Source organism: Tachyglossus aculeatus, chromosome 27 (genome assembly GCF_015852505.1).
Source record: "Tachyglossus aculeatus isolate mTacAcu1 chromosome 27, mTacAcu1.pri, whole genome shotgun sequence".
NCBI classification, from domain to species: Eukaryota; Metazoa; Chordata; class Mammalia; order Monotremata; family Tachyglossidae; genus Tachyglossus; species Tachyglossus aculeatus.
The window spans coordinates 6,354,310-6,423,227 of NC_052092.1; the positions used below are offsets into that span (position 1 = coordinate 6,354,310).

General features: G+C 52.8%; 4 protein-coding genes across 8 annotated transcripts in view; 2 read left to right on the forward strand and 2 right to left on the reverse strand.

The window, feature by feature from the left end:
• The first annotated feature begins 7,447 nt into the window (after positions 1–7,447).
• On the forward strand, positions 7,448–35,900 carry LOC119946605 (mRNA-decapping enzyme 1B-like). Of its 2 annotated transcripts, none has more exons than XM_038768014.1 (4): positions 7,448–7,528; positions 33,692–33,824; positions 34,734–34,900; positions 35,342–35,900. In XM_038768014.1, the coding sequence occupies exons 2-4, from the start codon at positions 33,698–33,700 to the stop codon at positions 35,882–35,884; spliced, it is 837 nt and encodes a 278-aa protein (XP_038623942.1). In that variant the 5' UTR covers positions 7,448–7,528; positions 33,692–33,697; the 3' UTR covers positions 35,885–35,900. The 2 variants fall into 2 exon arrangements, with proteins under 2 accessions (XP_038623942.1, XP_038623941.1); XM_038768013.1 differs by lacking the exon at positions 7,448–7,528 and adding an exon at positions 33,133–33,228.
• Positions 35,901–38,166: 2,266 nt separating this feature from the next.
• Positions 38,167–43,196, forward strand: APOBEC1 (apolipoprotein B mRNA editing enzyme catalytic subunit 1). 3 transcript variants are annotated; one of them, XM_038767962.1, is made up of 5 exons: positions 38,167–38,313; positions 38,809–38,839; positions 40,050–40,447; positions 41,905–42,023; positions 42,584–43,196. In XM_038767962.1, the coding sequence occupies exons 1-5, from the start codon at positions 38,298–38,300 to the stop codon at positions 42,824–42,826; spliced, it is 807 nt and encodes a 268-aa protein (XP_038623890.1). In that variant the 5' UTR covers positions 38,167–38,297; the 3' UTR covers positions 42,827–43,196. The 3 variants fall into 3 exon arrangements, with proteins under 3 accessions (XP_038623890.1, XP_038623891.1, XP_038623889.1); XM_038767963.1 differs by having other exon boundaries at positions 38,257–38,338; positions 38,812–38,839; XM_038767961.1 differs by lacking the exon at positions 38,167–38,313 and having other exon boundaries at positions 38,717–38,839.
• Positions 43,197–48,568: 5,372 nt separating this feature from the next.
• Positions 48,569–56,851, reverse strand: AICDA (activation induced cytidine deaminase). The gene is made up of 9 exons (XM_038767752.1): positions 56,754–56,851; positions 55,201–55,255; positions 54,540–54,684; positions 54,387–54,397; positions 52,039–52,187; positions 51,722–51,962; positions 49,597–49,867; positions 49,007–49,122; positions 48,569–48,622 (listed from the first exon to the last, which is right to left on the reverse strand). Exons 1-9 carry the CDS (start codon positions 56,849–56,851, stop codon positions 48,569–48,571), a joined length of 1,140 nt encoding a protein of 379 aa, XP_038623680.1.
• An 8,196-nt stretch (positions 56,852–65,047) lies between these two features.
• The window catches only part of MFAP5 (microfibril associated protein 5), a 9,176-nt gene continuing 5,305 nt past the window's right edge, over positions 65,048–68,918 (reverse strand). For both annotated transcript variants that reach the window (XM_038767902.1, XM_038767901.1), the window contains exons 8-10: positions 67,846–67,933; positions 66,370–66,443; positions 65,048–65,318 (exon numbers count right to left, since the gene is read on the reverse strand). In XM_038767902.1, coding sequence (XP_038623830.1) covers positions 65,206–65,318; positions 66,370–66,443; positions 67,846–67,933 — 275 coding nt within the window. In that variant the 3' untranslated portion in view covers positions 65,048–65,205. The remainder of the gene's footprint in view (positions 65,319–66,369; positions 66,444–67,845; positions 67,934–68,918) is intronic.

Here is a 68,918-nt window from a genome sequence, read left to right on the forward strand (position 1 = left end):
TCCCCACTAGATTGCAAGATCCTTGTGGGTAGGGATCGTGTCTACAACTTTATACTCTTCCCAGCGCTTAGAACAGGGCTCTCCACGTACAATCAATAAATAGCACTTCTTGATTGTGTGATTCTGAGCAGCTGTAAACCCTCAGGTCTGCGCTTAAAGCATCAAAGTGGCTGCGGCTCGCGGTGCCTTGGGGACCCCCCCCACCCGCTTCAGTTCACCGCCAAAGCGGTCTGCCCCTGCTCGGGCCCATCTAGAGCGGCTGGATCAGGGTTAGGGGAGCAGAGCTGGGGGCTTTGGTGGAGGAGGTTAATTTGTACTTCCCAAGCGCTTAGTACAGTGCTCTGCACATAGTAAGCGCTCAATAAATACGATTGATGATGATGAGGATTCTGGACCTCCGGACCTGGCCCGGCTGGATGTGGATTGGGACTCTCGTTGGTTGATGGAGGTGGGCTCACAGGAAAGAGCCACCACCCCGGGGCTGGGGGAGAAGGCGGTCCCACTATGTCACGGATGACTTGGTCAGCAGATATTCTTTACCGCTTTCTTTCCTCTGTTGCTTCTCCTCACTCACCAGGGACCCAGCACCACGACCCCTATCATCATCATCGCTCCCATCCCTCCCTGCGCACCTGCTGATGCCCGCGCTGGCCCGGGCGCTTGGGAACAGAAGGGAATAGTAATAATCATGGTATTTGTTAAGCGCTTACTATGTGCCCGGCACTGTACTAAGCGCCGGGGTCGATACAAGACCCAATCCCCGCCCCACATGGGGCTCGCGGTCTTCATCCCCATTTTCCAGATGAGGCCCAGACAAGTGAAGTGGCTTGCCCAAGCCCACCCAGTAGACAAGTGGTGGAGCCGGACCGGGATCGGGGATATGGAAGAGTCGCCCGCCTTTCCTGGAGCGGCCGTGGAGGCCGAGTGCGGGGCTGCCCGGCGGCCGGCCGGGGGTTGATGGACTTTGAGAAGCAAGAGAGCTGGAGCGGAGGGAAGGTGAAAGGGGCCGAAGGACGGCCCGGGGAGCCCCTTCTCTCTGACCGGTCCCGCCCCAGGCTTCGCCCAGTTGGACAAGGCCCTGAGGGGGTCGGGGACCTCCTTCCTCTTCCCCTCCTCCCCCTCTCCATCCCCCCTGCCTTACCTTCTTCCCTTCCCCACAGCACCTGTATACATGTATATATGTTTGTACGTATTTATTACTCTATCTATTTTACTTGTACATATCTATTCTATTTATTTTATTTTGTTAATACGTTTTGTTCTCTGTCTCCCCCTTCTAGACTGTGAGCCCCCTGTTGGGTAGGGACCGTCTCTATATGTTGCCAACTTGTACTTCCCAAGCGCTTAGTACAGTGCTCTGCACACAGTAAGCGCTCAATAAATACGACTGATTGATTGATTGGGTCCGAACGGCTTCGATCGGTGTCTACCTCACCCCCCAGAGTCACAGATCAGGGAGCGGTGTGAGCCCACTGTTGGGTAGGGACTGTCTCTATATGTTGCCAACATGTACTTCCCAAGCGCTTAGTACAGTGCTCTGCACACAGTAAGCGCTCAATAAATACTATTGATGATGATTGCTGTCCTGCGGCGTTCCCCGGGCTAGCCCCGGCTCTCTGCCCCGCGGATGCCCTCTAGACTGTGAGCTCCTTCGAGCAGAGAATGTCCCTCCTTACTGCTGTATTGTACTTTCCCAAGCGCGTAGTACAGTGCTCTGCACACAGAAAGTGCTCAAAAAATACAATCGAATGATTGCCCTCTGTATCCAACGGCCCGGTCCCTTCCCCCCGGGCCTGGCCCTGCCCTGGGCAACAGAGGCGGGGCGGGCCGGCTCACCTAGGTCCTCAAATTGGGGTTCGTCTTCGCTCTGCTTGGCCGTGACCGTCTCAGTCTCTTTCTCCCCGAGGCTCGTCGTCCGTCCATCCGAGGATCGCCAGCTGGCACTCATCTGGCTGCCGCTACCTTCGGCTGGTGAAGCCATGGATCTGGGGTAAGGTGGGCGAGCGAACCAACGAGGGGAGCGTTGGACGTCGAAACTTCCTCTCTCACCAACGGAAAGGGTTAGAGACCTCGGGAATGTTTTATAAGCAGCAGGCCGGTGCTAACATGACGGCAACGAGCTGCGAAAGCTAAGGGCCCACCCGCCCTGGACGTGACAAGACTCCCGAGAAACGCGGGGTTGGTTCGGTGGGGGTTCTGTAGCAATGGAGGGAGACACAGCAAGGCCCTTCGTGCTTTGAAATTCACCAGTGGGTGCGTGCGTGGTTGAGAAATCTCGAGTGGGGCTGATGACTTTTACTAACAATTGCGGTACTTGTTAAGGGCGTATTAATAATAACAATGGTATTTGTTAAGCGCTTACAATGTGCCAAGCACTGTCCTAAGCGTTGGGGTAAAATACATTATCAGTTGTCCCACGGACTCAGTCTTCATCCCCATTTTACAGATGAGGCAACTGAGGCACAGAGAAGTGACGTGACTTGCCCAAAGTCACACAGCTGACAAGCGGCAGAGCCATAATTAAAACCCACGATCTCAGACTTCCAAGTCCGTGCTCTTTCCATTAGGCCACTCTGCTTAATAATTGCCAAACTCTACTAGAGGTTCCAAGGGTCAGCACAGAGCTTGCACACACAGCCGACCACCGACACACTTGGTGCCCAGTACAGTGCTCTGTAAGCAGTAGGTGTTCAGTAAATCCTGATGCTGATGGATCTGTGACCTTTGGACATGTTGTTGTTCACCCCACACCACTTAGGTACGTACAGTATTTTTATTAAATTATATACTACAAATTATTTATATTGATGTCTGGCTCCCCATCTAGACTGAAAACTCGTTATGGGTAGGGAACTTGTCTGTTAATTCTGTGGTACTGTGATCTCCCAATTGCTTAGTACAGTGCTCTGCACATAGTGAGAGCTCAATAAATACCACTGATTGAAGTTATGGTTTTGCTGGTGGTAATGATGATGGGCGTGACTGTTTGGATTGTTGCAGTAGTCTCCCAGTTTTCAGCTGTGATGTCAGATTGATAGGAGTTGGGTTGAGCTGGGTCCTGAAGGTTTTTTCTCTGTTCCCCTTGCTTTTATTTCATTAGAGAAGCAGCGTGGCTCAATGGAAAGAGCATGGGCTTGGGAGTCAGGGGTCATGGGTTCAAATCCCGACTCTGCCAATTGTCAGCTGTGTGACTTTGGGCAAGTCACATAGCTTCTCCGTGCCTCAGTTCCCTCCTTTGTAAAATGGGGGTGAAGACTGTAAGCCTCACATGGGACAATCTGATCACCCTGTATCTTCCCCAGCACTTAGAACAGTGCTTTGCACATAGTAAGTGCTTAACAAATGCCATTATTATTATTTCATTTGCTCCAGACTGAGCCCCCTCCTTCCTCTCCCCCTCCTTCCCCTCCTCATCCCCCCTGCCTTACCTCCTTCCCCTCCCCACAGCACCTGTGTATATGTATAGATGTTTGTACATATTTATTACTCTATTTTACTTGTACATATTTATTCTGTTTATTTTATTTTGTTAATATGTTTTGTTTTGTTGTCTGTCTCCCCCTTCTAGACTATGAACCCGTTGTTGGGTAGGGACCGTCTCTATATGTTGCCAACTTGTACTTCCCAAGCGCCTAGTACAGTGCTCTGCACACAGTAAGTGCTCAATAAATACGATTGAATGAATGAATGAATGAACTCCCCAGGATGCAGCGATTTGGGTACCCTGCTACTGTCCGTTCTTTCCACACACCCCTCACCTCTGTGCTGTGGAGAGCAGAGGGGTGAGCTGATAACTGAGACATTTAAGCATTAACTACGTGCCAAGCACTGGGCTAAGCGCTGGGGTAGGGAAAGAATAGCCCTCGGACGATGGAGGACGGAACCCCACAGTTGGCCCCCGGCGGCTCTAAGATCTTCCCCTTTGGATGATCGAGCCACTTCCCCAGATGACACCTCCCCTTCCTCCCCCTGGATGATGGAGCCTGGTGGATGCCACCCTCTCTTTTCGCTGCGTGGCAGATCCGGGCCCCAGGATCAAGCTTCTCCCCCCTCCCTCCCGAGCCCCTGGATACTGAAGCTGCGAGGACATCTTTTAGACTGTGAGCCCACTGTTGGGTAGGGACTGTCTCTATCTGTTGCCAACTTGTACTTCCCAAGTGCTTAGTACAGTGCTCTGCACACAGTAAGCGCTCAATAAATACGATTGATGATGAATAGCCAGATAGGACCCAATACCTGTTCCACACAGAGTTCACAGTGTGCAGAAATTCCAGAAGGAGAGAGGGGGAAGAGTGGGTATTTAATTCCTATTTTACAAGTGTGTGACTTGAGGGAGCAGAAGTTGAGTTGCCCAAGGTCATACAGCAGGCAAACAGCAAAGCCAGGGTTAGAATAATAACAATAATAATTGTGGTATTTGTTAAGCGCTTACTCTGTACCAGGCACTGTACTAGGTGCTGGGGTAGATACAAACAATCGGGTTGGACAAAGTCCCTGTCTCACATGGGATTCACAGTTTCAATCCCTATTTTACAGATGAGAGAACTGAGGCCCAGAGAAGTGAAGTGATTTGACCAAGGTCACACAAGTGGCGGAGCTAGGATCAGAACCCATGACCTTCTAATGTCCAGGCCTGGGCTCCATCCACTACACCATGCTGCTTCTCAACCCACGTCTCCTGACTTCTTGTGCTCCTTTTAAAAATTGTTTTTGCTGTGTTAAAGTGCTTACTATGGACCAGTCACTGAATTAAGCTCTGGGATAGATGCAAGCTAATCAGGTTGGACACAGTCTCTGTCCCACATGGGGCTCACAATTTTAATCCACATTTAACAGATGAGGTAATTGAGGCACAGAAAAGACTTGCCCAAGGTTACACAGAAGAAAAGTGGCCAAGTCAGAATTAGAACCCAGGTCCTCCGACTCCCAGGCCATGCTCTTTCCACTAAGGTACATTGCTTCTCACTAGGATCACATGCTGATTCAAACACTTACCCTATCCCACCTTGACTGCTGCATCTTCCATGTTTATGGGAAGCAGCATGGCATAATCAGTGCTTAGAACAGTGCTTTGCACATAGTAAGCACTTAATAAATGCCATCATTATTATAATGGATAGAGCACGGGCCTGGGAGCCAGAAGTTCATATGTTGTAATCCCAGCTCTGCCACTTGTCTGCTGTGTGACCCTGGGCACATCATTTCACTTTTCTGTGCCTCAGTTACCGCATCTGTAAAATGGGGATTGAGACTGTGAGCCACACATGGAACAGGGACGTGTCCAACTTGATATGCTTGTACCCACCCCAGTGCTTAGTACAGTGCCTGGCACACAGTAAGCCTTTAACAAATACCATCATCATCATCAGCCTTCTCTCCGACTTCCTGTCTCTCCCCATTCTACTTCATACTTTGCTGCATGGATCATTTTTCAACAAAAATGTTCAGTCCATGTCTCCCCACTCCCCAAGAACCTCCAGCAGCTGCCCATTCACCTACACATCAAACAGAAACTCCTTTCTATCATCTTTAAAGCACTCAATCAGCTCACCCCATCGTACCTCACCTCACTAATCTCCTACTACAGCCCAGCCCGCACACTCCACTGGCACCAGCTCACTCACTGAGCCCCGATCCTGTCTATCTTGCGGCTGAGCCCTTTCCTACATCCTCCCCATAGCCTGGAACTCCCTCCCCATCCACATATGCCAGGCCATCACTCTCTCCACCGTCAAAGCAAAATTAAGGCCACATCTTTTCCACGAGGCCGTCCCCCATTAAGCCCTCTTTTCCCTGGATTGCTTTCCCTTCTACAGTCATTCATCCAATCATTTATTGAGTGCTTATTGTGTGCAGAGCACTGTACTAAGCGCTTCTGCATCATCTGTGCACTTGGTTCTGTGACCTATGGACATTAGATATCCACCCCCACCCACAATCCCACAGTATTTATGTACATCTCTTTAAATTATTGATTACAAATTACTCATTTATTCATATTAATGGCCATCTCCCCCTCTAGACTGTAAGCTCATTATGGGTAAGGAATGTGTCTGTTATATTGTACTCTCCCAAGTGCTTAGGACAGTGCTCTGCACATAGTAAGCACTCAATAAATACCATTGCTTGATTGATTAGGTCAAGCTGCTTCTCACTTGGCATGCCATCACTTTGTGGTCCGTGGTGGTTTGGATGGAAAAAGAGCAGTGGGCTAAGGGGGATTTGGGGCTTGGTACAGGACAGGAGCCATGGACTATTCATCGGGTTTGGGGGCTGGAACAGTTCACAGATGCCTATGGTTTGTGTCCATGAGTCTCTTACAATTTTTGATCTCATCATTTTAAGGGGGTGAAAGCTTACTGGCCTGTAACTTCATTAAATTTCTAATTCAACCTCTGCCGCTTGTCTGCTGTGTGATCTTGGGCAAGTCACTTCACTTCTCTTTGCCTCAGTTCCCTCATCTGTAAAATAGGGATTAAGATTGTGAGTCTCATGTAGGCACATGGACTGTGTCCAGCCTAGTTATCTTATATATACCCCAGTGCTTAGTACAGTACGTAGCACATAGTAAGCACTTGACAAGTGCCATTTTAAAAAAGCCACTGAAAGCAGTGCTCTGGCTGGGCAGGGCGTGGACTGGGCAATAGGTGTCGGGGAGGGGGCAGTTTGATCTAAGGTATCTCTCCTACCCCCAACCCTCAGACCTTCTTGGGGATGACCTCGCCCTCAGTAAAATGAGGTCATCGTCTCTCCCCCTCCCCCCCGCCCCCCCCCCTCCTTCCCCGACTGTAAACTCGTTGTAGGCAATGTGCTTATTGTTGTGTTATTCTCCCAAGCGCCTAATACAGTGCTGTGGACACAGTAAGCACTAAATAAATACGATTGAATGAATGAATGAGAGTGTGTGAGACATCGCCCCTAAAGTTCTGGGGACTCCAAGCCTGGGAGAAGGCTGCCACTCCCTGCTAAACCTGAGTTTCTCTAGCTAAAAGCAACCACAGGGTGAGCGCCTACCCTGGACTAGGTGCTGTGCTAGGCGCTGCACTTATCAATGTGGGTGGGACAAGATTGAAGTTCATGCATGCCCCTGGCCCTAGAGAGGAGGAACTGGCCAGACCGGCAGCATGGGTACTCTGCCTCTTGTCTGCTGTGTGACCGTGGGCGTGCCACTTCACTTCTCTGTGCCTCAGTGACTTCATCTGTAAAATGGGGATTAAGACTGTGAACTCCACATGGGATAGCCTGATTACTTTGTATCTACCCCAGCATTTAGAAAAGTTCTTGGCACATAGTAAGTGCTTAACAAATACCATCATCATTATCATTATTATTCCAGACCTTTCGGGACCTGCATGGTGGGACTGTGAGAGGTTGGGACACCAGGAGGGGTTCTCCCCCTTAACCCTCTTCCCCCCCACCCTCCATGATCCCTGCAGCTTTTCCAGGAACCCAGTAGTCCTCGAGTGTCACTGCCCCAAGTCCGGATGCCATCAGAGGAAAAACACGAGGTTCCCGCGTGTCCTTCCAGGTGAGGCCTCAAACACCAGCGGCTGGCCAGCCGCAAACCGGGCATCCCTCTCGAGCTACCCTCTTGCCCTGTGCCACCTTTGTGCCCGGCCTTGTGACCAACCGGCTGGGGAGAGAAGCAAGCGGGGCCGGTCTTTTCTGCTACAGCGGATTGTCTGGCCAGGCCCCAAGGTTATCGAGGGCGCCCAGTCCTGCGCCCCCAGATGAGATCCTCCTGAGCCCATCGAATCTGCTCATCAAACCCAGGACACCTTTTCCCTAGCAGACAGCCTTGCTGATTCCGGCCTGATTTCTTTCATGCCTCCCTGGCCGGGGCCAACATGAGAGATGGGGAACTACGTGATGCCCAGTTTCAGGTACTTCTGCTCCCCCGTTCCGGGTCTTTGTGCCTCCTGGTTCAGGATTGTTCCTTAAGACCATTATAGGGGTTGGGAAGCAGCCCTGGTAAATGTGAGTGAGTGTCATACACTTTCCACGAGGCCATGCCGCTTCTTCGGGACACTGAGTCTGCAATCAATCAATTATATTTATTGAGTGCTTACTGTGTGCAGAGCACTGTACTAAGCTCTTGGGAGAGTAGAGTCTAGAGGTGACTTGCACTTTCATTCATTCATTCAATCATATTTAATGAGCGTTACTGTGCGCAGAGCACTGTACTAAGTGTTTGGGAAGTACAAGCTGGCAACCTAGAGAGACGGTCCCTACCCAACAACAGGCTCACAGTCTAGAAGGGGGAGACAGACAACAAAACAAAACACCCTTGTAAGACCCACGGGTGCAAAATGTGACACCCTCTCCCCCCCGCCCCCCCCCCCGCCCAGGAGTCAGATTAATGGAGAGCTTAGTACAATCCCCTGCATACAGTAAGACCTCCTTTCCTCCTCTCCCACTCCCTTCTTCATCATCCAACTTGTTTGGATGACCAAAAATGTTTGGTTTTGTTCTCTGTTTCCCCCTTTTAGACTGTGAGCCCACTGTTGGGTAGGGACTGTCTCTATGTTGCCAACTTGTACTTCCCAAGCGCTTAGTACAGTGCTCTGCACACAGTAAGCGCCCAATAAATACGATTGATGATGATGATGATGATGATCCAACTTGCCCTTTTTATTGATCCCTCCTCCCAGCACCATAGCACTCAGGTATATATTTGTAATTTACTTATTTATATTAATATCTGCCTTCCCCCAAACCCTGTAAGCTCGTTATGGGCAGGAAATGTCTTTTTATTGTTATATTGTACTCTCTCAAGCGCGTTACAGTGCTCTGAGCACAGTAAGTGCTCAATAAATACAATTGAATGAATGAATGGAAGTCGCCGGCTAAAGCTCTGGGTCCACGAGGTGGCGCTAGAGCGTAATCAATCAATCAATCGTATTTATTGAGCGCTTACTGTGTGCAGAGCACTGTACTAAGCGCTTGGGAAGTACAAGTTGGCAACATATAGAGACAGTCCCTACCCCACAGTGGGGAGGAAAGTCACGGTGGGGCGAACCGAGGCCCGGAGCCTAAAGCGAGGGGTTGGTTCCCCGAGGCGGGGGATACCAGGGGACAGAGGGTTTGGGGCTCACCAGGCCTCTGCGTTCCCCCGCCTTCGGACCCTCCGCCTGGGGACAGTGGGGGATGGACCCCGTCCACCCTCGCAATCCGGGTCCGCGGGGGCCGGGGGACGACGCCCTACCCCCGAACCACAAGCCAGCACCTCTCTAAGCCTTTTTCCAGAGGGGAAACTGAGGCCCAGGGGAGCCTCCACTCCACCCTGGAACCCACCAGATCCCTAGGCGGGTTTTGGAGTCAGAGGTCATGGGTTCAAATCCCGACTCCAATTGTCAGTGGTGTGACTTTGGGCAAGTCACTTAACTTCTCCGTGCCTGTTACCTCATCTGTAAAATGGGGATTGAGACTGAGCCCCCCGTGAGACAACCTGATCACCTTGTAACCTCCCTAACGCTTAGAATAGTGCTTTGCACATAGTAAGCGCTTAATAAATGCCTTCATTATTATCCCCGCCTTCCCAGTCCGCATATGCCTGTTGACAGCTCTGGTGGCGGGGTCCCCTGGAGTTGCTACACAGGTGAGCAGACTGAGTCAAGGCCGCCATGACCACCTCCTGGGGTTATTGGGTATATGGTAAGCAGGGATTGTAGTATTTATACCCCGATGTATTGAACTCTCCCGAGGGCAAAGAAAATTACTGTGTATAGTCATCACTCCATAAATATCAGCGCTTAGAACAGTGCTTTGCACATAGTAAGCACTTAACAAATGCCATCATTATTATTGATTGATAGTTGCTGTGGAGGTGTAATTTTTTGAGTGCCTACTGAGGGCATGGTACTGGATGTAAATGGGAAGTGGCAAGAGGTGAAAGTTGGGGTGTGTTGCCCTTTGGGAGAGGAAGTGAAGTGACGTCTCCATCAGAGGTGTGAGGCGTTGGGGGTCTCTGGTCCTAGGATGCTCTGGGGCAGAAAGAGGGGAGGGTTTTGGATAGAGCTGGGTCCAGCTTGAGGCCAGAGAGCCTCAAAACTTTGCACCTATAGCATTTTTCCTCTTAACTCCTCCCCAGCTCTCCTGGCCCTTTCATTTCTGAGAAATCCCCTTCCTCCTCCAGCAAGCAGCCGCCGGCACCCCCCTCCCCCCCCGCATCCCTGCATAATTCAGCCCCTGGTTCCCGCTGGGCTTCTCTTTCAAGCCCTTGTTTGGTTAGTGGGTTTCATTGGGTAAAAGTATCCCTGATTTCTGGCCCGGGCCCCTCCTTCCCGTTTGCCTTCCGTAAACTGGTGCTCCAGAGTCTGCAGACAGATGTTAATCACTAATATTTATTGAGCACTTACTATGTTCAGGGGATTGTACTAATCACTGCACGTGTAGGAGCATGCAGCATTTTCAGAGAAGCTGCATGGCCAATGGAAAGAGCATGGGCCTAGGAGTCAAAGGACCTGGGTTCTAATTCTGACTCTGCCAACTGTTTGCTGTGTGACCTTGGCCAAGTCACTTAACTTCTCTGTGCTTCAGCTCCCTCAGCTGTAAAATAGGGATTAAGTACCTTTTCTCCCTATTTAAACTGGAGCCTCCTGTGGGAATGGGACTGTGCCTGACCTAATTACCTGGTACCTACCAAAGTGCTTAGAACACTGTTTGACACGTAGTGAATACTTAATACCTCATTTAAAAACAAAACAAAAAACATGCAGGGTCTTCCTCCTGCTCTTTCCCAGCTAGGGCAGGAGTAGATACAATATATTCAGGAGGGACAGTCCCTGTCTTACATGGAACTCACTGCATTCTTGGGAGAACGATTATTGAATCCTCATTTTGCATATGAGAAAAAGGCACAGAGAAGTGAAGTTACTTGCCCAAGACCTCACAGTAAGCAAGTGGCAGAGTTAGGATTAGAATCCAGGTCGCCTAGGCCATGCTGCTTTTCTCCTCTCTCCATTATCCCATTGTGGCCCACCTCTCTCCTCTCCCTGCCGCTGAGCTTCAGCCCCTCTTCCTCTGCCTTCTTAGTAATCAGGCCCACCCAGGCTCAGGGTGAGGATGAGTCCCCAGCTGCCCCAGGCTCCCCCTTATTCCCTTCTTGGTCCTGGGGTTCAGAGGCTCCGAAAGGCACAACAAACTATTCCCTCAGGAGTCTAGGGGCTTTGAGAAGTTTATGGGGTCTTTGCCAACTCCCTCTCCCTCCTCTCAACCACCCCTCCCGACCCAGGAGCACCTGCGTCCCCCTTTGATGAACTAGGAACCCGGCCAAGCAGCTTGGGGAATTGTGCGAGGCTAGATCACCCCTCCCACACACCCCAATCGATGTCACCGATTGGGCACACACCGTGGCTTTAGAGAGCACCATAAAGTTGGTGGCCTGGATGCCTGCCCTGAGGAACTGACTAGAGGCACAGCGGGGTTGGTTGGGGCTTCCAAGCTGAGATTCGAAGAGCCAAAGACCGCGACGGCCACCTGGGGGGTCCCGCCTGCCCTTAAAAGGGACTGACCCTGCGGCCACCCCAGATTTCGGCCTCGGGCATCAGTCCCCGCGCCCTCCCCGCCGCCTCCTCCTCCTCCTCCCCATCCTTCCCTCCTACCTCCCCGCCTTACCTCAGTGGGCCCCGCCCCCCCAACCTTTCTCCTGCAGAAACCTGAATTCCCCAGCCTTGCCGGGCTCATGACAAAGGCGGTCTTTAGCGGACGATTAAGGTTCTTTGTTGGCGAGGGAAAACCCGGGCCTGACCCGCCGGTGCCCCGAGATGGGGGGAGGCGCTACCTGTTGGCTCCCAAAATATGTCTGCCTCCAATATGTGTATGCGTGGGGGGAGAGGGAGCCTTCAGTGCAACATTGATCTGGCTTCAGCCAGGATCGTACCCCCACAACACACAAGCCCAAGGGGTCGGGCCTCCTATGGGGTGGAGGGGGTTCCGTGATGCCCAAGTACTGGGCCACGCCCTCCCCTGGGCCTAGGTGCCCCAGACCCTGGTCACACACGAGGAACATGCTTACGTGGGGTCAAGTAGATGAGACCCCCAGGACCTAGTAGAAGCAGCAGGGTGGAGTGGATAGAGCTGGGGCCTGGGGGTCAGGTCATGGGTTCTAATTCCGGCCCTGCCACTTGTTTGCTGTAACCTTGGGCAAGTCACTTCATTTCTCTGGGCCTCAGTTCCCTCATCTGTAAAATGAGGATTGAGACTATGAGCCCCACATGGGGCAGGGACTATGTCCAGCCCGATTTGACTGTATCCACTCAGCGCTTAGTACAGGGCCTGGCACAGAGTAAATGCGTAACAAATACCATCATTAATTATAATCGAAGACTCAGTGGAATCTGACATTCAGCGCTGACTGGAAAGTGCAGAGACTAATGAAAGTTTGCTCCTGGGGGAATGGAATTAAAGGTGCCTGATTTTGAGACTCAGTGGCCTTCCCAAGTTGGGGTTCCAGGAGTCCCACTGGGCTGGGGAAGTTCCTGTGCATTCAGACCTCCTTCAGCTGGGCTGTGGTTCCTGGAGGCAGTCGCCCCCTCCTCCATATGCCCAGAACTGGAATCACAGCAGCAAGCGACAGAGACAGTCAGAAACCGTGAAAGAGTCTCTGACTTGCCAGATCCAGAGAGGTAAACGAATTGCAAAGCTCCACCTGTGTAAGATTTGCAATGCTCTCCCAGCAGTTAGTCTCTCCTGGCTGGATCTCAATCCCAAAGCGGGAGGGTTTGGGGAGATCAGAAGACTCAGCCACACCAGAGACTGCAAAAGTTTACCCCCACCCCCACCCTCCCAGAGCTCTTACTGCTCTGGCCGGCATTGCTATGTGGCCTGTGTCTCACCTCCTCCCCGACTTTGAGCTTGGCAGTGAGGTGGGGGTGGGGAGTTTTCTGGCAACAGGTAAACTGGCTGCCCCTTGAGCTCAGCCTGGGACTGGAAGCTGGGATAACTGGCCTATAGGAATGGAATTTGGAATTTGTTAAGTGTTAAGTCAGGCACTGTACTAAGCACCGCTTAGTGATAAAGGCTAATCAGGTCGGACACAGTCCATGTCCCACTTGGGGGCTCAGCCTTAATCCAGATTCTACAAATGAGGTAACTGAAGTACAGAAATGATTTCACTTCCCCCCAAGGCTACACAGCAGACAATCAATCAATCGTATTTATTGAGCGCTTATTGTGTGCAGAGCACTGTACTAAGCGCTTGGGAAGTACAAGTCGGCAACACATAGAGATGGTCCCTACCCAACAGTGGGCTCACAGTCTAGAAGACAAGTGGTGAATTAGGGATTAGAACCCAGGCCCTGGCTCTACCCACTAAACTCACTGCTTCTGGTCCAAGTGAAGGGGTAGGTGAGCCAACCCTGCAGTGCAAGGGGCCCAGAGCACCCTGGCTGGTCAACTTCCAGGACAAACCCCATGTTACCTTCCCCACTCCTGCCTTCCACCTCCCACCTCCCCAAACTCCTTCTCCACTGCCCCCACCACTCACCTCCAGTGGGGAGGGGACTTCTCACCAGTCCCTTCCTGCAGCTAGATGCCCCAGCAGTAGGAAGACAAGAAGTTGCTGGCCAGGTGTCCTAACACACCTGGTTGAGGCTTGGGGAACCGAGGCCACAAGTCACTACTTGGCTGGATCCTGGGGGTCAGAGGGACACTGCCCCAAGGACTAGAGTCAGACTCACAAATTAGCCAGATTTCTGCCCCCGACCCCTATGCCCCAAACCCTATGGGCGTCCCTCTAAGGATAGACAATCACAAACCTCTGGCCACTGGCTCCTGTCATAGTTCCCAGACTTGAGCCAGTGGGGAAACAAGCCTTCCCTGACCCCTGGAGCAGGAAACAGCAAGGTACACAATCCAATTTAAAAAAAAAAAAGAAAAAACGTTTATTTATAAAACATCAGCCTTCCCTGAACCCAAGGGGCAGATGGCTACACACTAGAACACCCCCCCACACCAGGGCAGAACATGCTAATCTATGGTACATATTTAAAAAATCCTTTACCTATTTACAGGCTGTCAGCTCTTGGCACTTACCACACCAGATGCAGAGGCAACACCCCACCAAAGCTTTGCTTCCTCTTCCTTCTTTCCCTCCATCACTTTTGCACTTTTGCTCCGCAGGCAGCAAGGTGGCTGGGTCCCATCCCTTCACCTCCCCCTGCTTATGACAGTTCCTACCCTTTCCTGATCCCACAGCCCCAGAATGACTAGTAACAGCACACCTCTCTAGAGGTCTGTCAAACGTTCACACAACACACAGCAGCAATGCATGGACAGAAAATATACACACACCAGTCAGCCCAACAGCGGAGCCTGGAACCACAGAGATGGGGTTGGGAAGACGTGAGGGGCAGAGCACCGCTAGGGCTGGTACAGGTGGAGGCCACTCGTGTCTGGGAACTGGGGGTGAACAGCTAGAAAGGTAGGGTCGCTGTAGCTGTCTTCCGTCTTGATGTGTGCCAGCGGCAGGTCCGTGGGGAAGGCAGGGAGGCAGTCTGCAGCCCCGGGGATGCTAAAGCTTAGGGCCGCCTGCTGGGGCGGGTAACTCCCCACCATGGCTTTGGCAAAGGGCTGGCTGGTCTCGACAGGGCTAGGGAAGGACAGCGGCTGCTGAAGCTGGAGCTGGAGCTGCTGGAGCTGCTGGAGCTGCTGGAGCTGGAGCTGCTGCTGCTGCTGTTGCTGCTGCCCGACCCCATCCACAAAACCCTGGGGCTCGCTGGCCCAGGCCTGGCCCGCCCATGGTGGGAGGCTCCCTGTTGCAGGATTCACCAAGTAGCCATGCTGCAGGGCCGAGTACAGGCTCATGTAGGTGGCAGGCAGAGAGCCGTTCTGGAAGGGAAGACCTGGCTTAGGGGCTACCAACAGCTAAAGGAGCCACTGGCAGAGGAGGACTGATGGACAAAGTACCAGTGAGATGCCTGTTCTCTACCCCTCCATCCTCGAGGGGCAGTGACATCATCACCTGATGCCCCCTCCCGGGGCCAAGCATTGGGGCAAATTCAGGATACCCAAACAGACATGTGCGTGGTTACCTTACCTCCATATTACAAGTGAGGTAATTAAGGCTCAGGGACTTGTCTAACGTCATATAATTGGGCAGGGCTGGGAACTAGAGCTCATGACTTCCAGGCCTGTTCTCCTCCCACTGGACCGCACTGTCCCATGTCATATAGAACAAGTTATCCCTGTGTACCGGACCTTCCCAAGCCTGCTGAACCCCATTGTCTCACCTGAACCATACCGACCCTCCGGCCTGTCCACAGGTTGTCCTTCCGATCCCGCTTAGACTTCATTCTCTGGTTCTGGAACCAGGTTTTGACCTGCAGGACAGACGAGGTATGGGAAGGGAAGCAGATGGACAGAATTCAGTAAGGCTTCCAATTCAATAAGAAATCCAAGAGGCCTTACCTGACTAGGCCCTCCTTTCTTCTCCCACTCCCTTCTGGTCTCCTTGACTTGCTTCCTTTACTCACCCCCACTCCCAGCCCCATAGTATTTACGTTCATATCTGTAATTTACATATTTACATTAATGCCTGTCCCCCCCCTCTATTGCTTAAAACAGTGTTTGACATGTAAGTGCTTGGCAAGTATTATTATTATTATTACCCTCCATCCTCCCTTCCCGACCGAGGACCGCCAGCCCAGCCCCCCCAACCCTCTCCCCATGCTCACCTGCTTGTAGGTGAGGTTTAGGCTCATGGCCAGATCCCGGATCTGCTGGGGGCTCAGGTATTTCTGGGTCTGGAACCGCCGGTTGAGGGTGTTCAGCTGAGTCTGGGTGAAGGCCGTCCGTATCTTTGACTTCTTCATTTGCCCTTTGGCCTGGTCCTCCTCGGCCTGGCTGCCGGGCCAGGCCTGCGGGGAGGACGGGTGGGCACTGGGGCTTGTGGCCGAGTCGGGGGTGGACTGGCTCACCTTTTCGGAACAGGACGAAGCCGGAGAAAGGTCGACTGGGAGAGGAAACAAGGAGCTTTGAAAGGCCCTGGGTGGAACTACAGACAGACCCGGAGAGAGGGGAGTGTGTGGGGGGGTGGGGGACCGCAAGGTTTGAGGGCCAAAAGGTGGAGAGGAGGGACCTCTCAAATCCTCCCCCTCGACGCTGAACGGGCCAGCTCAGGGCAATCCCGGCCTCAAGGCTTCTCGCCCCCCGCCTCTGGGTCTAGACCGCCCAGTCCCCACTACGATTTCTCGTAAATCGATGGTGGGGTGGGACAGGTCCCGCCACGCTGGGGGACGAGCAAATCCTTCCCGGGAGAGGTCTAGGATTTTCCCACAGCCGCCGAATTGCCACCTCGCGCGCCCCGAGTATTGATCGAGGGAGACGCGATGCCGTTTCGGGATCGAAACATCACATGGTAACCATCCCCGGGCTACAGGGGGAGGCTCTGGGGTGGGGGGCGGAGGGTCTGGATGCGATCCCAGGATTGAGAGGTGTCGCCTCCCCAGGGAGTCCTTGGCTCCTGGGGCGGACACATCCATCTTGGGAACTAACCCTCGGCTAACGCAAACGAACAGATTGATTGATCTATTGCCCTCGTTCTCGGTCAGGCGACCCCCCCCCCCCCGGGTCTGGGTTCGAGCGACGGTCAGGGTCGCGAGGCGGCGGGACAATGAAGAACACGGAACTTTCCAGGGTTTTCCCCGCCCCTGCGACTTTCCCCTTCCCCCCGGGCCCTGACAGGGCAAAGAACAGACAGTCTGGGAGATGTTGGCCGCTCTGTCCACCCGGGCAGCTCACACGGCCGCTGTCTGGGACCGCCGGGTCGCCTCCCCTTCTCCTCCCTCCCTTCCCCCTCCCCGCTCCGACCCCTGTGGCAGCGGGGCAAGAGACCCCCGGGCTCCTCCTGCCGAGAAGGAGGTCTTCTAGACTGGAAACCCGTTGTTGGGTAGGGACCGTCTCTTTATGTTGCCAGTTGTACTTCCGAAGCGCATACTACAGTGCTCTGCACACAGTATAAGTGCTCAATAAATACGATTGATTGAATGGATGAGAAGGAAGTTCCCCCTTCCCGCCATGTCCCCCATCCCCCCTCACCTGGATCGTGCCGGCCCTTTTCCGCTCCTGGCATCTGGAAGGGTAGGAAGGGCGGAGCGGCCGGGTAGACCTCGGGCTGCGGGTGCGGTGCCCAGCCGCCCTCGGGGAAGTAGGGCCCGGCGTGGGCCACGTCGGGTGGACATGGCTGGTAGTTGGGCAGGGCGAGTTGGGCGCTCATACTGCTGCTTCCTGGCTCGCTCGTCGGACCGGGGCCAAGATGGTCCGGGTAGGCCAGAGGCGCGAGGGGACAGGAGATGCCGAGTAACCGAGTCCGCACTGGACAAGTGCCTCCACTCGCGTCAGCCCCCGCCGTCTGGGAATTCGGGCCAAACCGGGGACATTTATAATTGACTTGTCTGCCACCTTCCATCCCCACCCCCCCGGGCCAATCCTCTCTCGGCCCAGTCTCCATCGTATTGTTATGGAGAGGCAGGGAGTTTGGAGGGGAGGGGTCGTCCTAGCGCCGGGAGGGATGAGAGTTCGTTCCCAGAGATCTGAAAGGGTGTGGAGAGAGAAAAAAAAGTCATCTCCCCCTCCCACAGCCCCCCAATCTGAAATCTCTCAAGCGCCACCCCGCTTTCTCCATCGTAGTCCCCGCACCTGCTGAGACTGTGCAGAGTGTGTGGGGTTTGTGCGCGTTGGGGGGAGGGCACTGCTCCAATGTGGGGAGAACCCCGCCTTTTGATGGGATGATCACAGCAACAACAACCTCGACACCTCGAAAGTGGATCGGAGGCTCTTACTTTCCCAAGGCCCTTTCAAACAGCAATGTCTGTCTCCCCCTCTAGACTGAAAGCTCGTTGTAGGCAGGGGATGGTTCTGCTTATTGTTTCATTGTAGTCTCCTATGCGCTTAGTACAGCACTCTGCAGATAGTAGGCGCTCAGTAAATGATTGATTGACTGACGGCCGGGACTGTCACCCCCATTCTACGGATGGGAAAACTGAGGCTCAGGCACGCAGCAAGCCCGAGGCAAGGCTGGGACTGGAACTCGTGTCTCCCTGTTCGCAGTCCGGGACTTTTGCCCCTTGAGGAGTTTGGTACGCCCCCCCTTCTGCCCCGGGGGTCGACTACTGAGGCTCGGGTGGAGACAAGCCAGAGTGGGCCTTTCTGATCCTAGTTGGAACCCGGCAAAAGGGCTCCCGCCCCTTTCGACCCTTGGAAATCGGGTGGTCTGGGCGGGAGTATTGATAATAATAATGGCATTTGGTAAGCGATTACTATGTGCCAACCACTGTTCTAAGCGCTGGGACTGATACAGGATAATCAGGTTGCCCTACGTGGGGTTCACAGTCTTCATTTGCTAAGCGCTTCCTATGTGCCAACCACTGTTCTAAGCGCTGGGACAGATACAGGGTAATCAGGTTGCCCTACGTGGGGTTCACAGTTCTAGACTGTGAGCTCACTGTTGGGTAGGGCCCGTCTCTCTATGTTGCCAACTTGTACTTCCCAAGCGCTTAGTACAGTGCTCTGCACACAGTAAGCGCTCAATAAATACGATCGATTGATTGCTTCACAGTCTTCATCCCCATTTTACTGATGAGGTAACCGAGGCCCAGGGAAGTTAAGTGGGTTGCCCAAAGTCACACAGCAGACGAGTGGCGGAGTCGGGATTAGAACCCACGTCCTCTGATTCCCAAGACCGGGCTGTTACCACTAAGTGACCTCCCCGGCGGCCCCTGCTCGCCTTCTTCCGACGGGGCGTCAGGGCGAGGGGCGCGGCCCGGCCCGCGATGACCTCCCTCCTCCGCTCCTCTTTTCTTCCCCTTGTCGGGCTCCCCGCTGTCCGCGCGCCCCTTTCTCCCCTCACCCCGGTATCTCTGCGCCCCCCCCCCCCTCCCAGCCCGCCTTCCGTCCCACCCGTCGCGCCCGCCCCCTCCCCTCCGGTTTGGCCGCCCCAGGCCGCGCCCCGCCCCGCCCCGCCCCGCCCCCTCGGCGGCCGGAGGGCGGCCGGCCCTCCAGACGACCCTCCTCTCCGAGTGGCGGGGGAAGGGCCCAGGTTCATCGGAAGGACACGGCCGGACGCCCCCTGGGGCCATGCGGCCGAGGGTTTCTCCGACCGGAGGCGGGGGGCGGAGCGGGGGGCTATTGGTTTGTTTATTTTTTGTTGGGGGGCGGGGGAGAGGGCAGAGTGTCTTGCGGGGTGCCTGGGGGCGCCGGCTGCTTGCATTCCCTCTGCAAAACGCAACAACGTGAGCACCGGCCCTCCCCTTGCACCCGCCCTGCTGCTGAGTCTGGGGTCTGCCCCCCTCCCCCTTCTTACTCTGCTGTGGCTTAAAATCTGTGCGGGAGGGTCCTTAACGCAATGTTGGGGGGCGCCAGGAGAACTGGCGCCCTCTTTTATCCACGCCCCCCGTTCTTGAGTCTCAGTACACGCTCCCCCCACGCCCCCGGGCTTAAGACACTCACATCCCAACTCCGCCGTTTCACCTCCTCCTATCATCATCATCATCATCATCAATCGTATTTATTAAGCGCTTACTATGTGCAGAGCACTGTACTAAGCGCTTGGGAAGTACAAATTGGCAACATATAGAGACAGTCCCTACCCAACAGTGGGCTCACAGTCTAAAAGGGGGAGACAGAGACGAAACATACTAACAAAATAAAATAAATAGAATAGATATGTACAAATAAATTAAATAAATACATAGAGTAAAAAAATATGTACAAACATATATACATATATATATATATATACATATATATATATACATATATACATATACTCCTATAGACTGAGTTCGTTGTGGGCAGGGAATGTACCTGTTTGTTGTTATAGTGTACTCTCCCAAGCGTTTAGTACAGTGTGCTGTGCACAGTAAGCGCTCAGTAAATACGATTGAGTGAAATGAATGAATGAACCGCACATTCGCACTCCGCACCTTAGACTCTGCCCCCAGGGCCTTCAAACTTAGACTCCCCTAAACCCCACCCCCTGCTCCCCAGACCTCAACCCCCAGCCCAAGACCCCCGACCCCTGCGTTTCAGACACCCATAGCCAGGTTCTTCTGATTCCCAGACCTTTGCTCTTTCCCCAAGCTGCTTCTCTGGGCTGAGCTGGTTCCAGCCCGGCCCTCTCTTGTTTTCTCCATCAGCGGCTCTGGGATATTACAGAGAGGTCTGACCTGGGTAGAGGGGTCAGTTGTACTAACGGTAACCTTCCCACTCTGAAATACTAATCGAACTTCACAATAATAATAATAATGGCATTTGTTAAGCATTTACTGTGTGCCAAGCACTGTTCTAAACGCTGGGGTAGATACAAGGTAATCGGGTTGTCCCTCGTGCGGCTCACAGTCTTAATCCCCATTTTAAGGCATTCCTAAAACAATCATCAGTGCTCAGAGAGTAAGCAGTCAGCTTTGTCATTATGGTTTAATAATGTGAAAACCTGGATACTGAATTCAGTGCTCTGCATAATAAACGTTCAATAAATAGTATGAATTTACTGGTTGGTTGGATGTGCAAAATTGCTTGTAAAACAATACAATTCGATCCCAGATTGTAAACTCCTCAAGGGCAGGGGCTGGGTGGTTTGGCTTTTGTTGAATTTTCACCAAGAGCCTAGTACAGTATTCTACACACCAGCCATGCCCAATACAGTACTCCGTATGCAGCAAGCACCCAATACAGGACTCTGAAAATAGCAAGTGCTCAGAAAATACTGTTCATGGTGATGATGATCAGGATGAAGATGATAATGGAAGTGAGTATCACTGCTGCTTTTGAAGATGAGGTCATACTCAACTTCAAGGTTCTATTCTGTAGTGAATAGGCCCAGACATTTCCCACCCAAAGGTCCTCTTTTTGATATTTTAACTGAATTCAATTTTCCTTAACCTTCACAACCTCTTCAGATCATGAACCACTTCTCCTTCTCCTCCTCCTCCTTCCCCCCTCTGCCTCTTCCTCCTCCTCTTTAGTTCTCCTCCTTTGTTTTTCTCCTTTGTCTTTCCTTTTTCTACCCTCTCCTTTCTTCTTCTATCTTCTTTCTTTTTTCAATGGCCACACCTAGAGCACTTTAGAAACCAGTAGGGAATGCCATCCCTTCTCTGAGGTTCTGCCCAAGTTTGGGTGGAATTGGGTTGGGGGGGGGGAGGATCAGGTAGCCCAAGGCGGCCTCAGGCAGCCATGGCCCCTGGTGGACAGGGTTGGGCAGGATTGAAGGATCAGACACTTCAGCCAAGTGGGGTGAAACTGTCCCCGAGACTGTAAACTTGGTGTGGACAGGGAATGTGTCTGTTTATTGTTCTATTATACTCTCCCAAACGCTTAATGCAGAGCTCTGCACACAGTAAGCGCTCAATAACTAGACTGAATGAGTGAATAGTTTGCAGGGTTAGAACAGCCCTGAAGCATATAATAGAACCCCTGCTCGCCCCCCTTCCAACCCCATTTGCTGGGGAGCAGAAGCTAAGGGGGGGAAGCAGCATGCTATAGTGGATAGAGCACAGGCCTGGGTATGGGAAGAAGGTCATGGTATCTAATCCTGGCTCCACCACTAAATAATAATAATAATAATAATGGCATTTATTAAGTGCTTACTATGTGCAAAGCACTGTTCTAAGCTCTGGGGAGGTTACAAGGTGATAAGCTTGTCCCACGTGGGGCTCACAGTCTTCATCCCCATTTCACAGATGAGGTAACTGAGGCTCAGAGAAGTGAAGTGACTTGCCCAAAGTCACACAGCTGACAAGTGGCCGAGCTGGGATTTGAACCCATGACCTCTGACTCCAAAGCCCGGGCTCTTTCCACTGAGCCACGCTGCACCTCTAAAGCCGAGTGAAGCCGTTATTATTCCATAATGAATTTAGGGATGTTTCCAGAGAATACATTTTATTCTGAATCCAGTATTTCCGGATTTTGTTTTAACTAGAAAAAAAAATTCCATTTGGATTTGTTTTCTGGGGAGAAAGGGCTTCCTCACGGCAGTGTGCCCCCCCTTGGCCTGCTCCACTTGTCACCAATGTGATCTTAGGCAAGTCACTTCACTTCTCTGAGCTTTAGTTACCTCATATGTAAAATGGGGACTGATATTGTGAGCCCCACGTGGGACAGGGATTATGTCTAACCTGATTTGCTTGTATCCACCCCAGGGTTTATCACAGTGTCTGACACATAGTAAGAGCTTTAGCAGGTACCACATTTATCAGTCGTGCCCCTGTCTCAATGCCAGTAACCTGACCCTAACCCCGACTCTGAACCTGATTCTGATCAGGCCCTAAACCTGACCCCTGATCCAGATCTAAACCTGATCCTAATCCTGACCTTGACCACAGCCCTAACCCAACCTTAAAACCACTTTCCAACTTTAACCCCTGCTCTGGGGAAGGGAGAAGTGGATATGGGTAAACTCTACTCAATGATGGCATTTATTAAGCGCTTACTATATGCAATGCACTGTTCTAAGCGCTGGGGAGGTTACAAAGTGATCAGGTTGTCCCACAGGGGGCTCACAGTCTTAATCCCCATTTTACAGATGAGGTAACTGAGGCCCAGAGAAGTTAAGTGACTTGCCCAAAGTCACAAAGCTGACAATTGGTGGAGCCGGGATTTGAACCAAGGACCTCTGACTCCAAGCCCATGCTCTTTCCACTGAGCCACATTATCTGATTGTACTGATTGTGGTATTTGTTAAGTGCTTACTATGTGCCAGGCACTGTACTAAGCGCTGGGGTAGATACAAGCAGTGTGGCTCAATGGAAAGAGCCTGGGCTTTGGAGTCAGAGGTCATGGGTTCAAATCCTGGCTCCACCCATTGTCAGCTGTGTGACTTTGGACAAGTCACAACTTCTCTGGGCCTCAGTTACCTCAACTGTAAAATGGGGATGAAGACTGTGAGCCCCCCGTGGGACAACCTGATCACCTTGTAACCTCCCCAGCACTTAGAACAGTGCTTTGCACATAGTGAGTGCTTAATAAATGCTATTATTATTATTATTATTATTATTATTATTATATATAAGCTAATCGGGTTGGAGCACTCCCTGTCCCACATTGGGTTCACAGTCTTCATATGTTGCCAACTTGTACTTCTCAAGCACTTAGTACAGTGCTCTGCACACAACAAGTGCTCAATAAATACGATTGAATGAATCCCCATTTTACAGGTATCCCCCCAGGACTTAGCTCATAGTAAGCCCTTAACAAACACTACAATCCATACCCCCCCCCCCCCCGCCCCCATTTCCCCAGATCCCTTCTTCCTCATCTCCCCCTCCCCACCCATGCATTTCTCAGATGGGCCTGGCTCAGAACCTCCCCACACCAGACCCAGCAAGTCTGTAGCAAAGCCAAAAATTAGAATTTGCCACCTGAATCCACTCCTGCCACCCAGCCCTCCTCTCTGTCATCAGCCAGATAAGGCCAGCAGCCCGAGGACTGTACACACGCTCGGTCAATAGGAGCTGAAGTTCACTTTCTCGCTCTTCAAGATTACTAATCACTATCTTTTCCCTGAAATGCTGCAAATCCACAAAGCCTCCTGGGCCGCTGTATTGGCCTCCTCCTGTCCCGATTCCTGGTCCCGGCACACACTCCTTTCTGCCTGAACCCGAGCTACAGGGAGCAGCGTGGCCTAGAAGAAAGAGCACAGGTCTGGGAGTGAGACGATGGATGTAGGTTCTAATCCTAGCTCTGACATTTGTCTGCTGTGTGACCTTGGACAAGTCACTTAACTTCTCCGTGCCTCAGTTCCCTCATCTGCAAAATGGGGATTAAGACTGTGAGCCCCATGTAAGACAGGGATTGTGTCCAACCTGATTATCCTGTATCTATCCTAGAGCTTAGAACAGTGTTTGGCACTTAGTAAGCGCTTAACAATTCTTCTTATTGTTATTACGCTGAATGGAGGGCCAAGCCCTACGGGGACTTCACTGCCCTCAATCAATAGTGTCTATTGAGCACTTACACTGTGCAGAGCGCTCTACTAAAACCTTGGGAGAGCACAATACACCAGAATTGGTAGACCCGAATCCTGCCCACAAGGAATTTACAATCAAACTGCTTTGGGCCATATTTTTTTTTTCCCAGATGAGGGAGGCATGGGGAGACTCTGGGGAAAGGTGTTCTTTCATCCTCCCAGTACTCCAGCCCCAGGGTAGGGGTGTCCAGGGAGACTAGAGGCAGGGTTTTGAGGAAGCTTTCACAGAGAGGAGCAGAAGAGAGGCAAAGTGTGTGTGTGTTGGGGGGGGCAGCAGGGGGAGGAAGGAAGAAAGAGGAGGAAGAGGAAGCCTTGGCAGCTGCGGGTGCAACTCTCCATCCCCATTTTTGGTTGCTTTTGCTTGGGAAATAGTGTATGGAAGGGAGGGGCCAGGGTCCATCATGAAGGCATTGAACTCTGGAGAAAACAGTGGAAGAGATAAGAAAGAAGCTGCAGAATATTCAGTGAAGCTACCCTCCCCATACCTCTTCCCAGAGGCTATTAACAACATTCCTGCAGCAACCTGTCATATGTGTGTGTGTGTGTGTGTGTGTGTGTGTGTGTGTGTGCATGCAAGGCTCAGACCAATCAGGAAGCATGGGAAGGGGAATCAGGAGACCTGGGATCTAATGCTGTGTGACCTTGAGCAAGTCACTTAACCTCTCTGGGCCTCATCTTCCTCATCTGTGAAGCTGAAATGATTTTCCCTCCCAATACCAATGTCTGAGAAACATGAAAACAGGCAAGGCGATGGCAGCGAGGCATACTGACCTTCCAGGAGGAAACAGGGTGCTTAGCTCCAAGTTCTGGGAAATGGTATAACCAACTCCACGGTTTTCCGAGGCTTTTTGGATGGGGCTCACTGCTGGGGCCTTGGTTGAGGTATTTTTCCCAGATTGGATGTACATTCATTTCCTGCCCCAACAACTCCTCTCTACTGTAAGCTCGTCTGGGGCAGGGAATCTGTCTGTTTATTGTTGAATTGCACTCTCCCAAGCGCTTAGTATAGTGCTCTGCACATAGTAAGCGCTCAATAAATTCGATTGAATTAATGAAATTTACTGCGGCCTATGGGGCCTCTGGCACCCCTTCCCCCTAGCCTCTTGTTGTTACTGTCCCATACTGGCTGAGTTGTAAATTTATCATTGCAGCCCAAAAAGGTACAACTGTGACCTTTGTATTGCTTTTTGATTTCTAGTTGTTGTTATATTTACCACACGGCTACGATCTTACCACACAGTTAGGACGATAAGGACCAAAGGCGGAAAGAATAACAACAACAACAATAATCACGATGATGACGATAGTGGTATTTGTTAAGCACTTACTATGTGCCAAGTCCTGTACTAAGCACTGGGATAGATACCTGAAAAGCAGATCAGACACAGTCCCTGTCCCACAAGGGGCTCACCATTTAGAGTAGAAGAAGAACAAATTTTGAATCCCCATTTTTGCAGACAAGGAAACTGAGGCACAGAGAAGTGAAGTTACTTGCCCAAGGCCACAAAGCAGGCAAGCGGCAGAGTCAGGATTAGAACTCAGGCCATCTTATTCCCAGGCCTGTGCTCTCTGCACTAGGCCTCACTGCTCTTCGGGCATTAGTGAACAGACTCAGGTATTAATTCTACTACTAATAGTTATGACATCCTTAACAGCTTGCTGTGTACCCCACACTGCAGTGGATACAAGTTTATGAGATCTGATACAACTCCTGTCTCAGGGCTTAAAATTGATTTTGTCCATATTTTACATATTAGAAAATTGGGTGTATTCTCCCAAGCACTTAGTACAATGCTTTGCACAAAGTAAGTATGTAATAAAGCCACTGATTGACTCCCATCGGCCCCTACTTCAACAGCTGGCAGTGTGAAAATCAGGAAGGCTCTGCCACTTTGCTGTGTGACCTAGGGCAAGTCATTTAACTTCTCCATGCCTCAGTTTTCCCCTCTGTAAAACAGGCATTCAATACCTGTTCTCCCTCCTATTTATATTGTGAGCTCCAAATGGGACAGGGACTGTGACCTAACTGATTAACGGGTAACTACCCCAAAGCTTAGTACACTACACAACAAATACTATTTTAAAAAAAGGAATAGCAGCCGCTGTAAACCATGGGATGTGTGTGTCCATGTGGGAATGCATGATTATGTGTCTGTGTGCCCATGTGCATGACCTTGTGAGTGCAGTGTCAAATCCCTACATTTCTGATTTTCTCTCCAGTCCAGATCTCGGCTCTGCCGTCAGTCAGCCGTATTTATTGAGCTCTCACTGTGTGTAGAGAGAGCACTATACTAAGTGCTTGGGAAAGTACAATATAACAACAAACAGACACATTCTCTTTCCACATTGAGCTTACAGTCTAGAAGGGAAAAGCAATGAGTCATTTGAGCCGGAATAGACTATTACAGTCCTCCACTCTACCAGCTGAGGAATTGAAAGCTCCAGATGTTCATCTCTTTGAGGGAAAAATGGAATCTCCTGTGAGCGGAACAAAACAAGGTTCCTGAAGATGCCATTTCAAATGGAGTCAAGAGAGCAGGGAGAAAGCTGGGAGAAAGCTGGGAGGGTAGCGGTCAGCAGTCAGTATTCACTGTCTGGTGTGGAGCCACCAGGCTAGGGCCCAGAAACTGTCCTCAAGGCTGAACCTTGACTTCCCCGGCAGCTGCTGCTTGCTCCTGCATTGACTTCTGTCCCACCTTCATTCATTCATTCATTCAATTTTATTTATTGAGCGCTTACTGTGTGCAGAGCTGTACTAAGCGCTCTCAATCAATCAGTCAATCAATCATCATATTTATTGAGCAGTTACTGGGTGCAGAGCTCTGGACAAAACACTTGGGAAAGCACATTTTGTCTGTTATATTTTTGTGTAGTACTCTTCCAAGTGCTTAGTACAGTGCCCGGCATACAAAAAGCCCTCAATAAATTCGATTGTTTTATTGATTGACAATATAACAGAATTGGTAGATACATTCCCTGCCCACAACAAGCTTACAGTCTTGCAGGGGACACAGTCACTTAGACTGTGAGCCCACTATTGGGTAGGGACTGTCTCTGTATGTTGCCAACTTGTACTTCCCAAGCGCTTAGTACAGTGCTCTGCACACAGTAAGCGCTCAATAAATACGATTGATTGATTGATTGATTGATTGTCTGGGCCTCAGTTACCTCATCTGTAAAATGGTGATTGAGACTGTGAGCCCCAAGTGGGATAGGGACTCTGTCCAACCCAATTTGCTTATATCCACCCCAGTGCTTAGAACAGTGCTGGCACAGAGTAAGCATTTATCAAATTCCACATTTATCATTATTATTCACCTGTCTACTTGTATTGTTTTGCTTTCTATCTTCCCCTTCTAGACTGTGATCCCGTTGTTGGGTAGGGACCACCTCTATATGTTGCTGATTTGTACTTCCCAAGCACTTGGTTCAGTGCTCTGCACACAGTAAGCGCTCAATAAATACGATTGAATGAAATTATTGTTATTATTATTATTGCTAATACTGAGGCACAGAGAAGTTTAAGTAATTTGCCCAGGGTCACACAGCAGACAAGTGGTGGAGTCAAGATTAAAACTCAGGTCCTTCTGACTATCAGGCCTGGGTTCTATCCACAAGACCACACAGCTTCTCTGGAATCTTGAAGTTAAACACCTTTTTTGGGTTTGAGGAGATGGGAGATAAAGGTGATTATGGAGGTGGAAGAGTTTATGGAGTTAGAGGGGAGGAGGTTTGTGCATAGGGGAAGGGTTTGTAGATGTGGGAGGGGTTTGAAGATGTGAGGGGAGAGTTTAATTCGCCCTCCTATTCGCCCTCCTTCCTAATAAATAATAATAATTGTGGCATTTGTTAAGCACTTACTTTCTGCTAGGCACTGTACTAAGCACTGGGGTGGTTCCAAGCAAATCGGGTTGCACACAGTCCCTGTTCCCCATGGGGCTTCCAGTCTCAATCCTCATTGTACAGATGGGGTAACTGAGGCACAGAGAAGTGATTTGCCCAAGTTCACATAGCAGAAAAGTGGCAGAGTCAGGATTATAACCCCTGATCTGCTGTCTCTCAGGCCTGTGCTGTATCCAGTACATCATGCTGCTTGAGCCCCATGAGGGACAGGGACTGTGTCCGATTTGATTGTCTTTGGATCTACCCCTGGGCTTAGTACAGTATTTGACACATAATAAGTGCTTAACAAATACCACAAGCGTTATTGTTGGGGGTGGGGGAAGGTGTGTGGAGGACTCCTCCCTCCCAGACTGTGTCAAGCTGCTGTGTTAACATTGTTATCTTGGCCATTCATTGTTGTGCAGTATTTAGCAGTCATCGTACAGTGTGTCTATTTACTGCATTTAGATGGTGACGAATCTGCTGACCTTATGGGAAGCAGCGTGGCCTGGTGGAAAGAGCACGGGCTTAGGAGTCAGAGGACGTGGGTTCTAATTCCCTTCTGCCACTTATCTGCTGTGTGACCTTGGGCAAGTCACTTAACTTCTCTGTGCCTCAGTTCCCTCATCTGTAAAATGGGAATTAAGAATATGAGCCCCACATGGAACAACCTGATTGCCTTATAACTATCCCAGCGCTTAGAACAGTGATTCCCCCAGCACCCTGCCGCGGCGCATCGCCCAAATCAAGCGCTAAATTGGTCCGTCTCTATATGTTGCCAAGTTGTACTTCCCAAGCGCTTAGTACAGGGCTCTGCACACAGTAAGCGCTCAATAAATACGATTGAATGAATGAATGAATAGGTGGTGCGGGGCTGGAAGATTTATTTTGTTTTGTTAATATGTTTTGTTTTGTTGTCTGTCTCCCCCTTCTAGACTGTGAGCCCATTGTTGGGTAGGGACCGTCTCTATATCAATCAATCAATCAATCGTATTTATTGAGCACTTACTGTGTGCAGAGCAGTGTACTAAGCGCTTGGGAAGTACAAGTTGGCAACATATAGAGACAGTCCATACCCAACAGTGGGCTCTCAGTCTATATGTTGCCAACTTGTGCTTCCCAAGCGCTTAGTACAGTGTTCTGCACACAGTAAGCGCTCAATAAATACGAATGAATGCATGAATGGTGCCAGCCCCGAGAGCGTGAAAACGACTCCCTTCTTCCTCCCTTCAAGGCCCTGCTGAGAGCTCACCTCCTCCAGGAGGCCTTCCTAGACTGAGCCCCTTCCTTCCTCTCCCCCTCGTCCCCCTCTCCATCCCCCCATCTTATCTCCTTCCCTTCCCCACAGCACCTGTATATATGTATATATGGTTGTACATATTTATTACTCTATTTATTTATTTATTTATTTATTTATTTTACTTGTACATTTCTATCCTATTTATTTTATTTTGTTGGTATGTTTGGTTTTGTTCTCTGTCTCCCCCTTTTAGACTGTGAGCCCACTGTTGGGTAGGGACTGTCTCTATGTGTTGCCAATTTGTACTTCCCAAGCGCTTAGTACAGTGCTCGGCACATAGTAAGCGCTCAATAAATACGATTGATTGATTGATTGATTGATTGACTCAGAGGCCCGCAGAGCGGCCCTGCAGCCCACATTCTGACCACATGGGGGCAGCACAGAGGACCCACCGAGCTGCAGTTCTGCTCCCGGCCACAGGGTGTCAGGGAGTGCGAGCGGAATCTCTCCAGTTCCTTGTTCTACCAGGGCTTCCCGTTCAGGCACTAAGAATCCCACTCACCCCCTGTCCCCCTGATCCTCAGTGGATTCCAGCTGGTCCCACGCTAGGCTGCCCTGAAACCAGTGGGTTCCGCCCCCCGCTATACCGCTTCCACCCCATCCCTTTTGTTTTCTGTCTCCCCCATTTAGACTGTGAGCCCACTGTTGGGTAGGGACTGTCTCTATATGTTGCCAATTTGTACTTCCCAAGCGCTTAGTACAGTGCTGTGCACACAGTAACCGCTCAGTAAATACGATTGATGATGATGATGATGATCCCTCCCCCAAGCCGGATCCCGGCCTCCTCTGTAACAATAACAATAATGATGGCATTTATTAAGCACTTACTCTGTACAAAGCACTGTTCTAAGCGCTGGGGAGGTTACAAGGTGATCAGGTTGTCCCACGGGGGGCTCACAGTCTTAATCCCCATTTTACAGATGAGGGAACTGAGGCACAGAGAATCACTCAATCAATCGTATTTATTGAGCGCTTACTGTGTGCAGAGCACTGTACTAAGCGCTTGGGAAGTACAAGTTGGCAACATATAGAGACCAAAGTCACACAGCTGACAATTGGCAGAGCCGGGATTCGAACCCATGACCTCTGACTCCAAAGCCCGGGCTCTTTCCACTGAGCCACGCTGCTTCTGTAGCATCCCTGGGAGAAATGCTGGTGGCTCCTGTCGCCTCTCCTCGCCACAGCTCGCCTGCTTTAATCATCTCCACTCCCTATCCTCCAGGGGCTCCGAATCCGGGAAAGGTGAACATTCCTCAGAGGCCTGACACTTCTCCTCTGAAGAAAGGTCTGAATCCAGCGATTTTCCAACCCTCACTAACCCTGGTTCTGATGACCCTGACAACCGCTATCCACCCCCTACCCAGCCCCTGAAACCCCCTCCTCTCATTCATTCAGTCGTATTTATTTATTTATTCATTCATTCAATCATATTTATTGAGCACTTACTGTATGCAGAGCACTGTACTAAGCGCTTGGGAAATACAAGTTGGCAACATATAGAAATGGTCCCTACCCAACAGTGGGCTCACAGTCTAGAAGGGGGAGACAGAGAACAAAACAAAACATATTAGCAAAATAAAATAAATAGAATAAATATGTACAAGCAGCGTGGTCAGTGGAAAGAGCCCTGGCTTTGGAGTCAGAGGCCATGGGTTCAAATCCCGGCTCCGCCACTTGTCAGCTGTGTGGCCTTGGGCAAGTTACTTAACTTCTCCGAGCCTCAGTTACCTCATCTGTTAAAATGGGGATTAAGACTGTGAGCCCCTCCCGTGGGACAACTTGATCACCTTGTAAGCTCCCCAGCGCTTAGAACAGTGCTTTGCACATAGTAAGCACTTAATGAAATGCCATCATTATTATTATGTACAAATAAAATAGAGTAATAAATACATACAAACATATATACATATATACAGGTGCTGTGGGGAGGGGAAGGAGGTAAGGTGGGGGCATGGAGAGGGGGAGGAGGGGGAAGGAAGGAGGGGGCTCAGTCTGGGAAGGCCTCCTGGAGGAGGCGAGCTCTCAGTAGGGCCTTGAAGGGAGGAAGAGAGCTAGCTTGGCAGATGTGCGGAGGGAGGGCATTCCAGGCCAGGGGGATGACGTGGGCCAGGGGTCGACGGTGGGACAGGCCACTGTACTGTGTGCAGAGCACTGTACTATGCTTCCTTTTGTCCCTCGACCCTCCAGTCCTCCCCAGATCTACCTATTTCCCCACCCAAAGGCTTTTGCTGCACCTGAATAGGCAGAAATGCAAATTCAGGGGCACCACAGTAGATGTATTGAAGATTTATTCATTTGAGAAACATTCCATCACATGCCCATCATCTTCCAGTGTCCAACTGAGCACGCTGCTGGTCGTGCAAAAAGAACTGAAGAAATATCACAATTATGGAAACTCCACACCCTTAATTCAGCCTGTGTAGAACCTTAGGGTTCCAAAACAGAGGGGGACCCTTGGCTGAGAGGCTGATTCATCTTCACCATGAGTGAAGGATCCAAAGTGAATGACACCGAAGGTATCTCTCAGAGCTGACCTCAAGCCCAGGAAAATGATTCTGAAGGGGCAAGTAGTGTCCACCTCTAATAATGATAATTATGGTATTTTTGTTAAGTGTTTACTAAGTGCCAAGTACTGTTCTAAGCACTGGGGTAGATACAGAGTAATCAGGTTGTCCCACGTGGGGCTCACGGTTTTAATCCCTGTTTTCCAGATGAGGTAACTGAGGCACAGAGCAGTTAAGTGGCTTGTCCAAAGGCCCATAGCCAACAAGAGATGGAGTCAGGATTAGAACCCACGTCCTCTGACTCCCAAACCCATGCTTGTTCCACTAACCCGTGCTGTCTCTACTAAAGTTAGAGTGCTATGGGAGGAATTCCTGTGAAGATTTTATTATTATTAATAATAATAATATTAATGAAATCCTATACTATTAATAGTGGAATTTGTGAAGTGCTTACCTTTTGGCTGAGGTAAGCAAATACAATCAAACACAGTCCCTTTCCCACACAGGGCTCACAGTTTAAGCGGGAGGAAGAACAGGTAGTTTATTCACATTTTGCAGATGAGGGAACTGAAGCACTGAGAATTGATTTGCCTGATTGATTGATTTGCTGTGGTTCACACAGCAAGTAAGTGGTGGAGCTGGGATTAGACTCTGATCTCCTGTGTCCCAGGCTAAGGTAACACAATTCATTCATTCAGTTGTATTTATTAAGCACTTACTGTGTGCAGAGCACTGTACTAAGCACTTGGGGAGTACAAGTTGGCAACATATAGAGATGGTTCCTACCCAACAACGGGCTCTGGCCAAGAAGATCAAAGGAGACATTAAAGGCCAGGCCAGGACCTGAATTCTTGTGAGAACAACATTCTCCCCCAAGCTACTAGCCCCTTCTGTCTCAAATCTTGAATCACCCTAGTGATTGTAACTTGATTCTCACCAACCCTGCCACCTGCCTCCCCACATTGGGTGGTCCTGGTCCAAGGAGATGGAGCTGCAGCTGGGGAGAGGGTTCATAATTTGACTCTTGGGGCAGGTAGCTGCTACACCCTTCCAACCCAGAATTAAAGGATCAGATGGCCTGGGTTTGGAGTGTGCCTAGCAGGGGCTGGGTTGTGTAAAGAAGCATGGATCCAGACCCTTCCATTCCTGGATGGGAGGGGTCTGACCCACTGCCTAGGAAGGGAGTGTAGGTCTTCTGGGATTTACTCTCATTCCTGACTGAACTCTTCACAGGAGTGGTTGGAGAGACTTTATGATGAAGGTCAGGTCTGCCTGTCTGCCCCCAGCCCTCTTTCATCCCTCTATGATGTCAATCCCCAAATTCACCTGGTTTGTGTAAATACTAGAGCTTGATTGCTCAACTGTTGGCAGGTGGGAAGGCTTTGGCGCTGAGCAAGGACTGATGGGGAGGGAGGACTTAAATAGCTCACCTTGAGCTCACTTCTTATAAGCATTTTTTTTTTTTGAGAGGGGTGGGAGGAAAAAGAGAGGACTGAGGGCTAGTTGTGGTTTGACCAGTTCAAGAGTTTTGGGGAGTGACACCTTCTCTTCCTACACTCCAAATTGGTTGTGTTTTGGGGGTAAGTCTGATAATGATTGCATCTTGCTTTGGAGTTGGAGGTTTTTTACTCACATTCTCTTCTGTCTCCTCCTTGATCCTTCTTGTCACACTTATATTGAAGTTGGGTAGGGCCACTCACTTTGATGTGGTATCCATATTTCTGCTCTAACTCTTTCCCAGTTCTTTCTGCATCAACTTATCTCCTGATACTGGGCTTCTAGCTGTTTCCCCCAAACATTTGGTGTTCTTCATTGTAATCCCTAATTCTACTCCCTACTCTTCTCAAGTTTCTCTCCTAATTTCTTCTTGCAGTGGATTGGATACAGCCTTCTCTCTTGACTCCCTCCAGATGTGTCCTTTACTGTGTTTGATATATTTCCAAATTTACCACCTTCAGGAGGTCTTCCCTGACTTCCATAGCTCTGAGTGACACAGATCCATGGAAAGGAGGAAAACAGACCCTTCTCTCTCTCCGGGCACAGGTGACCATGGTGATGAGAAGAACAGGGCACATGAGTCCCTTGCCAGCCTCCTCGGAGTCCAGCAGCCTGCCTCCCAGAGAATGTCCAGCAGAGCCCCCAGGGTCCAGATTGGAGAGTGGTCCCCCCAGCCCAGGTGATGAGGGGAGGAAAAGGGAGGGAGAGGACACTGCGAAAGCCTTCTTGGGGTCTCCCCCTGGTTGAGTTCTAGATTGGCAGCACAAGAAGCTGAGACTGCCTGTGGTCGGGTCTAAGTGGGAGCTCTCAGGTTCCTGCTGGGGGCAGGTCAGGGCAGGGGCTGGGACTCACCAGGATCCTCACAGAGATCTGCTTAATTCACTTTATCAAACCCCTGCAGCAGTTTGATAGCCGGGGGAATGGTGCCCTTACCCACCCCTCTTCCCCCACATTCACTCCTTGTCCTTCTCACTTTATCCCTGACATCCTTCCCACCCAAAGCCCCAGTCTCAGGATCCTCTGACACCAAGAGTCTGGCCTGTGCCTAAATCCTACTTCCTTTTCCATGATCCTCTCAAATATACTGCCCCCTCCCTTATTCCCTTCTTCAGGTTTCTGAATTTGTCTCCGACCCCTCCCCCTCCTCCATTGTTTTACTGCTCTGTAGCCCAGATCCTCCTCCAAACACAGAGATCTATTCCCATCCCATTTCCATTGAAAATATTTTTAAAATTAAAAAAACTTAAAAAAACTATGACAGTATTTATGTGCTTACTATGTGCCAAGCACTATCCTAAGTGCTGGAGTAGATACAAGATAATCAGGCTGTCCCACATGGGGCTCACAGTTTTATTCCCCATTTCTCAGATGAGGTAACTGAGGCATTGAGAAGTTAAGTGGCTTACCCAAAGTCACCCAGCTGATGTGGCAGAGCAGGATTAGAACTCACAACTTCTGACTCCCAAGCCCATGCTCTTTCCACTAAGCCACTTTCCACTCTTCCCTGCTAAGCCTAGGGAAGACAATTGTCCAGGTGTAGGCTGGGGTGTCTGCTCTTACCCCCACACTTATTCTCTCCTCTGTGCAGGGCCCAGAGGCTGGGGATTCGAAGAGTCCCCCAGTTCCCTCAGGAGGGTGGCTGCTGCATCAGTGACCGCTGGGGAGGAAACCTCTGAGGAAAATAGAATAATTAGAACACAATTAAACCACAACCGAGACTTGGACTCGGGCTCCCAGGTCTTGCATTTTGGAGAGGTGAGCTGCTTTGGGAGGCGGGGGGTGGGGGAAGAGGTCTGATCCTGAGAAAAGCAAATCTCTCTAAACCTGAGACGAGATCAGTTGTGTGACTTTTCTTGTTGCATAGCTGTTCCCTTGGGCTGACTCCCCTCTCAACCTGCCCTTTGGAATGTCCCATTTAGGCTCCACATGGAGAGGCCCCAGGTGTTTGCATGCACTGACCCTGGGCCTCCCGGGATGGGGCTGGGGGGAATTCAGTTGCTGGCCCCACAAACAGCCCTGGGGCCTGGGGCTTGAGCACCTAGGCCGCCTTTGGCAGGGTTGCCCAGAGGCAGCCTTAGACCTAGGAACCTTGCTGTGTCTGCCTGAAAACTGGGACTTGCCTGCATTGAGCAGCTTTAGGTGTGAGGTGCAGGAGAAAACACATCTGAGGAATGTGTGTGAACTCCCTCCCCACAGAGTGGAGAAGTTTGGGAGCCCTGTCCACCACCCTTGGGCTCGGCCTCCAGCCTTCCTGCCGACATGGGCTCCCCGGAGCCCGCCCCTGGAGCCGAAGGCGCAGTAGTCCCCCAGCCTGGAAGCCCCTGGGATGGTGCTTGCTACTGGAACCCCGTGATGCCAGTTCAGCTACTGATCCCCAACAGACTGTGGGACTTCGTGCCAGGAGTGGACCCTGCGCCAGCAGCCGCCCCGAAGAACAGCCCTCCTGCCCCAGGGGCCTGGGGCCAGCAGGCTCCACCCCAGCTCTTCATGCCCCGTGCCCGCTCTCCAGGCCTGTATTACCCCCTGCAACCACACCCTTTCTCCCTCAGGGGGGCCTCCCCTGCCAGCTGGCTCTCACTACCAGGTTCTCTGCTCATCCCAAACCCATTGGCCATGGTGACCCACTGGCCTCTAGCAAACCCCTCGGCATTGGCCAATCCATACTCAAATCCCTCCATCAATCGTCAGGCCAACACACGCCCTCAGTCTCTGTCCTCACGTTCCCCTCTTGGTAACTAGGCAACAGCCCCATTTTTTTTTCCTGGCTATCAGCCCCTCTCTCTCCATCTGCCCTGTGCCAGAGCTGGAGAGCAGGGGGTCTGACTTTTTTTTTTTTTCCCTCTTCTACCCCCCACCCCCCCCGGCCCCACGACCTTGGCTAAGTACTCATGTCATAGTCTGTCCATTTTCCCCCTCCCACCCTCCTCAAGTGTAAAGGAGGACAGAGATGGCTCTCTCAAGCCCACTGAAGCCTGTGATAACATGAATGCTTTTTATCAGAGGTGCCAGAGTTCCCTGCTGCACAGACCATTGGCTCCTTTGCTGCATGAGGCTTGCTGCTAATGTAGAAGACTTCCTTGCTTTTACAGGATCCTGTGTGGACTGCATCCAGCCTCTGTGCTTTTACCATGTGGTATTTGAGCTCTGCTCCTTGACTGCAGAGTGACATGAATAAAGCCTCTTACTGGGATCCAGGTCTGTCCATCTTCTTACTGCTAATTCCAGTGGCTGAGATGATTGGGGGGGAGTGTAAGGGCTGAGATGGACTCAGGGGTAATCCTTTCCCTGAGGTAAGGGCAGAGTAGCATGGGCACAGTGACTGGGGGCCAGGAGAGGCCAAGGTCAATCATGGGTAGTAGGTTTCTGGGGATGGGGGGGATCTGGGGGAGATCAGGAAGAAGTATCATAGCTTGTTCCCGGGGGAGGAGCTGGTGGCCATCTAAAGTGTCTGAATGGGAAGAATTGGTTGGAAAATAATCTCTCAAGGACTTTCTCACTTGTCAATGCCTTTGCTGGTGAAAGGGCAATGGTGGTGTCTTGTCTCTTTTCTGTCCCACTGCCCTCCTACCTTGATTGACATTTTCCTGTGAAAATTCCCCAAGGGGCTCTTGCTCATCCTGTCTCTCCTTTTGGGACCTGCTACAGTCTGATGTCCAACCCCACTCCTTGCTCGAGGGCACCCATAATCTCCTGTGCCACCTCTCTAGGCCTATATATACCCCCGCCCCAGTCACACAGTCATACACACATGTACACACACACACTCAAGTTGTCTGTCAGTTCAAAGGAGCTTCTGATGATCTATCTCATGCTCAGACACATACATACAGTCATGGGTGCCAACACCCATACACTTATCTGTGCATAGACCAACTCAGTCACAGCCTTGCTCCTATCCAGAAGCACGGGCTGCACTCCCCTGGACTCAGCAGAGTCTGGGAGTTCACCGCACTGTTATGGTGGGCCAGGGCACCTGCTGCTTTTTTCATTTCTTCTGGTGGTGGGGGGGAGGCGGCAGGCAGCCCTCTCTGAGATGTTGACCTCTGACTCACTGTGGCTGGTTTTGCCTTCTTCCCCCGATCGACCCCCGGGCCTGGAATGCCCTCCCTCTGCCCATCCGCCAGGCTAGCTCTCTTCCTCCCTTCAAGGCCCTACTGAGAACTCACCTCCTACAGGAGGCCTTCCCAGACTGAGCCCCTTCCTTCCTCTCCCCCTCGTCCCCCTCTCCATCCCCCATCTTACCTCCTTCCCTTCCCCACAGCACCTGTATATATGTATATATGTTTGTACATATTTATTTATTACTCTATTTTACTTGTACATACCTATTCCATTTATTTTGTTAGTATGCTTGGTTTTGTTCTGTCTCCCCCTTTTAGACTGTGAACCCACTGTTGGGTAGGGACTGTCTCTATATGTTGCCAACTTGTACTTCCCAAGCGCTTAGTACAGTGCTCTGCACACAGTAAGCGCTCAATACGATTGATTGTTCTCCGCCTTGACCTTGGCCCCTGCCTCTGGGAGGACTGGAGGGGCAGAACTGGAGTAGGTTTTTTAAGCATTCTCTGGGTAAGCACTGCACAGATCTAGTCCACGTTCCTCTCTCAGTAGCCTTGTGCCCCACCCTGGTCCCAGTCACGGGGTGGGGGGTAAAGGGCAAAGGGGTGGAATCCGGAAGTCTGGGGAGGGCAGGGTGGAGGAGGCAGCCCTGAACCATAATCTGAGTCATATGGGCTCCTATCTGACTGATCCTCACACTCACCCCCTGGCCAGCTCTCTCTGCCCCATCCCCACCTTTTTCGTGGGGCAAGACATTGCCCGGGCCTGTGATGGGAGAGGTACGAGAAACTGGGATGAGGTCAAGGTTTAGGTGAGGGGGAGGGAGAGAGATCGAGTTGGTAGAAGGGAAGGCAGATATGAGGAACTAGATGTGGGAAGCAGCTTGTGCTGCGATGTGCCTGGTCAGCTCAATTCCAAGGACCTTGATCTGTTCACCCCCTTCCCGCTGGGTGCCCAGACCCGAGCCACCCATGAGTCAGACTCTGCTGAGGAAGTGGCACCGAGGGCCCGCAGAAAGCTAAAGTCCAGTTGTGTTCCCCCAGAGAGCAGTGCAGGGAGCCTCCAGCCTGAGGGTAAGGTGTCAGTAACAGCCATGGCCACGGAGAGAGGTACTGGAACATCTTCTGGTGGCACGTAAGAACCTGGGTTTCTGCAGGGGGAGGTCTCAGTTGGCTGCGCTGCGGGCTGCTAGAAGCGCCCCCCCCCCCCCCAAAGGATGCTGGTGGGTGACAGTGACCAACTTGAGGGCCTGGAGCCCCCTTTCCTCTTCAGGTCTGTTGTCAGAGTTTTTCCTCCATGCCACCCCTGAACTGCCTAGGCCAAGCTCTCTGTGAGCTGGGAGGCTCCTTCCCAGGATGGGGGGCAGGACAGGCATATGTGGGGGGGGGGAAAGGGGGAAGTGGGGCTGGAATTGTGCAGAGAAGAACCAGACTCTCCACTCGGCTGTATTGTAAGTGGACCGGGCCTTACCCAGATCAGGGAGGTTCCCAGAAGCTCTGTGCTCCTGTCTGGCCCACCATCATTGTTGGGGGACAGTCCAGTACTTGGGATGGGACCCCTGTCTGGACCTCACTCTCCGGCTGATGCTGTGACCTCTTTGCCAGCAGAGACCTTGGTTGCAGACCCTACCATGAGGTGAGAGAGATTATTCCATCCTCTGTCTTAGACTCCCAATAAGGGGCTTCTGGAGAGGGGGAGCCAAGGGGGCGCTGGGCTTTGCTTCTGGGTCTCTCACTGCCCCTGACCTCCCAATGCTGCATATGTTTATATCCTCTTGTCCCCCTTACCCTGATTGAGTCCATGCCTCTCACCCCTGCCGAGTGTGTGTGTGTGTGTGTGTGTGTGTGTGTGTGTGTGTGTATGTACTCGCCTTTCTTCTTTTGCTCTTGGATATGGGACAAAAACAATCTATTGGGTTCTTCTTCCAAAGTTCTTGCTTTCTCCCTTTGTATGGTTTTTATGATCCAAAACAAAGGACTTCGCCACCTCTCTCCACTCTTCTTCCTCCCTCCCATCCCACCCTTTTCTCCCTGAGCAGATCCAGCCAGACCCTTCAGCTTTCCCTTGCTGAGGCCTTAAGGGTTCCCCATCCTGAGTTTAGCATCCCTCGATACCTGGCCCAGCTACTCAGGCTGACTGACTGGCCCCCCGGGCTTGTAGGACAATCTACTAACTTGGCTTGGGTCTTACAACTCACAGGTTTAGAGACATCAGCCTTAATTAGTCAGTGAGCCAAATGTCACAGGTTAGGAGGGGGTAGGAATAAGATATTACAATAATAATGGCATTTATTAAGCACTTTTTTGTTGTCTCTCTCCCCCTTCTGGACTGTGAGCCCATTGTTGGGTAGGGACTCTATATGTTGCCAACTTGTACTTCCCAAGCGCTTAGTACAGTGCTCTGCACACAGTAAGCACTCAATAAATATGATTGAATGAATGAACTTATGCACTCACTACTGGAGTTCATGCAAGATAATCCATCTGCTCAGACACAGTCCACGTCCTATACAGGGCTCACAGTGTCATAGGAAGAACAGGAGTCTTGTCTTCATTTTCCAGATGAGGAAACTAAGGTCCAGGGATCTGTGACTTAGCCACAGTGACACAGCAGGCCAGGGGCTAATCTGGGTCTTCTGATTTCCTGTCCCATTCTCTGTACTCTGCTTAGCATGGTGAGCCCTGGGCTCCAAGGGAATCTGGCACTGATTATGCCTCCTGGCTGGAAAGGAAGTCACGGGGTTCAGAACCCCATTCCCCCCGAAGACTCCAGACTCTCTGACCTTCTGACCCCCCCCAGCTCCCCACCCTCTGCCCTCCACCCTCTACCCTGTGCTCCATTTCAGGAGGAGGATCAAACCATGGGAATTCACAGCTTTCTTTGACCCCAGCCAGCTGCGCAAGGAGACCAGCTTGCTCTGGGAGGTGTGGTGGGGCTCCAGCAGCCGCCTGTGGCGGAGCTGCAGCCAAAACAGCGTGCATCATGTGGAGCGGAGTTTTTTAGACCAGTTCCAGGCCCAGCGGCATCTGGGCCCATCCACCACCTGCACTATCACCTGGTTCCTGTCCTGGAGCCCCTGCTGGGAGTGTGCCAGGGCCATGCAGGTCTTCCTGGACAGGTACCCCACAGTGAAGCTGACCATCTTTGTGGCCCGCCTGTACTGGCACATGGACCCCCAGAACCGCCAGGGGCTCCGGAACCTGGTGCAGGGTGGCGTGGATGTCCGGGTCATGGGTCCGCCAGGTACGAATTCTTCTGGGAGCCCCATCCCAACCCCACAGAGAGAGGGCAGTGAGAAAAGGAATTATGAGTGACGTCAGGCAAGGGCGAGACCAGGGGAAGGAGAGATTAGGGGAGAGGAGGGAATGGGGATAGGAGTGGGAGAGTGGGTGATCTAAGAAATAGAGCACAGCTATGGCATAGGGCGGGGCAAGGAGGGGAATAGGTAGAGAGGCCTGGGGAGCGGGAGAAGGATTTGGAGAACGCTGTGAAGGAACAGGGCTATGGCAAGGATCAGGTGGAGGGGGCAGGCACAAGAAGGAAGAGAGGAGGAGGTGGGCTGTGGACCACAGACATCCATCCAATAGTTCTGCTTATTTGCTGTGGTCCAGGTCCATTCCCTGCCTCGCCCCACCCCTCTCCACCATCCTAAAGGATGATGGACTGCAGCTGCTGAGACCATTGGCTGGGCGTTGGTCTTAGCTCTGTGCCCTGGGGTAGGCTCATGGAAGGTCCCAGGACATGAAGGTGGAGGAGGAGGAAGAATGCTTAGTACAAGTGCTTAGTTCAGTGCTTTGCACACAGTAAGTGCTCAATAAATATGATGGAATGAATGAATGAAGAATGGAGAGAGCAGAGAAGCAACCAGAGACCGTGGTATTTTCAAGCATGCTTGAAAGCTTCTAGATCGGTCATTCTGAACGAAACTTAGGAAGTTCACGAATGACGCGTTGTTATTAGACTGTAGGCTTTTTGAGGTCAGGGTGAACTGTTCTTTGACGGGGATTCCAAGGCCCCAGTTCACCTTGTGAGGGTTCAGGACCTGACCGAGCTGAAATTTATTTATTTATTTATTTTCCTTGTACATATCTATTCTATTTTATTTTGTATGTTTGGTTTTGTTCTGTCTCCCCCTTTTAGACTGTAAGTCCACTGTTGAGTAGGGACTGTCTCTATATGTTGCCAATCTGTACTTCCCAAGCGCTTAGTACAGTGCTCTGCACATAGTAAGCGCTCAATAAATACGATTGATGATGATGATGATGATCAACTGCTGATTCCCCTAGCAGTGAAAAGCAGGGTGAGAGCTCAGGACCAGCAGTCCACTTCTATTTCCACCTCCAGCACTTGCTGATGTGTGACCTTGGGCAAGGCACTTCACTTCTGTGTCTCAGTCCTTCTCTGAAAATGGGATTAAATGCCTGTTCTCCCTCACTCAAACTATGAGCCCCATGTTTGGCAGGGATAGTACCTGATTATATGGCATCTCCCCCAGTGGTTAGCACGGAGTAAAGCCTTAACTAAGTGATTCATGTAGAAGCATCTATTCTCATGGCACTTCACTCTCCCCAGATAAGTCCCTCTCCTCCTTCCCGCCGGGGGAGGAACGGAGGAGAGCTGTGGGTGGGAAGGGGGCCGTCCTCCCCCCTTCCAGCCCCCACCCTGTTGTTGCTAAGCTAACTGGTGTTTCTGGGACTCAGAACACTATTACTGCTGGAGGAACTTTGTGGACTGCAGCCCAGGTGAGGAGGAGGAATGGCCCCGATACCACCCGGTGCCCAGACAACTGTTTGACCTGGAACTGCGCTGCATTTGTCTCGTGAGTGCCACCCGCTGGGAAAGGTCGGGCCTGCGGGGTCCCATAGACCCTGGGCCCCAGGGCTGGTCTACACCCTTGGGTGGTCCAGATCATCATTAATAGTATTTATTGAGCGCTTACTATGTGCAGAGCACTGTACTAAGCGCTTAATGGCCGTAGGCCCCAGAGTGGCCTTTGACCAGAGTTCCCAGGCCAAGCCCCTGCCGCCTTCATCCGCATTCCCCTGCTGATGGGCCTGGGGAGGGGTGGCCGCCATCAGCCTCTATCACTGACCTTGACCTCCACATCCAATTGCATCCAAGCTGTCAGAGGTTTTGGGCAGTCCTTGGGGGAATGGGGCGGGGGGGGGGGCGTCACCATGTCCCAGGCTGGGGAAGAGAGCACCAGCCCCTACCCCCTTTTTGGAGGGGTCCCGATCCCAGGGTGTCCCGCTTGATCAAGTGACCAAGCCCTGCTGGGGGGAGGGTGGAGGGCAGCCATTGCCGTTGGTGACGAGGGTGTAACTTGAACTGAGAGTCACTGACCCCCTCTTATTCTACCCCATTCCCCGCCCCTCCCAGGACCTCCCCGCATGTCTGACGATCTCTCCAGGGAAGCACCAGCAGCTTCTACGTTTCAGCCTGACTTTGCACTCCTGCCACTACCAGAAGCTCCCTCCTGCTCTCCTTCTGCCCCTGGGCTTGGTCAGACCACTGCCCCCCCAGACATCATTTTCTGCTGCCCAGGGAGGGTGGGGCCCAGTCACTGTGAATGGAGAGGTGCAGGACCTGAACACCTATGGTTGGTTCTGGGTGTTCAGGTGAGGAGGCAGTCTTGCTTAATGGATGGGGCTCAGCCCTGGCAATCAATCAATTGTATTTATTGAGTGATTCATTCTATCATATTTATTGAGCACGCAGTAAAGTGCTCTGCACACAGTGATGGATTGGTAGTGTTTGGCAGGTGGTAGACCCAGCTTCCTGTCCTAGCTCTACCCCGACCTCCTGCGTAACTTCAGCCGAATTGCTTCCCCAATCTGGGCCTCAGTTTCTTCTTCTGTACATGTGCTAAGATCCCGGCTATCTCTTCCTCTGAGACTGAGCCATGTGTTCAAAAGGCACCATATCTGATCTGATTATCCTCTACCTACCTCTTCACCAGCACTTAATAAATACTGTCAGCAGTGACCATGGAGTATGGCTGTGAGAGTGTCTTGAATTGGGCCTCTAGAGCTGTCAGGGCCAAACTCTGAGAAGCAGTGTGGCTCAGTGGAAAGAGTATGGACTTTGGAGTCAGAGGTCATGAGTTCAAATCCTCACTGCCAATTGTCAGCTGTGTGACTTTGGGCAAGTCACTTCACTTCTTGGTGCCTCAGTTCCCTCATCTGTAAAATGGGGATTAAGAGTGTGAGCCCCACATGGGACAACCTGATCACCTTGTATCCCCCCACTGCTTAGAACAGTGCTTTGCACACAGTAAGCGCTTAACAAATACCATCATCATTATTATTACTATTATTAGAACTCAATGGGGCAGGGGACTGAGAGACTTGGATCAATAATGGGGACTCCTGCATTAGGCTGGGACCCTGTCTCCAGCAGGGGCAGAAGGACAAGGGAGGACGTGTGAGTTGGGCCCCTTGCTCCTTAAGGATGGACCATAGAGAAGCAGCATGGCTTAGTGGAAAGAGCATGGGCTTGGGAGTCAGAGGATGTGGGTTCTAATTCCGGCTCTGCCACTTGGCCAAACCTTCTAAATTCTCTGTGCCTGAGTTACCTCATCTGTAAAATGGGGATTAAGACTGTGAGCCCCATGTGGGACAACCTGATTACCTTGTATCTACCCCAGTACTTGGAACAGTGCTTGGCATGTAGTAAGGGCTTAACAAATACCATAATTATTATTCTTATCCAACACTCCTAACCCTCCTCTCCCCATCCCTGACTCTCCCTCAGTCAAGAATAAAGCAATGTACACAGGTATCGCCATGCTGAAGATACATCAGCCTTGCCGTAAATGTGGTGTTGGAATTCACTGAGGCAGGCTTGGTGGAGGAGGTGGAATTTGATAACAGAATTGAACCTAGAAGGGGGTAAATAAAGCCAGTAACAAAGTGAGGACTTAAAACCTAACATTACTGATAATGGCAAACAGCGAAGGATTGGCAGTCAGTAATTGCAACAGTGGAACAGGAGAGCCAGGCCTGGTCCCTGGAGTGCAGATTTCCTGGGCCATTTCCAGGCCAGACCAGAGAGAAACAGGATACCACCCTCCTCCCCTCCCCTCCTCCACTGTGACTTCCTTAAGTTCCTCTTCCCTGCCTCGGAGGGTGAGGGGCAGTGGCAGCATAAAATCTCAACTTCCCGAATGTGGTTCCTGCCACCGAGATGGTGGCAGGAACCACGTTTAGAAAGTTGAAATTTTTATGAGTTGAGATGGTGACTGCAGCCGTGGGAGTCTGAGCGAGTGAGGAGGGAAACTTTGCTCCTTTTGCCCCTTCCGTATACATTGTTGTCCTTGTCTCTCAGGTTGTTTCTATGTGCTTATTGTAGCAACCGTCCTTATGTGCCTACCATCTGTCCATCCCCTATCCAGTCCCTCGTTCTTAAACTGTGGGAACTGGTGCTGGGACCTCCAAGGATGATCCTTGCCCAGGTGTCTCGTTCTCGTTCTGTGCCTCACGCTTAGTCTGCGGCTCAGTTCTTAGCCCCTTTGGAAGGCTACAGCTACCCCAGCTGAGCAATCTCACTAGTCATACTTCTACTAACTGCTGATGTGACCAGGGACCCCTACCTGAGCCCTTCATTCCCTTTCTTGGCCCACCGCATCCACCCTCAGCTACTGGCCCCCCACTCTGCCATTTTTTGGCGGCCGACAGGCACCTTGACCCTGTCCAGCAGTACTAGTGTTGGCTTTGACACCCGCCTGGCTAGCTCAGTGCCCCTCCACTCCAGCCTGGTGGAATGAGCACAGAAACAGGATTCAGGAGACATGGGTTCTAACGCACCACTTACCTGCCGTGGGACCTAGGGTAACTCACTTTATCTGTGTCTCAGACTCCTCATCTGTAAAATGGAGATTAAGGGGGAGGGAAAATAGATATTTTGAGTGGAAGCCCCATGTGGGACAGGGACTATAATAATAATAGTAATAATTGGTATTTAAGTGCTTATTAAGTGCCAGACACTGTTCTAAGGACTGGGATAGGTATTAGATAATCAGCGTGGACACAATCCCTGTCACACATAAACCAATCAGTCTTAATCCCCATTTTACAGATGAGGTAATTGGGGAACAGAGAAGTGAAGTGACTTATCCAAGGACACACAGCAGACAGGTAGTGGAGCTGGCATTAGAACCCAGGTCCTTCTGACTCCCAGATGTGTGCTCTACCCACTAAGCCATGTTGCTTCTATGTCTGACCTGATTAGCTTGCATCTACCCTGGAGCTTAATACAGTGCTTGGCTCATCATAGGCACTTAACAAATAACAGTTTTTTTAATTATCATGATTGTTATTATCACTGTACCTTTAGGACTGGCCCTGGCCCATGAAAGGTCCCAGCCAGAAGCAGAAGGCAGAGAAAGTTGTTACACCATTCTCAGATCATCCACTGTCCAGGGGTCCAGCCCAGGTGGCTTTAGGGTCAGTGCACATGCATGTGTGTGTGTGTGTGTGCATGCACACACATGCAATAACCTTCCCCTTCCCTGTGGGTGGTCCAGGTGCAGGGAACAACAAGCAGGTGGTTTCCCACCTCCACCTTGAAGGAAGCAGAAGCCTCTGAAGGGACCAACTGACACATGGCCTCCAGGGGCAGGAGAGGCTTGTCCAGATTCCGGGTCAAAATCAGTCTGGGATGGGGCTGTGGAGCGGTCGTGAGCATGGACATTGAGAAAGATTCAGAGTATCGAATCCTCTTATGACGGCTCCTCCTTCTTGGCACTGAGCAGAAATTCCTCACCATCAGCATGAGGGCTTCCAATCCACTCTCTCACTTCTCCCTCTGCTATCCCTCTGAACCCCGTCTTGCACACTTCTCCCCCCTCAAGCTCATCTACTCCTTGCCCCTTGTTTTCATCTCTTTCATACCCTCCCTTCTGCCTAGAGCTCCCTTTCCCTTCACATTTGGTAGACCACTGCTCTCCCCATCTTCAAAGCCCTTTGACAATCACAGCTCCTCTGGGAAGTCTTCCCTGACTCACCTCTCATCAGCTCAGCACTTCTGAATCAATCAATCCAGGTATTTATTGAACACTTACTGTGTGCAGAGCATTGTTCTAAGCAGTTGGGAGAGTACAATAGAATTGGTAGATATGATGCCTTTCCACAAGGGACTTAGATTCTAGAGACTAATGACTGGCCACACTCTACTGTTTAAGCACTTACTCTTCCTCATATGCATCTTTCAAGTCTCTTCTTCCTTCTGTGTTATTTAGCAGTAGTAACTTATTTAGTGTCTGTGTCCTCCACTAGGCTGCAAGATTCTTGAGGGAAGGGATTGTGTCTACTCAGTCTATTGTACTCTCCAGAGTGCTCAGCTCATAGCAGTTTATAAACTCCTTGAGGATAGGGATTGGGTCTATTAATCCTATTGCATTCTCCCAAGCATTCAGTACAGTACTGTGCACATAAAAGACTTGTAAGTTCCTTGAGGGAAGGGATCGTGTCTACTCACTCTATTGTACCCTCCCCAGTACTCAGTACAGTGCTCTGTATATAGAAGGTGCTTAATAAATATCATTGATTGACTTGGAATGGTCAATTGGAACCAACTTGTTGGCTTTATAAGGAGGTGATTATTTCCCAAATGTTTGTGGTGGTGGGTGAGGGGAGCAGGATAAATAATTTGTTTCCCTTAGGATGAATGGAGACCTACACCTGGAATTGCTAGCTCCTCACTCTCAAGACATTCCCAGTTCAGGCAAAGCCTCCCACAACCACTTTCCTCGGGGTGGGAGGAAGCTTGACCTGGTTAAAAAAAAAACAACCAAAAACCAAAAAACCAGACCTGAGAGTCAGGAGACCTAGGTTTGAGTCCCAATTCCAAACCCTGCTGCCTGTAATAATAATAATTATGGTATCTGTTAAGTGCTTACTATGGGTCAGGCACTATAACTAAGTGCTGGGGTAGAAACCAATTGGGTTGGGCACAGTCCCTGTCCCATGTGGGGCTCAAAGTATCAATCCCCATTTTACAGATGAGCTAACAGAGGCACAGACTGCCCAAGGTCACACTGCAGACAAGTGGTGGAGTTGGAATTAAAACCCATGACCTTCTCAGTCCCAGGTCTATGCTCTATCTACTGTGCCATACCGCTTCATGCTGCCTGTGTGATCTTGAGCAAACCATTTAACCTCTTTAGGCCTGTTTTCACATCTGCACCACGGGAGTAAAATACCTATTCTTCCTCCTACATAGAATGGGAGCCCTATGGAGACAGGGACTTTATCTGACCTGATTAACTTGCATCTAACTCAGTGCTTGGCACATAGTAAGGGCTTAATAAATTCCATCATCATCCTTATCACAATCATCATTATTCATAAGAACTTTATATACAATGTGAACATGCAGCTCGGACAGCCAGACTGCAGCTTGCCACGCCCAGAGATTAATGCTTTGTTTTGGGGGTGGGAGACCAGTCCTGGCCAGTTCGTGCCAGCCTGAGGCACCAATCTGCCCATGCTAGTGGCCGGCCCACATTGTCCTGAAGGAGGCATAGTGAAGGTCTCAACATGATGTGGCTGCATAGTCCAGGGAGGCCTGGCCAGGCTGACTTGTTGGAGAGGTCAACCATGCCTGCGTTTTCCAGACCCAAACCCTAGGGCTCCATCCCGTGGGCAGGGGGTATGGGAGTGGTGCCCAGGCTGCTCTGCCCTTCTGGGGCAGGACGCCTGGGAGAGGTGTGCCTCCACAGCCCAAGAGGTCTAGTCGGTGTGTCCAGGCTGCTTCATCTTCCCTGGGCAGAGGATGTGGGAGAGGTGTCCAGGCTCCACTCTGTCCCACCAGTCAGGGCTCACGGGAGAGATGTCCAGTCTCTGCTCTGCTCCATCAGGTCCAGGTCATGGGAGGAGTGTCCAGGCTCTGTTCCTGGCCTTCCACTCCCAGCCTCTCATGTCAGGGGTGCCGAAGAATGGGGAAAGGTGGGTCTGGAACAACCCCTGCTTCCAGGTCCCCCCAAAAGTACTGCTGGATGCAGAGGAGGCAGGTTGGGCAGAGAGGGGGTGGACTGGAGCGAGGTGGCTGGGACTGACCTTGAGGCCCTGGCTGAGCCTGCATTTCTGCCCCTGCCAGACACTAGGGCCTTCCTCAGGGCTTACAGATGTTGGAGGCTTACAGACATTCAGTGCAGAGCTCAGCCCATTAGAGACATTCAGAGATAGCAAGACAGGAGGGAGAGGAAGAAGAGAGACAGAGGAGGGGCAGAGGACAGAGAGAAGAGTAAGTAGGAGACAGTGATGGGGGGTAGGCTCATCATCTCCAGAGCTATCAGCTGCCTGCAACCTCCTTGGGGGCTCCTTGGAACTCCTTCTGGGACTCCCGGGGATCCCGGGGCTGCCCTCAGAGTCCCAACGTGCGGAAGGCGTCTCTTAAATCATCCACTTCATACAGCGGCTGCAGAGGAAGAAGGGGAGTGGCAAGTGAGGCGAGTTGGGAGGTGGGAGAAGGAAGGGGTTGGAGATTGGGAGGAAAGGAAGAACCTTAAACAGGAAGAATCAGAGAGGAAAGTTCATCATCATCACAATGTGTTGGTGCCTACTGTGTGCAGAGTGCTGTGCTGGGAACCTACTGTGTGAGCAGAATGCTGCACTGGGTGCAGGATCGAAGCTGGGGTCTGCGAGCGGGTCCAAGGTGGAAGAGACAGGGCAGGAAATGTTGGGGGAGGTGGGAGAGATGGGGCAGGAGTTGGGGGCAGGGAGGAGGAAGAGAAGGGTTAGGAGATGTTGGAAGAGAGGGGACGGGAGATTTGGGGGGGGGGGGGGGAATATGGACCCTTACCAAAAGGATGCGCCGGAGCCTTCTGGACAGGCGGACTGAATTCTCATGCAGCCCCTCCCAGGCCTTGAATGTCCGCTCTCGGTTTTCCACAAAAGTATTCCAACAATAGAAGTAATCTGGGGGCGGGAGAGCATGGTGGGGACATGAAGGGTAGGACAAGGAGGAAGGGTGGGTGAGGGACTGGGGAAAGATGGGGGCTGGAGGAGGATGGGTGGGAGGGAAGATATGGCGGTGGGGTGGTTGGCCTGGGACTAAGGAAAGGAAGGGGGAGAGTCTGGAGCGGTCAGGATACTGCTCTGAGATTTTCCTTTTGCCTCATTTATCCATCATTCTTCCCCTCTGGTCCTGTCCCTTCCTCTTGGCTCTGACCGGCCTCTTCCCCTGCTCTTTCCTAGCCGAAACCCCATAACCGGACCCTCCCTCCTTACTCCCATTTCCTACCCTAACCCTCTGCACCCTGTCTGTCCAGGTCCCATTTCCTTGCTTTCCATTCATTTCCCACTCTTCCTCTGGTCCTGCTGCCCCATCCTGCACACCATCCCCTTCCCAGCCCCTTCCTCTTCCCCTCCCACCCCGATCCCAGCGCGGACCTTTGAAGGTCATGATGGCGATCTGCACCCCGGCCCGGTGGAGTCGCCGCAGCCCCTCCGGCTCGGCCATGCGATCCTCGCAGAAGTAGAGGCGGGCGGCAAAGATGCGCAGGCTCAGGTTAGGGTTCCCGCGCAGGAACTCGGCCACGTGGCGGGCGCAGTCGTAGCAGGGGCTCCAGGACGTGAACCACGTGACCCGGTAGCAGCGGCCCGGGTCCAGGTCCCAGTCAGAGATGTAGCGGAGGAAGAGCAGCTCCACGTGGCAGCCCGACTGAGGGGGAGACGTGGGTGGTTGGGGGGGTTGGGTGAGCCACTATGGCGGTGGACCCCAGACCAGGAAGGGGCCTGTGACCGCAGGAACGAGGCAGGAGAGCATGGGGCCGTGCACAGTGGTTATTGGTGCGGTCCCCAGGCCAGTCAGACCAGGACTCTGTCTCCAGGAGTGGCACCAGGGCAGGGAATGTGTCCATTTACTGTTATAGTGTACTCTCCCAAGCACTTAGTACAGTGCTCTGCACACAGTAAGCGCTCAGTAAATATGATTGAATGAATGAATGAGCCACGATGCTGCAGGCAATGGTGTGCCGTTCACCTTTAGTACCCTCATTTTCATGGTGTAAAGGTGAACTGTCCAACATCCTTAACACTTCCCTCTCCACCCCTGACTTTTCCCTGCTCACCCAGCACAGAACATCCGACACCCCTGACTGTTCCCTCTCCATCCTTGACTCCCAACATGGACCCCACAACAGCCCTTACTCCCATCTCTCCTTCCCTCACTCCTCACAGTGACTCAACATGTCCCATCTGTGGGCGGTTGTGGGTGGGTCAGAGGATGGATGGAGGCCAGAGAGTGACCATTCTAAAGTGGTTCCACATCAGGTGCCACTCAGGTTTCCGTTTGGGGGCTGTTGTGCTTAACCCATGCTTGTGGATCTGCTGCTGGGTTGGGAGGAGGTATTGGGACTTGGCATCCTTCTTCAGCCTGGTGACCTGGCACAGAGCTCCCAGCATGGCTGGGCAAAATCACTACGGGACCTGTGGCTGGAAGAGGTAATGGGACTGGGGAGATAAAGTGGACTGGTGAATGGGGTCTGGGTTGGCCAGGAGGAAGGGAGGGGTGCTGGATCATGGAAGCCAGAGAGGGAGCAGTGATATCTACTGAGCAGCTACAGTGTACTGAGTGCAAGTGAAAGTACAACATAAGATGAGTTAAGTTCCCCATACATGAGGAGCTCACACATCTGCAGGGGCAGTGGTCCCAGCTGTCCCAAAGACCCAGGTGGCCCAATTGTCTTGGACTGGTTCAGAATTCACTTACTCATGGGGGAGGCTCAGGGGTCCAGGCAGGGAGAATCCCACCCCTCAGGGTGAGGGGCCCCTCACTGGAGCAGGAGGTGGTCAAGTTTAGAGCAAAGAACAGGAAACACTTCTTGCCCCAGGAAGGGTGGCATTGTGTAGAGAAAAAATATTAGCAGTTCCAGGGGATCTGGGCATTTTCATGGACAAACAGTACAAATTGAGCCTCAGTGGAGAAAGCTAGGGATGGACTGAAAATGGTCCAGAAGCTCCTAGAGGGGTTGGAATCAATCCAGGAATAAATCAGTGGTTTTCAAGAGGGAAAGTTAGTTAGGGAAAGGGAAGAGTCAGGGGTGTAGGGTGGTTCATGCTCGGTCAGTGGAGGATAGTCTGGGTTGGGGAGCAGAGTTAGACATATTGGATGGTTTGTGCTGGGTCACTGGGGGAGAGTCAGGGATGAAGAGGAAAAAGTCAGGGATGTTGGACGGTTTGTGCTAGATCACTGGGGAGAGCCAGTGATGGAGAGGGGAGAATCCGGGATGTTAGATGGTTTTTGTTGGATCCCTGGGGGAGTCTGGCATGGAGAGGGGAGAATCAGAGGAATTGGATGATCAATGCTGGATCACTCTGGGAGTCAGAAATTTAGATGTTTTATGCTGAGTCACTGGGGGAGTCAGGGGCTTGTGTACTCCATGCTGGGTCACTGAGGGAGTCAGTGTTTTGGATGGTCTATGGTGGGTAACTGGAGAAGTCAAGGGTTTGGATGGTCAATCCCTAGCCCTGAGGAGCCAGTGGGTGGCTGGGTGCTCTGACCGTGGCACTATACCTTGTTTCGGAGGTGGCCGAAGTCCAGTGAGAAGGAGGTAGCACTGTCCCTCCGCTTCACCACATAACACAGGTAGGTTTCATGCCGGCCCTTGGCCCAGCGTACATTTTTGAAGTGATAAAGGAACTTCTTCTGATTCATCAGGAGGCTGCAGACAGCAGGGAGGAGAGGGCAGGAAGTGACCACCTCAGAGCCAAAGGCATTGGTTCTGCTTCCTCCCACTACTGACTGACCAGCTGGACTGCAGCACTAGCACCATCACTGGGTGGCGAGCCCTCACTTGGCCTCCCTGGGCCACAGAGCAGCTTTGATCTCACCTCGCCGCCAAGATGGCTCTTGCGGAGCCCTTACTGGTTCTGACCTTTTCCCTCTCCAAGAGGCTTTCAAACCTGCTTGTGTTTGCACCTGGGGTCCCCTGGGGCTTCCTGGGGAGACTCAGGAGTGTTTGATGGTCCACGTTAGATCCCTGAGGAAGGTTCAGGGATGGAGAGGGGAGTATTAGGGCTGTTGTACTTCATGATGCTGCCCATACTTCACGCTGCTGCCCGGATTATCTTTGTCCAGAAACGCTCTGGGCATATCACTCCCCTCCTCAAAAATCTCCAGTGGATACCAATCAATCTGCGCATCAGGCAGAAACTCCTCACCCTGGGCTTCAAGGCTGTCCATCACCTTGCCCCCTCCTACCTCACCTCCCTTCTCTCTTTCTCCAGCCCAGCCCGCACCCTCCGCTCCTCCGCCGCCAATCTCCTCACCGTACCTCGCTCTCGCCTGTCCCGCCATCGACCCCCGGCCCACGTCATCCCCCGGGCCTGGAATGCCCTCCCTCTGCCCCTCCGCCAAGCTAGCTTTCTTCTTCCTTTCAAGGCCCTGCTGAGAGCTCACCTCCTCCAGGAGGCTTTCCTAGACTGAGCCCCTTCCTTCCTCTCCCTCTCGTCCCCCTCTCCATCCCCCCCAGCTTACCTCCTTCCCTTCCCCACAGCACCTGTATATATGTATATATGTTTGTACATATTTTTTACTGTATTTATTTATTTGTACATATCTATTCTATTTATTTTATTTTGTTAGTATGTTTGGTTTTGTTCTCTGTCTTCCCCTTTTAGACTGTGAGCCCACTGTTGGGTAGGGACTGTCTCTATATGTTGCCAACTTGTACTTCCCAAGCGCTTAGTACAGTGCTCTGCACATAGTAAGCACTCAATAAATATGATTGATTGATTGATTGATTGATTGATTGTATGGTCCATACTGGGTCACTGGGGAAGTCAGGGGTGGAGCTGGGAGAGTCAGAGATGTCTAGTGTTGTCTGATGTCTAGCGTTGGGACACTAGGGGAGAGTCAGGGATGGAGAGGAAATGTCAGAGGCTACCAACTGGACAGAGCCCTGTGCTGGGCAGCCTGGGGACTGACCCAGGGTGGAGTTATGCAGAATTCTGTAGTGATAATTGAGGTCTAGTCAGTTAACCAAGGCACATAATACAATGCCTTTGTGGGTCAAAGTCCCACAGAAAAATCAGGCTCTCTGAATGTTAGGTGAGTGAAACTGCTTTGTATGTTTTCATTCCGCTTACCAGCTCTATTGTTGGTAGGCATTTGCTCATCCCGGGCAGGCCCGATCTGATTGGCCTTTCTCTACTCTCTCCTCAGTCAACTTCCACTCTCTCCTTCCTCTTCCAATCCAAGAGCCTCTGTGATTCTCATCTCCTCTCTCAGGTCCTCCCCTTCTCCCTCTTCTCTCCCCTGCTCCCTCTGTCTCCCCACCCTGGTGCTCCCCAGGCAAAGCTCTTCCCAGCAGCCTCAGGGAGACCAGCCCAGGTTGTTGAGCGGCCCAGCTGGATGCAGTCTCCCCCAGAGACCAGCTCTCATCCAGGCAGCAGGGTGAGGGAAAAGTTATAGTTGATGTTTCATCTTCTGGAAGGCGGGAGGAGGAAGAGGAGGAGGTAGTAATGGAAGGGGTTTGGAGTGGGGAGAGGAGGTGGAGGGGAAGCGGGTGGGAAGGAGAGGGTGGACCGGAGGGGGCAGGACTGGGGGAAGGGGAGAGGAGGCGGCTACTGAAGGCAGTTATTCCGATCCGAGGCTCAGGAGGTGGTCTGGGCAGCTGGGCTCTGTGAAGCAGAACCCCAGCATGTTCCAGCACAGCAAACCAGAAAGGAACGGGTTAAAAATAATTCTGATTCATCCTCGCCTTCCCCCGACCCTGTGGCTACATTCTCAGTAGAAAGTGGCTTTCTCTCTGGGGGCTGAAGGAATTTTCTGTCCCAGATTTGGGGTCTAGGTCTTGTCTGCAGCCTCTGCCTCTTCTCCGGGGCCTCCGGCCTCTGCTTCTGCCTGGCCCCACCTCTAGCCTCCACCTCTGAGCCTGCCTCCGGCTGGCTTGCTCTTCATTTCCCTTTCTCTATCATCCTTTCACTTTTCACCCGCACTGAACTCCCTTTCTCTCACCTCTCCTCTCCTGGCCCTCTCCTTCTGCCCTCCCTCCTACCCCCCCACCCCCCCTCCCCCCCGCTCCCCTGGGCCCCTCCATCTGAGCCACAAGAGCAGCCCCAAAGCGGCCTGCGTTGCTGACCAGCCCTGGCTCGGGTTTCCGCTGTGGGCAACCACAGTGACATCACCTTCCCTGGGGAGGTGCCAGCGCACCCCCACCGTGCACACACACACTCACGCCTCGTATGCCTGCCGAGGGTCCCCCAGACTCAGAATTTAACTCTCCGGCAGGGGCTTAGACAGATGGGCAGAGTGGGGCCAAAGGGCAAGATTGGGCTATGGATTTGCCTGGTGCAGGTTAGGGTCGGAACTCAGTCTGCCCCAGGGCCACCCGCAACCACCAGCCCCTTGGATGCCACCACTAGGAGGTCTGGGCCAGCCAGGCTGCAGGGCTGCTGGGCTGCTGGGCTGCTGGGCTCCCTTTTTGGGCATTGGTGAAGGGAGAAGAAAATGAGCAAGAGGCATTTTCTCCGATTCTGCAACCGAGACCTCAGAGGGAGAACCCCTAGTGAACTGAAGGAAACCATGGTAGTAATGAGGACAGGCGCCGCCCAGGACTCCATTCACTGCTCTTTCTGCTCTCACGCACTCACTGCTGCTACTGTTGGATCATTCACGGTTCCCACTGGTCCCACTGCTCTCGTTTTGCTCATGTGCTCACTGCTCCCACTGCTCTCCTTGCTCTCACACACTCACTGCTGTTACTATTGGATCATGCACTTCCCAAGCACTTAGTACAGAGCTCTGCACCCAGTAAGCACTCAGTAAATACAATTGAATGAATGAATGCACTGCTCTTGCTGCTCTCATGTGCTCACTGCTTTCATTCCTTTTACTGCTCTTGCTGCTCTCACACACTCACTGCTTCTACTATAGGATCATTAAATGCTCCCACTGCTCTCACTGCCCTTACGGCTCTCACTGCTCTCATGTGCTCACTGTTCTCACTGCTCTCACTCCTCTTACTGCTCTCGCTGCTCTCATGCACTCACTGCTGCTACTGTGGAATCATTCACTGCTATCACTGCTTTCATGTATTCACTGCTGCTACCACAGGATCATTATCATTCACAGCTCCCACCGCTCTCATTCCTCTTAGCACTTTCACTGCTTTTACATGCTCACTGCTCTCATTACTCTCCTACTGCTCACTTGCTGCTCTAATGCTCCCAATGCTCTTTCACCGCTGCCACGGCTGCTGCCATTATTGTTGCCCCAATAACCACCACTCCCACTCAAGGTCCTTTCTAGTTCCTGGGTTCTCTGGTCTGAGACCAGCCCCAAGTCCCCAGAGCCACCACCGGCAATCACAAATATTTCATTACACGCAGGCGACTCATAGATAATTCACACCCGCCACTACCGGCGTTGTTTGGACTGGAGTCACTTCTCAACCAGTCAGGAGACAGACAGGCAGAGAGCCAGAGACAGACACACAGGCTGAGGGAGAAAGTCAGTCAAGACAGACACAGATGGAGAACTAGAGAAGGAAAAATGTCAGTAGGAGACAAAGACCAAGAGTTAGAGACAGACACAGAGATGGAGAGCTAGAGACAGAAAGCTAGAGATAGACACACAGAGATAAAGTTGGAGGCATGACAGAGATGAAGAGCTACAGAGCTAGGCAGAGAGGGAAGCGCTTACCAGAGTGCTCTGCATACAGTAAGTATTCAAAAAATAGCATCGATTGATAGATTAGAAGAGTTGGAGGGGGCAGGGAGCATCTGAGAAACAACATAGATAGAGCACAGGCCTAGGAGTCTAAAGGACCTGGGTTCTAATACCAACTCAGCCATTTTTCTGCTGTGGCACCTTGGGCAAGTCACTTCACTTCTCTGGGTCTCAGTTACCCTATCTGTCAAATAGGGATTAAGACTCTGAGCCCCATATGGAACAAGAACTGTGTCCAACCTGCTTTGCTTGTATGGATCCCAGCGCTTGGTACAGTGCCTGGCACACAGTAAGTGCGTAAAAAATACCACCATTATTATTATTATTATGTGAGAGAGGGGCCTGGGGCCAGCGGTCTGTGGCTGAGAGGAGTGGCCCTGGGGTTGCTGATAGGGGAGAGGGAGGGGGAGAAGGGGAGAGCCGGTGAGCACCCTGAGTCAGCTAGACAGAGGAAAGAGAAAGGGACCCAGACCTGGGCTGCTCTCAGTGCAGATTCATTGTGAAAAACCCCAGAGAGAGAGAGTGACAGAGAGATATATAGAGGGAAGTGGAGTGGGGGTGGAGGACGGGCAGCGGGGACACCCTGGTTACCTGTCCATGGCCAGGCAGATCTGGTCCGGGCTCGGTCAGTTTCCCTGGGGTGGTAGGGCAGAGAGGGCAGCAGCCGATGCTTTCGGGATGGGTCGACCAGGCCCCCAGCAACTCACATTCAAATTTGAACTCTTCTCTGCCACTCCTCCCCCCCCGCCCCCCAGCCCTGCTCCCTCCTGTCTTAGGTCTGATGAACCTGGGGGAGGAGTTACTGGCCTCCTCCTACCCCCCCACCTGCCCCCCCCCCCCACGCACACACAGGCACACACAGGGTTCAACAGACCAGGGGAGCTGTGTCCTGGTCTGCTGCTGCTTCTGCTGCTGCTGCATCTCCTCTCCACCCACAGCCCCCAGACGACCAGCCGGGGTGGTGGGGGCCATTCTGAACATGCCTGTATTTACCCAGGCCCTCTGTATGCAGAATGCTGGACCTGTTCCTGCTGAGGGCAGAGCACTGTACCACTATCTGCTTTGTGCAGAGGTCTCATCCTCTAGACTGTAAGCTCAATGAGGGCAGGGAATATGTCTTGTATTGTTGTATTGTACTCTCCCAAACACTTAGTATAGTTTTCTGCCCACAGGATGTGCTCAGTAAATACAACTGATTGACTGCCTGCTGTGCTGTGCACTGTTGTGCTGTGCTGCAGCCTGTGATTTATTTATTTATTTATATCAGTAATTGATTTATTTACACTACTGTCTGCCCCTCTAGACTGTAAGCTTATTGTAGGTAGGGAATGTGTCTGTTTATTGCTGTATTATACTCTCCCAAGTGCTGAGCACAGTGCTTTGCACACAGTAAGTGCTCAATAAATAAAATTGACTAGCTGACTAATCAGAGCACTGTACTGGGTGCCGGCTGCTGTGGGAAGAGTGCTGTACCAGGTGCCTGCTGTATACAGAGCACTATACTAGGCATCTGGTGCGTGAAGAGGTGTACTGGACACCTGCTGCCTGCAGAGCACCCAAGCACCTACTATGTGAAGTGTGCTGACCAGGGTGCCTGCTGTGTATAGGATGCTCTACTTGGGGGGTCTGTTATGTGCAGAAGGCCATGCTTGATGCCTGCTGTGGGCCAAGTGCTGTGCTGGGTGTTTAGGGACCATATTAAGGGGTAAAATGCATGGTCCTTGCCCTCAGGGAGCTTACAGTCTAATGCAGAAGATGGTAGGAGGGAGTGGATGAACATTCTACAGTTGAGAATGAGAGTCTGGACACAAGTGAGACCCCAAACAGAGTGACTGGAGAGGTTGGGAGAAGGGGACAGGGATGGGAAGAACTGGTCAGCCCACTGAGCAGAACCCAGCCTGAGCCCTCAGCATGGCTGCTTCGTCCTGAAACCTCCTGGAGAAGACAGGTCAAAAGGCCAAGGATTTTGTACCTCCCTTCACTTGTCCATCCAATGGTGCTTCCCTCCTGTCAATCAATCTGTCCAATGTACTGAGAAGTCAGCTCCTCATGGGAAGGGAATGTGTTTACCAACTCTTATATTGGACTCTCTCAAGCACTTAGCACAATTCTCTGTACACAGTAAGTATTCAGTAAATATAACTGATTGATTGAGTGCCAGTTGAGGGCTACACTCTGTCCTAAGTGCTTGGGGGAGTATAGTAGTAGCAAGACACATGATCCCCACCCTCCAGGGGCTGGCGGAAAGATATAATGGACAGACAGTGAGAGCAGGAGGAGAGCAAGGATGTGGACAGAGGGGTGGGTCATGTGTACCTGGAGGAAGGGTCAGCACGTGCAGAGGCAATCCTGGAGTAGTCAGGAGGCCCTGTCAGTGTAAGAGCCTCCACTTGGCCAGGGAGGCTCGCAAAGACAGAAGCCCCTGGGAACAGGATGCTCCCTCCCCAGCACCCCCCAAGCCCCTATCCCATGGGCCCACATGGGATGGCACTGTTTGCCAGATGCCCAGCGTTTGGAGTCGTGAGGGACCTGATCTTAAGCTATTCCCCCTGGGCTCCTGGTGTTGGCTCCCCCGGCCCCCAGGGCCGGGGGGCTTGGTCAGCCAAAGCCTCTCTGCTCCTGGCCACTCTCTCCACCCCAGATCCGATGGGGCTGCTGGTTCTCGGGGAGTCTAAACCTCTGGTTAAGCCTCCAGTCTCAGCCTGCACCCGGCAGGTGGGGACAGAGAGGGCGGTGGCGAGGGTGGCGGGGCAGGCTTGGGGGGGAGGGGGTTTCCTTTCTCTCTCATCAGCCAAGAGGTGTCTTGGTTACAGATGAATAACTCAAAAGGGCCATCGAGGGAAGCTGGAAACTGGCCAATTTACTACTCCAGGTCTCCAAGGGAGGGCAGGAGCTAGCTAAGGAGGTGTGTGAGCATATGTACGCTTGCGCACGTATGTGCATGCGCATGCGTGTGTGTGTTTGTGTCCATCTGTCCCTCCTAGCTCCTACCTCCTCCCCAGGCACCAGCTGGTAAGGAGGGGGCTTGTCTGACAGCACTGGGGGTTGCAGTGGGGGTCCGGGCACCTCTGGGTCCAGCTACTGTGGAAATCTAGGGGTCCTGGAGGTTCTACTGCCCTCTCACACCAGCGGTCCACTCAGGGATCACAACGATCAGAAAGGCCGGAGAGGCCAGAGTGCAGGGAGCTGTCCCGGGCTTGGACAACTCAACGGAGAGCTGGTTTGGGCACTCCCACCCGGCCTGCACCTCAGGCCAAGAGTTCACGGCCAAGCCTGCGGCCTGGTTTTACTCACCAAGAGAGAGCCTCGATGACAATTCTGAGCCCGTGGGCAGATCTGGACATCTGGGCTGGAGGGCTGAGAGACCCGACCCTGGGAACGGCAGCCTGGGGGCTCTGCGGGGAGTGAGGCAGGAAGCGGCCCCCGGGCAGGCCTCAGATAAACAGATTCCCAGGGACAGGAGCCGGAGGGGCCCAGGGCCGGCCTTTCCCTCCGGGGGTATTTTTGGACCTGGTTTAGGTTGCTCAATGTGATACCCTGTCAGTGCTCTATATAGTGCCGAGAAGGTCCGTGTGGGCGAGAATGTGGTCCTGGAGGGCTTCAACTTCTCCATTTCCTGACTTTGCTGCGTTTCACTTTCCAGCCTGTGTGTCTGTCTGGATTTCCCTCGAGGACGAAGAGGGGTGAGGGGGACACCAAGCACTGAGACAGGAATCACTCACTCGGCAGCTGCTGGGGAAACTTGTGGGCAAGACTGTGGGGATGACTGGGGGCGAAGCAATTTGTTTGGAACGGATTAAAGAACTGCTCTCTGCTTACACGGCACACCCAGTGTTCCTCTTCTACACAGAAAAATCCACCAAATGACCCCTACCACCTCACCCCTTGGTCTGTCCAGTACAGGATTCCACCCCCACCAGAGGTCCCAGAACACTGAAAGGTGCTGTGTGCTGGTTGCCCTTCAGAACACCCACCCTCATCCAACACCCTTGACTATCCCCTCCCCACCCCTAGCTCTCCCCAACTGATCCAGTACTGACCAACACCCTTAACTGTCTCCTCCTCATCCCCAACTCTTCCCCAGTGATTCAGTATGGACCAACACCCCTGAGTGTCCCCTCGCTATTGCTAACTCTCCCCCAGTGATCCAGTACAGATCAACCAACACTTCTGATTCTTCCCTTTTCATCCCTGACTTCCCCAAGTGACCCAGCACAGACTGACATCCTTGACTGTCCCCTGGTGACATCCCACATCCCTCACTCTTCCCCAGTGACCCCGCACGTACCATCCAACACCCCTGACTCTCCCCTCTCCATACCTGACTCTCAGTGTCCCAGTATGGACCAGCCACCGGACTTTCTCTTTAGTGAGTTGGCTAAATTATAAGTCACGCAGGTCTCAAAAGGGCTCTCTCTTTGTTTAGTTTCATATGGTTTGGCGAATGTACAGGCCACCCCTGCAGGCTATCTAGCCAAGTTCCTTCATGTTTCCTCGACTGGGGATCACCAATACGTACGGCAGAGGTGGATCTGAGACTCAGGATAGTCATTGGAACGGATAACTGCTCAGCCTCGGGCCCCAGCTCGCCCCTCCCCTTGCCCTCGTCTGGCTGCTCCTCCCTTTCACCGCCTCTTTCCTGAACTCACTGTCATCACCACATTCCCAAACTCTCTTCTCCCCACGGCAGCCAAGGTGAAATGGTCCTCCCCTAATCCCGATCTTTCCTTCTCCCCTGGCCTCTGACCCCCAACTGGGGAGGAGAGTTACTTCAGCTCGGGGTACTCAGCAGGCACTCAGTAAGTACTACTACAGCCGCAACTACCACTGCCTTTACCTTTTTGATGGAGCGTGGTGGTTCCCAGCAGGGGAACCCATTTTAGCTCCTGGAGGAGGTGGGAGGCTTGGGGGCAGTGAGGAACCTTTCCTCACTTCTTGTTTACGGTTGTTGATCAGCAGCTGGTGAGATTTGAAAAGGTTTCAGGAGGAGGGGGAGAGGAATCCAGCCTGTGGACAGGAAGTATTCATTCTTTCATTCAATCGTATTTATTGAGCTCTTACTGTGTGCAGAGCACTGTACTAAGCGCTTGGAAAGCACAAATCGGCAACATATAGAGACGGTCCCTATCCAGCAATGGGCTCAGAGTCTAGACTTGAGGGACCACGTGTTCAGCTCCCTCTGTGTGCAGACGTTGTGTCAGGTACCTACTGTGTGCAGAACACTGTCCTGGATGTCTGTTGTGTGCAGGGCACTCTGCTGGGCACCTATGGTGTGCTGAGCTCTATACTGGGCACCGCCCTTGGGGAGCTGAACTGGATGCCTACTGAGTGCAGAGCGCTATGCTGGCCATCTAATATTCGTAGAGCACTGTACTGAGCATCTACTGTAAACAGAGCTCTGGGCTCGGCCCTCAAGATGTTCACAGTTCAGTGGGGGAGATGCCCACCTGGTACAACAAGCAAAGGGTATCAACAGTATAGCCAAACAGCCACTGACATGTCCCACACCCGCCCACTTCTCTAGAGGTCAGCATCTTTGCTGGGTGCACACTAAGCACTGCTCAAATGACTTCATCCAAAAGACTATGGAGGCAGAAGGGCCTCATCTGTGCTCTGTCCCTTCCGACAATCTGCCTTGGCAGAGACTCCAGGGAAAGAGAGGGAGAGGTGGAGAGGGAGATGGGAAGAGAGAGAGAGAGAGAGAGAGAGAGAGAGAGAGAGAGAGAGAGAGAGAGAGAGGGAGAGAGAGAGAGAGATTAAGATGGAGAAAGGGAGAGATGGAGAAAGAGAATGATGAAGTGAGAGACCACTATGGAGAGAGAGAGATGAGAATCCTGAGAGACAGAGACAGAAAAGCAGGGAAGAAAAAAAAAAGGGACCAATAAATAGTTTTTATTGAACATCTACCAGGCATCTTCTGAAAAGCAGTGTGGCCTAGTGGAAAAAGCATGGGCCTGGCAGTCAAAGGACCTGGGTTCTAATTCCGGCTCTGCCACTTATCTGCTATGTAACTTTGGGCAAGTCTCTTAACTTCTCCGTTTCTTTACCTGTAAAATGGGGATGAAATACCTGTTCTACCTCCCCCTTAAACTGTGAGCCCTGTGTGGGACAGGGACCACGTGTGGCTTTATTATGTTGAACCTCCCCCAGTGCTTAGTAGAGAGCTTGGCACATAGGAAGCATTTACCCATGCCACAATTATAATTCTAAATACCACTTTATTAAGTGCTTGAGAAGCAACAGCCGAAGCAAGATGCCAGTTCACTGCCCTCTAGGAACTTATACTCTAAAGAGGGAGTCAGGCAAAAAAGCATTGTACAGTCAGTGAAAGGATGAACATAGAAACAGTTGAACAAATCATTGACTGCTCAGATTAATACATTTAGTATATAAATAAATCAATATATACAGAAGCCCCTTACTGCTGAGGATAGGGGTTAATGTGCAGACGAGATACGGGAGGGTGTTGGGCTGTAGAGACTGACTAGAGGAAATTGATCTGGGAGGGCTTCCTGGAGGAAGAGGGAGCTCAAGGTGCTGTGCGGATGGGGGAGAGCTGTGATCTGGTGTTTCTGAGGTGGGAGATCGGGGCCTGGGGAGAGGTGTGAGCGTGGGGCTAGACATGGGGGAGTCGAGAGCGAGGAGCTAGGGAAAGTGAAGAGAGTTGCCGGCGAGCCGCAGCTGCACAGGGCGGAGGGGGAGGCGAGCAGGGGGCGAGGCCGGGGGTCCTGCTGGACGCGAAGGGAGCTGGGGACGTGGGCAGAGGAGGTGAGAGCAGAAGGCGGGGGAGGATGGACGGCGGGGGATGGATGGAGGTGTTCAGGGTGGGCCGACGGATGGACGGGATGGACAGGGCGGGCGGAGGGATGGATGGAGTGGACAGGGCCAGGGGCAGGGGCAGGCAGGCACCAAAGGGCTCGACGGGGGTGGACGGGACGGGGGAGCCGGTGGACGAGGCGGACGGAAGGCCGGGGCGGACGGCTGGCCGGTGGGGCGGGGGGGAAGGGGAAGGGGTGGGCGGCGGCAGGGGCGCTGGGGGAATGGAGAGGCAGCGAACGGGCTCCGGGTGGATGAGTGGAGCTGGCGAGCGCCGGAAACGCGGGTGAAGAAGTGGGGTACCGGGCCGGCTCGGCGGCTTTGTCAACAGGAAGCCGCGGGCGCTGCGCCTCTATTTATACAAACAACACGTGCTTTCTCCGACCCGCCGGCTCGCAAGTCGGAGTCTGACTCGGAGGCTGCTCGCCCTGCTTGGCTGCTTTGGGCCCAAAAGCGAAAGGTCTGCGGCCACCTGCTGCTCCCCACCTTCCTCTCTCCCCTTGTCTCCCCCCTCCCTCCCTGTATCTCCTCCCTCTCTCCCCGCCCCTCACCTCCCCCGCCCTCCACTTCCACCTCCCCACCTTTCTCCACCTCCAGCTCCCCCTCTCTCTGCCTCCACCTTCCTTCCTTCCCCCCCCCTTCCCCCCCTCGTGAAGAGTGTCGGGGGGAGGGCTCAGGGCTTTGCCAGCTCAATGCCAGCGTACCGGCCCCCGCGGGAGGGAAGGAGGGGCGTCCTGGGCTTCGGGGGGCTTGGGAGGGCCCTGGCTGCCCTGTGGGCTCCTCGCGTGGGCTCTGGCTGCCCCGTGGGCTCCTCGCTCGGCTCTTCAGCCCGGGCTGAGCCAGGGGCGACCCAGTGACTCGGCTGCATTCCAGTGTCCCACCAGCTGATCTGCCCCCGGCCCGGCAGGATTCTGCCCCACTCCGTCCCACTCCCAGGGCCGCAGGAATCTGCCCTTCTCCCAGCCAACCCACCCTGGCCTCCCCCGATCTCCCCGGGCCTGAACCTGGGCCGTTAGAGGATAAAAGATGGGTGAGCGGGCAGGTAAATCGGCTCGTGGAGGGCTCCCCTGCACCCAGCCCAGCGGCGGACAGGGCCCAGACCCCCTTGGTGCCCGGCCTGGGAGGCAGCTGGCCGGGGCACCTGCCTTGGCCGAGGGAAGCCTTGGGGCAGACCACCTGCTCAACCCTCCCGCCGCTGGCTGCCGTTCCGAGGCTCCCAGGCTCCCTTCTCGTGACAGGTGAGATCCTGCCCTCCTGTTCTCCCTGTTGGTCCCATTGGCCTCTTGTCCTAGGGCTGCCCCGCACCCGTGGCCAAGCAGATCCTGGGTGGCCTGAATCCCTGACCGATTAGAGGCAGGGTAGCCCGAATCCGCCCCCTCCCAGAAGCTGGGACTGGGTGATGAGGAGGCATGGGCTCATGGCCCTGTCACACTGTGTGGCTGCACCTGTGTCGTGGGGCCATTTGGATTCATCCCCAGCTCAGCCCCCGAATTCCGGCCCCCAGACGCTGAAGCCCAGTCCCCTGCCCAGATCCCGGGGTCCGTCTCCAGAATTGGTTCCTACACTCCGGGATCTGGCCAGAGTTTCCCTGGAGTCATGTCATGGGAAAGGCTGGGCACCCAACTCTGGTTCCTAAATCTGTGGCCCTCATGGGCGGGGGGGGGGGGGGGGGCGGGAGTCTGGCATAGGGCAGACAACCCCACCCAGTTGAGAGGCCCCCTGCTCAGGCAGGGAAGAGGTTAATGAGGAGGAAAGCCTCTTTCTCAAAATATGGCCAGTGAAACCCTACCCCAGGGAGAGATACTAGCCCCCACAGTGAAGACTGGACTCTTAGGAGTAGTTCCTCCCCTTGCCCCTTGTCCCAGTCATTCATTCATTCATTCATTCAGTCAGTCAGTCAATGGAATTTATTGGGCTCCTAGTGAGTGGTGGGCCAGGAACAAAGTATTTGGGGGAGAATAACAGTAACAAGACACAAGATCCACTCCTACCCCCTGAAAGAGACCACCAAGCAGAGGCTAGTGCTGCCAGGGCTAAGTGGGAAGAGCCCCAAGAAGGGCACGGATGGAAGGAGGCAAAGGAAAGGGACGAGGGCATTAGGATATGGAAAGGAAACTTCGATCTATAAACTAAGATTCCAAACTCTCACTTCTTCCCAAGCGAGGGTCTAGGGGAGCTGAGGGACCAATGGAGATTACCTGTTGAAGGCTGAGGGCAATGGCAGAAACCCCTATGGGAGGGCAGGGCTGGGCATGGGGAGCAGTGGAGGGCAGCGTGGAAAGGGCAGGAGGGAAGGGGGATGGGGAGGGGGATGGAAAAGGGTTGTGGGGGACAAAAGGGGCTAGGACCAGATTGGGGGGCTGGAGGGGAGGGGCAGGAGAGGGCAGGGCAGGGCAGGTTAGAGGGCAGGAGAAGGAAGGGTGGAGCAGATTGGGTTTCTTAGAGGTTGGTGATGTTTTCCTTCCTTCTCCTCCCCTTTTTCTTATTCCTCCTCCTTCTCCTCCTTCTCTTCAGAGGCCACGAGGTCCCTGGAGGTTCTCGTCCCGGCAGTGGGGCCGGCGGAAGAAGTTGGAACGGCGAAGACGGCGTGGGGACAGACCAGCCAAATGGCGGCAAAGCTCATCTGGAAGTGTTGGGGCGGGGGCAGAGACCCAGGGAAGGGGAGGGAGGGATTTGTGAGAGAGAGTCAGAGGGCTCAGTGCCCATCCTTGCCTTGCTCTCTCCCTTACCCCCTTGGTCCTAGAAAATTGACCACCCATTTCAGAGAGATTAAAAAGTGAGGCCTGCTGGGCCCACCTATGGACTCCCCAACAACACTGGGCCTGCCCCCGGCCCACAGGACCTGGCCAGCACCCTGGATCCTGTCTCGCCCCCATCCCCAGCACCCAGGGCCTGTCCTGTCCCCAGGAGCCTGACTTGCCCCCCTCCCCTGGGCCCAGGGCCTGGCCTGCCCCCATCCCCAGCCCCCAGGGCCTACTCCAGGCTGAACACAGTTTCTTTCCGCGAAGTCAGTCTTGCTCTGACTCGAGGACCCAGGAGGGAGTGGGTGGCTGAGTCAAAAGGAGCTATGACTGTGGTGGCTTTTCTGACCACGTTCTCCCTGAGGGGCTGGCTGCTGGAGAAGGTGAGGAGGGCTTCAGGGTCCCTGAGGTACACAGCGAACAGTACCCATGGGCCCCCGGCCTGGACCCTGGCCCGGTCCCAGCCCATTACTCTGCCCAGCGGGATCTCAGCCTCCCACAAAAATCCACAGGGTCAGGGGCTGGGGCTAGGGTCTTCTCAGCCCAACCATTGGTCTGCTGGGCAGCCTTTCTGGCCTGTTTTCATCTCTGTAAAAGGGGATTTTCCCTTTGTAGGGCTGGAGCTGGAGTTTGTGATTCTTCTGTCTAGCTGGGGGCCTGAGGAGGGCTGAATGGGGCTTAGAGAGTTGCCAGAGAACAGGCAGCTCACGCCCCAGGGCCTGACTCCAGACCCACTGACTGCTCCTGCCCAGGGAAAGCCCGCTGGCCCACCGGGGCGGGTGCAGGCCTGGGCTCTGGTCTCAGCTGGCTCTCAGATAGAAGGGGTCGGGCAGGGTAGAAAGCTGTTCCCTGCCTGATCTTGCAGCCTCTCCCCACTCTAGCCAACCCCCCAATGCTCCCTGGCCCACCCACTCAAGCCTGCTGCCCTCTCACCTTTCATGACCTCATCCTCCTTGCAGACGACGCGGGAACAAACCTCGTTGTTGATGATATACATGCGGCGCAGGCTGCAAGATGCAGAGTCACCGCGTGAGGACAGAGACTGAGCCAGCCGAGGGGTACAGCTCCTGATTCCAGCCACTGCCCCCTGGGCCCACTCTACTCTTCTGCAGCCCCTGAGATCAACCCTTCCCTGCCCCTGGCCCTGCTCCTAGGTTCAACCCTTCCCCGCCCTCAACCTCAGTCTCCAAGGCTGCCCTGCCCTAGCTCCAGTCCCCTGGGGTCAACCCTGCTCTGCCCACCCTGCCCTGCCTCGCCCCAAGTCCTCTAGGGTGAGCCCCACCCTACCTCCCCCTCTGGTCAGTCCCCAAGGTGAACCCTGACCCCTCACCTGCGTCCTGGGGTGAATCCACTCCCCAACCCCAGCCCTCACCAGCCCTCTCCTAACGGGACTTCCCTTGTCCACAGCTCCCCACCTTGCTATCAGCCTTGCCCTTTTTTCCCCCAGTGTGTTTCCTGATCCCCATTTCCAGCCTCACCCTCAGCCCAGTGTGCCCTTGGTTCTGCCCCACCCCCAGGACTCAGTTGTCCATATGCCTCCAATATATCAATAGAATTTCTAGACTCTGAGCCCGCTGTTGGGTAGGGACCGTCTCTATATGTTGCCAACTTGTACCTCCCAAGCGCTCTGCACACAGTAAGCATTCAGTAAATATGAGTGAATGAATGAATGAATTTATGACGCTCCTTCCTCTCTAATAATAACAATGATAATATGGTATTTCTTAAGTGCTTACTATATGCCAGGCGCTATACTAGGCACTGGGGTGGATACAAGCAAATTGGGTTGGACACGGTCCCTGTCCTACGTGGAGCTCACAGTCTCAATCCCCATTTTACGAATGAGGGAACTGAGGCCCAGAGAAGTGAAGTGACTTGCCCAAGGTCACACAGCAGACAAGTGGCAGAGCTGGGATTATGACCTTCTGACTCCCAGGCCCATCTTCTATTCACTACGCCATGCTGCTTCTCTAGCCCCCTCGCTCTCTTGGCACAACCGTCCTTTCCCGGGAGCTGTCTCCGGGGCCCAAAATGAAGCAGGCCCCTGGCTCCTAGCTGTAGTTCAAACCTGCCGACCGCTCTCCCATTCCTCAATCAATCAATCGTATTTATTGAGCGCTTACTGTGTGCAGAGCACTGTACTAAGCGCTTGGGAAGTACAAGTTGGCAACATATGGAGACAGTCCCTACCCAACAGTGGGCTCACAGTCTGAGGGAGCCCTCATCATCATCATCATCAATCGTATTTATTGAGCGCTTACTGTGTGCAGAGCGCTGTACTAAGCGCTTGGGAAGTACAAGTTGGCAACATATAGAGACAGTCCCTACCCAAAAGTGCCCTCCTCCCTCAGGGCTCCCCCCCGGGGCGCCGGCTGCCCGGCTGGGCGGCTCCCGCCCGAAGAGGTCTACCTGGTGATGCAGAGCTGCTGGATGCACTGTTTGACCGGCCGGTGGACCGAGTAGAGGCGGGTGCAGGGGAACTGCTCCTCCCGACATTCTGGAACGGGGCCCGAGGCGGAGCCGGAGGGGATGGATGGAGGGATGGATGGATGGAGGGATGGAGGGATGGATGGATGGAGGGATGGATGGATGGAGGGATGGATGGATGGGGGAGCCACAGATCGGTGGACAAGCAGCCCGTGGCCACAAGGGGGCCGCTTAACTCGCTCGGCCTCGCTGCGCCCCCTGGCGGCCTGCTGAGAGGGAGCGCTCCGCCCAGCCCGGGGAGCCCTCGGTGCCCGGTGACCGCCCTGCCCGGGGAGCCCTCGGTGCCCGGTGACCGCCCCGTCCGGGGAGCCCTCGGTGCCCGGTGACCGCCCCGTCCGGGGAGCCCTCGGTGCCCGGTGACCGCCCCGTCCGGGGAGCCCTCGGTGCCCGGTGACCGCCCCGCCTGGGGAGCCCTCGGTGCCCGGAAGACCGCCCCGCCCGGGGAGCTCTCGGTGCCCGGGAGACCTCCCCGATTCACCGGGAGCTCTTCTCTGAGCACGGGAGGCCAGGTCGAGCAGTTGACGGGCTTCGCCGGCACCTCTCAAAACCTATAGCCTCCGATCTGGGATGCGGCCTCCAGCGCCCCCGGGGCTCCCCACACCCCCAGGGTCCCGGGCCCAGCAGCTCAGGGTTAATAATAATAATTATGGTATTTGTTAAGCCCTTACTTAACTTAAGTGAGCAGAACTGAGAAGCAGCGTGGCTCAGTGGAAAAGAGCCCGGGCTTTGGAGTCAAAGGTCATGGGTTCAAACCCCGGCTCCGCCAATTGTCAGCTGTGTGACTTTGGGCAAGTCACTAGACTTCTCTGTGCCTCAGTGATCTCATCTGTAAAATGGGGACTAAGACTGCCCCCCGTGGGACAACCTGATCACCTTGTAACCTCCCTAGCGCTTAGAACAGTGCTTTGCACATAGTAAGTGCTTAATAAATGCCATTATTATTATTATTATTACTATGTGCAAAGCACTGTTCTAAGCGCTGGGGGATGCGAGGT

Coding starts and splice junctions, on each gene's coding strand:
- APOBEC1 (XM_038767961.1), top strand. CDS start 38,754: ATGGGACCCCTGTCTGGACCTCACTCTCCGGCTGATGCTGTGACCTCT. Junction 38,840..40,049: donor GTTGCAGACCCTACCATGAG/GTGAGAGAGATT, acceptor GCTCCATTTCAG/GAGGAGGATCAAACCATGGG. Junction 40,448..41,904: donor CCGGGTCATGGGTCCGCCAG/GTACGAATTCTT, acceptor TCTGGGACTCAG/AACACTATTACTGCTGGAGG.
- AICDA (XM_038767752.1), bottom strand. CDS start 56,851: ATGGCCCCCACCACCCCGGCTGGTCGTCTGGGGGCTGTGGGTGGAGAG. Junction 55,256..56,753: donor ACCAGGACACAGCTCCCCTG/GTCTGTTGAACC, acceptor ATCCTGTGGTAG/CAGCAGTGAATACATGAAAG. Junction 48,623..49,006: donor GGCTCCGGCGCATCCTTTTG/GTAAGGGTCCAT, acceptor CTTCCTCTGCAG/CCGCTGTATGAAGTGGATGA.
- LOC119946605 (XM_038768014.1), top strand. CDS start 33,698: ATGGTGATGAGAAGAACAGGGCACATGAGTCCCTTGCCAGCCTCCTCG. Junction 33,825..34,733: donor GAGTGGTCCCCCCAGCCCAG/GTGATGAGGGGA, acceptor TCCTCTGTGCAG/GGCCCAGAGGCTGGGGATTC. Junction 34,901..35,341: donor AGGTCTTGCATTTTGGAGAG/GTGAGCTGCTTT, acceptor CCCTCCCCACAG/AGTGGAGAAGTTTGGGAGCC.